The following is a 72,089-nucleotide window of genomic DNA, read 5'->3' on the forward strand; positions in this document are numbered from 1 at the left end:
GGCAGTTTTGGCAAAATTGGAGAGCAAAATGACAATTTGAGAGGATAAAATTTTGTTCCTAATAATAATGTTGTGTGTAAAATTCCCCTAGGTCAAGTATTAGAGCCATCTAAAATGCCAGAAAGCCTTGGAAAAAATGGCAGTGATGCCCTTGTGAAAAGTTAATAATACTAATGAGCAAGTGGAGAGAGATGTGGAATATAAAATTTGAACTCAATTCTGTATGAAATGGTGGAAATGATATGAGTGTGTCCCATGATACCCTAGATGCTACTATAGTAGGTCATCGACTACTGCAATCAATTGATGATACACTATCATCAAAAGAGATGAAGATTGCAAAATTAGTTAAGGATTTTGTTTCTTTCATTCTTGTAGTTTTAAAAGAGCCCCCCCATGAAAGATGCCATTGAAGGTATGAATGAATGTGACTTGGATGGAAGAAATATTATTCTAAACTAGGCCCATGGTAGATATGAAAGTGGTAGCATACAGGGGTGACATTACAATGAAAACAATATATCCCACATGGGCTGTGGGATAGAAGTTAAAAAAGTTTATATAGTTTTCTACACTTAACATGTAATGTCTCAAAGAAAGGACCTTTTTGAAAGGAAAGGCCGCATTTTATAAGGTGGACCTTGTGTGTTAGACATGAATGCTAGCTAGAGGTGACATGTCCAAAGTTTTTAATAGACCAATGTGTATGCTGATGTGGTGAGATGCACCTAGATTGTGACATGTGTCCACATTGGATGGCTAGCGCATGCCCACAAAAAGAAGTTGCTCACCAATTAAGAAATGTGGGCATGCAGAGATGTGACATGTGGCAATGGGTCTTGGTGCTTGTTGATGTGGCAAGATCAAAGAAAAGGCACTAGATGATGACACGTGGCCCAGATCAATGGCCAACACATTCTCGCATTATGGAGATGCTCACTAGATAAGGAATGTGGGAATGCAAAAAAGTGACATGTGGCAGCAAGCCCGACTAAAGGTGATGTGGTAGATGTAGATTTTGGTCCAATCAAAAGATGACATGTGGAACCCAATGGCAGGGGTTGACCAATCAGAGGTTGCCACGTGGCACTCAGTCAAAGCAGGGTTGACTCCAAAATTAAAGGTTGAGGGAAAAAATAAATAATTTTAAAATATCATTTTTTAAAATTATTTTTCATCATATGCCATATGCATGTTCAAAAGGCTTTAAAATCAAAAGGGCATTTATTCTAAAGTTTAAACTTTAGATATTTTAAAATTTTGAAAATATGAGTTGCAGAGCTAAGTCTTATAGCAGGGGTGGACATATTTTTTGAACTAAGATATAAGGGGTTTTTGTTAGGAAAATATAGTGATGTTAGATATCACCGAAACTGGGAGAAGAAAAACTTTCTGATTATGGAGTTCATTTTTGCATAGGAATTCATTGGTTCGAGTTATAGTTAGAAATGTAAAATTTGGGGCCTTCTCAGTGGAATGAGCTAAAATTGAAAATGCAGTTACAAGATCGGTAAAACATGGTAAAAATGTAGTTGGGATCAATTTTGATCAAATTTAATTAGTTTAAACTCAAATTTTTACCAGCATTTCAGTAGGCTTTTAGATTTTGGTGACACAAAAGTTTTCATCATTTCAATAGAGATAGTTTCAAATAAGTTATAGGATGATGATGAAAACTATATCAGATGAGATGGATAGAAAGAAGAGAGAAGTTATTCAATTGTAGGGGGTGGAATTCCAAGTGGACACATGTCATTCTAAGATCGGATCTAGGAATTCGTCTTGGTCTATATCTTTCTTTATCTCTTTCATTGTAGGGGTTGGCAATTTTCTCTATGATACCAATAGGGTTCCAGTGTTCTGCTGTGAAACCATGGTTGTTGATGGTTTTATTTCCTATCTATTGAGCTGAGCTCTAGTAGTGAAGGCCACACACCTGCACCTATGTAGATTTCTTTTCATTTTCATGTCTTTTTATTTTGAGATAAATGGAATTTGATGCTAGATCATGTGAATTATTTAGAGTTTCATTTAGTGTTACCAGTTTGTGTATTCAATCTTTGCAAGGATGAATACAAAGGGGATTTATAATGAATCATCTAGGTTTTGTTATTTTGTCTACTAATTCTTTATATGCCATTATCTTTGAGATTGAGTGAATAAGGTTCATTTGATTTAAGATATCTTAGATGAGTTGTGTATTAGATCTATTGTTGCTTTTGATTCAAGGAGTTAAGTAAATGCTTCAGTGTTCTGATAGGGTTTATTTGTGTATGAAGGGGATATTTTGTAAGAATGGGATTTGGGGATTTCAGTTGACAAACTTAATTGTAATGCAATCAAGTTAGGTCATCATGCTAGTAATGACTCTATGTTTAAATGGATAAGGCACTGATCACTAAATCAGATGCAAGCTAATATGAAGTTCATTTGCAAAAATCTTTTAATCAAAATCAATTTATTTTTTCATGTTTTGTAGTGGGATGAAAGGAATTAACCCTCACTTAGCTTATGGTTTCATAGGTTCTGATTTGTAGCTATTTCATTCCTATGTCATTGCATAAGTATTAGAAGATAAAAGGGGTTTCATCTACTATTATTAGGTTCAAGCTTATGTTTAATTGAACTAGTACCATACATCAAAACCTCAAGGTTAACCCGCCTAGGTCTTGTAGAGCCTGAAGTGAAGAAGGAGTTATGCCTTATAAGTTGACCCAAGATTGTCGTTGAGTGTATTCATCATAGGAATTTGCTAGCCTTAGATGCATTGGTCCAGTTTCTTGGTTGTTTTCAAAATTGTTAAATCAGGAGCCAATAAAAGGATTTAATCACCCTATTAGGAGTGGCCTTGCAAGAGGTCTTGAAACAATTTAATGGAATTGTCACCTTGTTAGAGGATTTTCAAATGGCTATTAAACCAACTCTGTTAAGAGATTTTAGTTCATTGCTACAATGATTAGAGAGTAACAATGAAATGACCTGATTGTGATGCAACTAAATTGCTGATTACAAATCTCTATTTTGGTTTATACTTGATCCTTCTTGATCAAACAACACTTTTATGCTCCACAAGGATACCGTCTTATCCTTTAAGTTTTCTTCCTTTCTTCTTGTCTCTTTCAACTCATTCAACTTGCATATCACAGACTTTGAAATCACAACTTGACCTTTTACTTATACCTTCTAGATTGCCAAGTTAGCTCAAATACAAATTATAATAACCAATATTCATCACCATAGTCGGCTAAAATCAATAGGTCAAGTAATTAAGCTTTACATACCAAAATAAGAAAATCCTTTGGCAGCCAACCCAGCCAGTAGAAACTAATTCTAAAGTGATTTCTTGTGTTAACCAAAAAAAGCTCAGTTAACATTGTGAACTTACAAAATCCCTTTGGTAATATAGTTAACTCGATTAATACTAACTCTATTCAACTTTCCCTTTGTTAATTGAGTGAGCTCAGTTAACACTCTTTTTTGCATAACTTCCTTTGACGCCCGAGTGAGCTCGGTAGATACTGCCTTCTATACAGAGTAAACTTAGGAACACTCAGTAGACTAGAAAAACTATATTCACTGACCAAGTAAGCTTGACATACACTAATTGGAAATTGATATGACATTTGTGTAACATCAAAGAAAACACACAATTAATCAATTGTATCTAACACCACCTTATATGGAATTTCCCTTTAAATTCCTAAAATGTTGAGTCATATAACAATGCCTAGTCTCCTTGTTGGAAATTCCTACCTTTAATGTGCTTATCATGCCATATTTTGCTTTGGTGCTGAATCATTTTTGTATGGAGTAATGCTTCTGATACGATTTCATCCAACCTATTCAATTGTTGAATTCTCTCTTCCTCTACTTTACTCAATTGAATTCCAATGTCCTTCACCATCCTCAGAGTCTAATATTGAAACTCTATGGTTATGACTAGTGTTCTACCATAAAATAATTCATATAGATCAAATACATTAGTTGTTTTGCATTTTGTGTTATAGGCCCATATTGCTTCATCTAACTGATCTAACCGATCCTACTTGTTTAATGAAACCACTTTGGTCAAGATGTTTTCATGTTCTTAGTTCGTCACATCTACCTAACCACTAGCTTGAGGATGGGAGGGAGATGATTTCTTGTGAGTAATTTGGTATTTCTTCATAAATAAACTCATCATATTTAACATAAACTGAGGTTCTTTCTCATAGACAATAATTCTTAGTTCTCAAAATATCTAGAATATGTTTTTGTAAATATAATTTGCAACTTTATCCTCTCATACCATAGGAAGTGCTTTTGATTTCTTGGTTACATAGTTTGTAATCACCAAGATATGATGATTTCCTCTAGAATGTGGATCTATTAGTTTAATGAGGTAATTACCACATTTCTCAAATTGCTCCAAATCCATCTGAGGATGTAATGATATCTCCATTGTTGAAGTAGGTATCCCCATCCATTGACATTCATCACAATGTTTCACATAGGATGACACATCCTTGGTCTATGTAGGCCAAAAATATCCCAATTATAGAATCTTTTGAACCATTATAATAATTGAATAATGGCCAACCTTCAGAGCATTGTGATAAGCATAAATAATATCATAGAATTCATTCTCTTGTACACATCCATGAAGCACATGATCAAGACAATATTTAAACAAGAGTCCATCCACCCATACATACCTAGAGATTTCCCAAATTTGTTGAAAAAATATTGTTTGAAGTGTGGAATCTATCATGGAACAATAATCATTTTGTCACTAATGTCAAACCTTCTACTTGTTGGTGAGACAATTGCTTTTTAGTTTGAATGCTATCATTTGTTTGATTGATGAAGTGGATTTGAAAAGATATGATGATAAAAGTACCTAAGAAAGGTTGAGTTATTTGGTGTATAAAAGGAGCACTAAGACCAAGTAAGACATGGAAAATATGATGTATTATTGATCTACTTAAAGCTAAAGTAAATGGTTACTTAAGCTTATCCAAGAAGATGTGTTTTCATAAAAAGTGTCTCCCAAGCCTGGCTGAGCAAATAGTGTTGAAAGGGTTTGTCTTCTTAAGTAAACATAGGTAGAAAGGGTTGTAGAAGAAGTTTCTAGAAGGGACTAAAATGGAAAGGTGGGTAGATTCATTGAATCTTACCTCACCGTAAAATGCACAATTGTGGTTAAATGAAAAAAAGACCTAAATTCTCTATATATAGAGATAGTAGACCAGAAGCAAAAGGTGATGAGCAAAAACCTAAGGAAGACAAGGAGTCTAGGGTGTTTCTTCATATGGTGGCCAAATAGAAGAGTTTTCAATTGGCATACAAAGAAAGAAGACTTAAGAGGATGAATTCTTGAAGGGTGAACAATATGTCATAGATAAAGAGTATGAATGCCAAGCATAATGGAGGAATGAACTAGAGATCTGTAATCTATAAGTGAGTTGTGATTTATTATTAGATCAAGTCCTACTATTACTTTCTAACAACTAATCAATCTAGATAAATAATTTTGATTATGGTTGACCTATGAGTCGTTTGTAAATCCTTTAATTGGGTGACATTCTAATGGAATGTTCTAAAGTCCTCTAACAAGGCTCACTACTAATAGGGTGATTAAAATCCTTTAACCAGGTCACATTTAACAATGTGCATTGTAACCATTAATATGGTTGGCCTTTAATAAGACATCACTTCAGAATAGTGAAAATTGGTAGCATATTAGTAGTGGTTTCCCCAAACTGGGTTTCCACATAAAATCCTTTTGTCAAATTGTGTGAATGAGTTTATGGTATTACATGCTTACATTTTTGCAAAGTTGGTTTGACCTAGGAAAACAACCAAGTTAGGTTATTGGATATTCTAATGGATACATGCATGATATGGTTTTATGGATATAAATTTGTTAAGTACTAAAAAGTTTTATCTGCACATTTGGACCTTGGATACATGATTCACCCTCCTCTCAATTATTCTAAAGAATTCCAATAATTGGTATCAGGGCATTTGGTGCTTGTAAGGAAATAGTTTGAAGGTACTAAAAGCCAAAGATCAAGATGTATAGAAAGGAGATGCCCAAACTAAACAAGGAAAAATTTCTTGTATGAAAAAGTTTGATGAAGCTACATCTAGGAGGACTTGGAGATTATACACAATCTACCATTTCCACTAAGCATGTTGATTGTAATGCCCCACCAAGGGATCCAAAAGAACTAACCTAAAATTTTACTACATTTGTTAAACAATTTTTTAAAAAAAGAATAACATATAACAACAATGATAAAATAGCAGAAGCAATAACATACATCCATACATTCCTTAAGGATTCCAAGATGTTGAATAACATTTAAATTTAAATAATGCTAAGTCCAATAAATAAAAAATCCATGTAAAAGAATAACTAGAAGTTCAAATCCATTTAAATAATATACATTTGTTTCAAATGCCACTTGGCAATAATCAAAATGCACAATCATCCACTACACATGTCATAGGGTATGAAAGGCTAAAGGAATATACATTTATAAAATAGATTACATCATTCCTTTCAGATCCATGAAATAAAATACAATACAATAAGTAAAATCATCAATCATATAGATATAACCATCCATCATAATACACAAAGATAAAATGAAAGGAAATGAAAAACAAGCAACTCTAGCCACAACATCAATAGATGGATCTCAATGGTAAAAGTAAAAAGCACTACTACCTGATGTCATGGTAATCCAAAAAAGTCCACTCCCACCATGTTGACGAGATAGTATCAAGTCCCAAATATGATAACAATACCAAAAAATCAAAAGCAATATCTAGGTCAAGGAAAACCCTAAAAGTAATCTAACTCAAAGGTTCCAAGATTAAACAACGGCTATATCTAGAGGCAAACAAAGATACATAGGCAATCTACTATGCAAGTGGGTAAGTGTCATCACATGAGTCAACTCTAGAGTTACCCTAGTAGTTTGACTTGACCCCAACCCCCTAGTAACTCTATGCGGCACTAGTATCCTTTTGTACTGACAAGGCATACTAATAATGCATGGTCGCAACCAAGCATTCTCTCTACTCCCATCCTAGTCCATCCTAACACTCAAGGCATGGGAGAGAAAAGACAAAGACTCTAATTAGGTTCATTTTAATCTCATTTAGTGTAGTGTTTTCACTTATTAAAATAACCTATAATGGGTTACCTAGGCAGCCACTTTGGGCTCCGACCTCCATTTCAAGCCACTTCCCAACATTACATATAGATAACCTACCCTAAGCTCATAAAATTACAAATAAAAGAATCATAGTTTTCATCTCATCCCTATACAAGTGGTTGGAAGGCATCAAAAGACAATTCACAATAACAACTCAGTCCTTTACAAGCAACTAGAAAGCATCCAAAAATAACTAATTGATGACTCAAAGGTTAAGTCAAGTAGGTCATACCATTCATCTTGTTTTTACACAATAAAATTGAAAGCAATAACGAACAATAGATCCAAACTCGTCATAGAGCATACCAGACACATTACCATGGTCAAGTTTAAAAGATCAAGATCAAAGCATCATCATAATATCATGGAAACAAAACTCCCAAGCCTTTGGTAAACATCCTAAGACTAGTCAACACTCTAGTCAACCCAAACCCCCAAAACATAAGACAACATATAGTTAACAGTGTACTTTCATAGTTTTGTTTGATTTTGTAGACACATAGTCTGAGTTTATAGTAAGGTTTAAGTTTTCATTTCATGTAAGTTTTTGAACTGTTAAGGTTCACGAATTTTTCCTTACAACTTAACCCACTACCCATTGTAAAAAAAAATGCACATTTACCATAACTTATGAATTTACATAGATCTCAACTAAATAATATACAATTATTTATTAAATTATCAAAATAATAATAATTGATTATTCAATAAAATAATATAATTTTATTAATAATCAGAAACATTAAATAATAACAATAAATAAATTTAAATCTTAGTAAACATTATTCATCATTTATTTAATTAATTTTAATTACTAATTATGTCAAAATCTACATTAATAAATTATTAATGATTAAATAATCAATAATTAACTAAAACTGTTAATAAATAACACTTAATAATAAATTGATTAATAAAACAAACACCCCCTTATATATATATTTTATAAACATTACAAATTTAGTCTGATAGGGAAACTCAGATAAACTAGTGAAATTTTCGTTCTAAATTCTGATTTCATTTCAAAACTATTCTTGATTAAGATAATCAACTATTCAATATATAGAACGAAGGTTTCCTAATCATTCAATCCTCATATATATATATATATATATATATATATATATATATATATATATATATATATATATATATAGAAGTTCACTATGAATACTAGTAAATTCAAAATGAAAGATTGAAAGATTCATCACAAATGAAATTTGGAAAAACAAATCAACAAACACAATGTAGACATGAATATTGAATGACATAATTAATTATGCAAATAAGGCACAAGATTCTACCTAAATCTGATGCTAATATGCAACCACCCAAAGATTGTGAGAGAATTCTCTCTTCTCTGAAAACCTTCTCTCTGAAAATCCCTTCTCCAAAAATCCCCAATCCCTGCAAAATGAACTCTCAATCTTTGATATGGAGTTCTCCCCTAAATTTGGGGCATCATTGTGCGATCACACAAGGGAACTCATTGATCACAATATTTTAACTCTTTTTACTTTTTGAATATTCATGCACACTTTTGCAAATTAAAATATTTTTAACAAATTAATTTCTCTTTCTCTTTTTATTTAATTTTCGAAGCATTTTTTGCTAAAATATTTATTAACTTAAGTAATAATAATATTTAGCATTCATTTAAAAATGATCTCCTAAATATATTGTTATTAAATAAAATAAATATTATTACACTCTAAAATTAGAACTATAATTTTCTCTTTAGATTTAATTCTTTTTATTTAATTAATTTCCTAATTAATTAAATATAATTGAATATTGAAATTATTTTAATAATTTTCCATTAAATTAAATTATTAATTGATCTTTTAATTTGACTTAATTAATAGAAAAATCACCAAAGACCTACAAGATGAAATATGAAAACCCATCGTAAAATATAACATACGAAATCAAACTCAAGGGTTGTAATCATGAATTTACATCCTATGACAAAATCGAAAGGGTAATCATCTTAGAAACTTGTCCTAATTTTTTAGGACAATTGGTTTTAAGGTTAGGATTTGGACTCAAGAATTTATCTCCTCTCCCTTAGAATTGAGCTATTGTGATAAGGTATGCTCATCCTGGCAATCCAGGGAATTTGATACCTGGTACCTGCAATTTGCATAAAATCCATGCATGTACAAACACATATATTCTAAACTAAATAGGCAATTGCAAGAAGTGGTGTATCATGTAGATCTTGACTAGCAACTAACTACAACTCCGTTCCTTAACCACTTTAGAAATGCCATACATAAAGAAAAATACATGCACACCATACACATGCAAGTATAGGGTAAGTATCCATAGAAAACATGTACAGATAATCCAACTAATAACATTATTAAGTAACTAGAATCAATTTAAATAATAATCATCAAAGTATAATCATGCATACATGAGGTAACTAGTACCAAAGTAGTCTTGTCATATAAGAAAATAATATCCAATAATCTAGAAAAAAATGCTACTAATCATCAAGCATAAACATAAACTAGCCTAAAAGAGTTTGGCAATAATAACTAAATGTAAACTAGGGGCAGACACTACATTGATCCTACTGGAGCCCCTACTACTGATGATCTAAAAAAGAAGAAAGAACATAATCATGAAATGTTAGAACTTGCACCCGTGCTAAGCTACTTAGAGTTTGATGACATCAAAGTATGTGATTCTACTGAGAAGATGTGTGATGCTATAGACAATATCTATGGAGGAGACAAGAATATTTAGAGAGCCAAATCTGAAAGTCTCAGAGGAAAGTTTGATGACATGAGAATGCAAGAAGGTGAGAATATAGTTCAGTATTGTGCAAGAATCAAAGGAGTTGTTAATTCTAATAGAGGAGAAACTAGTTTTATTGAAGATGAAACTATGATCAACAAAGTATTGAGAACCATGTTGCCTATCTATGCTATTATAGTCTTTTCTATACAAGAACTAAGATGTACTCCTGGTAATCATGAGACCCTTGAAGGACTGATGGGAATGAAGTAATGAGTTATCTAATTTTGATAATTTCAGAACTAAAAATGTTGAATATGCTTTCAAAGCTAAACTGACACTAAAAGAACCTAAAGATAAGAAGAAGAAAAAGGTCAAATATGTTTCTAGTGATAGTGACATAGATGAAGATGATGTATAAGAGCTTGAAGCATTTCTAGCTAAGAGATTTCATAGAGGCAAAAGGAAATAGAAGGTAAATTACCTATGATGTGTTTCAATTGTAATGAGGTTGGTCATATTATTGCAAGGTGTCGAGAGAAGAAGAACAATATAAGTGGAGATAGATACATAAGTAAAAGAGATGAGAACAAAAAAGACTATAAAGACAAAGGAAATAAAGCCTTCTACATTGTAGTAGAGGAATCAAATGATGGATCGAATGACCATGATGATGAAGTTGTCTTTGTTGCATTAAAGGATGATTCTGATGAAGATGAGGCAACTACATTGGTATCTTGTGTGAACAAAAGTGGTAGATGGATCATTGATAGTGGATGTTCCCATCACATGATTGGAGACAAAAGTAAGTTCATTACCCTTGAGTATTACAATGGAAATAGTGTTAGATTTGGTAATGATGCACCCTGTTTGATTAAAGGAAAATGATCAATATGATTGATATATAAGATCATGTGTGACAATGCTTACTATGCAGGAGGACTTAACTATGACTTGTTGAGTGTGTCACAATTGAATAGTTCAGGTTGAAAAGTTGATCTTGATAACAAAAGGGAAAATATATATGACACTAATGGAAAGCTAACTAGAAATGGAGATTGTATTAGAGGTAATTTGTTTTATCTTGACATGAATGATGCTACTTGTCTTGTTGTGGAAATTCATGATGTGCGGCTATGGCACAAAAGGTAATGTCATGTTAACTTTGATAATTTAGGTAGTATTAGTAACATGAAAAGAGTCAAATGTTTCCCCAAACTTAAAAAACATGATAATGTGATTTGTAAACAATGTTAGTTAGGGAAAATGACAAAATCTAGCTTAAAAGTAAGACACTCAAAATAAATTTTGGAATTAGTTCATACTTATTTATGTGGACCAATTGGTGTACAAAGATACAAAGATGACAAGTTCATTATCATATTTTTTGATGATTATTCTAGGATGATGACTATTATGTTTTTGAAACAAAAATCCAATGCTTTTCAAATGTTTAAGTGGTATATGGAAAGAGTTGAAAAGGAAATGTCTAGGATCTAACAGAGTTGGAGAATTTACATCAAATGAGTTTGAGATATTGTATAATGATAGAGGAATCAAGAGACAAAATTATGTACCTAGGATCCCTCCACAAAATGGGATTACTGAAAGAAGGAAATGTAATGACCCTCTCAATAAAGGCCACTGAAACCCTCAAACTGAACTTAGGAATTTTTTCAAACACTTGGCATGTAATGAATAATAACAGTAACAAGATTCAGAATATGGCAATTTTAGATTTGATACTTTCATAATATAATCGCAGAATTACAATATATATAAAGCCTTTGAACGATATTTCAATTACAATGCAATAAATTCTGAAATTGTTTTATTACCAATTCTGGACTGACTATTACATTGACTGTATGATAGCAAATTTACCCAGAATTGACATATATTTCAGAATGCAAGAACCTGGTTTGAAGAACTATGGAAGAACACCACGTTCTGATGCAAATCGTTGATGAAGACCTCCAACCGCTCCCCCAAACTGTCCTTAATTTGCAGCTGCTGCCCAAACTAGCAAGGTAAAAATAATACCAGGGTTTTGGGACCCCCAAATGCAAGGAAAATGGGCACCTAGGGTTAGGTAGTAACCCTATAAAACCATAAAAAATAACTCCAAGGGGTTGAGGAGATATGAGCAATTATGTGGTTCCGAACCCTGCTTTGCCAATTCTGAAAAATGCACCTATTCTGTCTTCAAGCTCTTGTCAAATGCTTCTCCAATGATAGGGAAAATCTAAAATCCTTTTTCCAACCAAAACAAACCCTAACAACGAATTCTCAATAAGCTCCAATGAGATGGCTGAATACCAACTCCAATTATGCAACAATTCAGGTGATATTTCACACCCTCAAAGTCACCAATCCAAGGGAGTGATTCGTTCCCAAAGATCGAATAATAATTTGCAGATCCAAAGTCTACAAATGTCTTCACAATGAAGAAGTAGAAGAGTTCTCAAATCCAAGCATGTCCAAATGAGAGGCCCAGCCCTCTATTTATTCACTTTTCTAAGAAGTTGCTAGAACTTCTAGAAACATCCTTTATAAATTCTCATTATAATGCACTTTTTATAATAAAGTAATTTTATAAAATAAAAAGTGCAACTCAACTTAAAATTATAACATGTAGGCCCCAATATCACATAATGATAAAATATAACCTCTTAACACTTCTTCAAGAGCAAGATATGACCATCTGATCCGCAGAATTGACTCTCTTTCCACACCATTTGCCTACGAGAGTCTGGAATAGGAAAATCCATGATCAATGCCATGTCGAACTAAAGAGGGGACATTACAGGAAAGGATCTATAATGGATTTTTCTAGAACATTGATGATGGAGAAGAATGTTGCTTTGAAATATTGGAGAGAGGCTATCAGTACAACTATCTATACCTTGAACCAAGTAAAAGTAAAGAAATGTATAAATTCCACACTTTTTGAACTATGGTATGGATACTCACCCAATGTAAAATATTTTAAGGTATTTAGAAGCAAGTGATTCTTAAGGACAACAAAAATGGAAAAACTTGATGCTAGAAGTGAAGAAAAAATATTCCTAGGCTATTCCACAAGAAGTAAAGCTTTTAAGTATATAAATACTAAGACTAACAAAGTTGTGAAAAGTGCAAATGTAAATTTTGATGAATATATAGAGGTGCATGAAGCTGAACATAAGAAGGAACCTAAAGAATACAAAACCTTTGTGTACTACTATGGAGACATGAATGTTGATGAAGCTAAGAACCAAGTTGTAAATAAACAACAACAAGTATAAGTGACTATTGAGTCACATATAATGAATGCCAAGTTGCATTTAGGAGTAGAGTTTTAGTAAGAAGTTGAGGTACATTATGATACTAAAATTAGTGTACATGAAAGGAATGTGGAGTTACCTAATAGAGAGGTGCACAATGATTATGAGGGTGACAAACCTATTGTAGAAAGTAGAGTAGAACCAAGATTGTCAAAGTATGTCAGAAGAAATCACCCTACTAGATAAATTATTTGAGATAAAGATATCAAACCAATGATAAGGATTAGGTTGAGAAGTGATACATGTTTTATAAGTATGCATGAGTCCAAGTCAATGAAGGATGCATTAGAGAATGATGACTAGAGTAAAGCTATGGGAGAAGAGATTGATCAAATTGAGAAGAACAAAATATGGACTCTAGTACCAAGAATAGAGAGCAAAAATATGATTCGAACCAAGTGGGTATACAAAAAAAAATTGGATGAGATTGGTGAAGTCACAAGGAATAAGGAACAATTATTTTGCAAGGGATATGCACAAGAAGAAGGAACTGAATATGGAGAGGCATTTTCTCTAGTTGCAAGAGTGGAAGAAGTAAGAACTCTACTTGCTTTCTCTACATATAAAGGATTTAAATTTTATTAAATGGATGTGAAATAAACATTTCTAAATGGTATACTATAAGAGGAGATTTACATTGAACAACTAGAAGGATTTGTTGATCCAAAAAAAAAGAACATGGTATGTAGATTACATAAAGCTTTATATGGTTTGAAACTTTATATGGTATGTAGATTACATAAAGCTTTATAAAAATGGGAAAGTAAACTTTGAGGGGGGGGGGGGGGGGGGGGAGGGGAGGGGAGGGGGAGGGGGTGAATCAACACTTCAAAAATTTAACCATAAAACATTTACCACACATCCATCTCATAATTTATCATGTAACTGAAATATCTAACTACACATTTGCATCCATGGCATAAACCAAATTTAACACATGACATAATAAATTTGGCTACACAAAAACCGTCCAAGGAGAAGGTAAAACTAGGGTGGGGATGATGCTCACAAATCTTCACTACTGCAGTTGTAAAGTGTACCCAATTATGGTTACAATGAGTTTGATCATAAACTATGATCTACCCTATGAGGGGTCTGCCCTATCAAAGGCTACAAAGAATGTTAGGTCTCACCTTGTTAGAGGATTTACACTCACAATTAATTAAGCACTAGGTTAAGATATTAACAAGAGTTTGTTAAGACTACAAAACCTATTAAGGCTACTCTATTAGGAGATTTACTTTGTATCACCTTTTAAAATGATTCAACACCATGATCCTTCGATAAGCACCTCACTGCTAGATGTTAGATCTTCTCTTTCTTGATAAATCCTTGATCCTTCTAATCAGATATGTCTCCTCTTTACTTTATCTTCTTTTCTCTATTCTCTCTAACTAATTTTGCAATTTATAACATTATCATAACCTCCATAGCCACCATGAATGCTCTCTCTGCACTTAGCATTCATCTCTCACACATCTTACAAAATCTTTAGGGTTTGTCTTCTTAAGTAAACATAGGTAGAAAGGGTTAGGTAAGAATTAATGGATGTGATTGATCCATATTTCTACCTAAAACATCCTTTAATATGATTGGTTGTATGTATTGCATAGGTATTCATAATATGAATTGATTCTTATCTTCTACAATCACAAAATAATGTTTATGTTAGCCCAAAAATGGTTTACATAGTAGTTTGTGACCTTAAAAATAACTATGTCTTTGACTATTCACTTGACATTTAAAGGCTCTGATGCTCATCCAACATTGTGTTCTCAGTGTTGTAACTTGGCTTCTAAACAACTCAACACACACTGTCTACTTGGCACCTGAATTACTCGGTACATACTATTTGCTTGACTCCTCAATGACTTCACACACATAAACTACTTGGCACCTACTAGAGCTCAACACTAACTAGTCATATTTCTTGACATGTATTTTTTGGCAACTTATGCTCGATGTACTTTGATCACTTGGCTCACATTGATTGCTCGACTTGCTCTAATCACTCAGCATGCATTGCTCACTCAGCTTGCACTATATTTTTCCTAGATTATGACTAAGTGTTTTATCACTACCTTGTGAAAAAAAAAATAAGATCAAAAATCTCCCCCTTTGACATGAGTGGGAAAAACACTTTTTCATGTATATTCAACTGTACTAGAAGAATAACTCAGATAATCTATATACTTGACTCGATTCCCATACAAAAATTTTAAAATCCCAAAATTTGCAAAATTCTATCATCCAATCATATCTTATGATTCCATTACTTCCCTTTAATAAATACTTCATTTCTATTCTACTTTTGCTTTTGATACTCCCCCTGAGTAGATGTGTGTCTCCAATTTTCTATCTCCCTTACTTCATCCAAAACTATATATTCCAAACAAAACCTTACTATTCCCCTTTTTTGACACTTATTTTAGCTGGGTGGTATACTTAAAGTGTGTTTATCCAAAAATGGTTTATGGATCTCCATGATAATCTTTAGTGCTGCGTCTCAATTATTTTTGGCTATCTCTAGAGATTTATATTGAATGTCTAGTTTGGGTAGCAAGGTCACTTAAGACATCATGTGTTGAAACATGAGAATATTTCTTCATTAATGTCTCAACATAGGCTAGTTCCTTATGCAACACTTCCATATTTAGAGTCAACATGGATTGGATACTAATCAAGGTAGATCTAATATTTACATTTTGTGCTTATAGCTTGACAAGTCTACCTTATGTAGACAATAACCTTTGAAAATGTGCTTGACATTGACTAGGAGATAACTTTAATGTAGTACCTGTAAGATGTAGATCTCCCTACAGTTGGCCAATAGCACTTTGAACTTCCTATGTGAATAGATTAACATCACATAGCTTGGTTCATAGAGAGAAAATGTTCTCTAACACCTTCTTCACACTTTGCACTTTGATTTCTAAGTCAACCTATCTTAGTGCAATAGCACTAGATATCTTCTCCAATATTTTTCTATGAAATTTCCTTTTAGACCATTCTAAGAGTTTAACATTAGAATCTAGGTCTTCATCCTTTATCTTGCCAATAATATTGACAAGTTGCTTAATGATAGGTTTATCTTCATTCATATCAAGGAGATTGAAAGCATCATAGAATATGTCTTTTATCTCATGCAATTTTCTTTTTCTTGTACTCCCTTCTCATTATTTCTTTCCTCTTTTTTCCTTTGAAGAGCTTCCTATAGAATACTCATCTCTTCAATAGTGATTGTTTTTAGATACAACTTTGGCAACTCAATCACTTCTTTAGACTTACATCACCATATGATGTATTATCTACACTCTTTGATGTGCGAGGACGAGGCCTTGATATCTACAAAGATGTAGCATCTGTGCTCAACCTTTGAATAATTTGATTGCTGATAGGAGGGGTAGAAATTGACAAAGTTACCCGTGTTTATAAAGCAATATGGTCCTTTTGTGTAGTAATCACCTTTAACTCTTCAAACTTGTTAGCACCTTCCTTCACTTCCTTATGATCTTCACCCTACACTTGTGGAATAGGTACATGACTAGCTTCCTCACCTTTCTATACTTTAGTACCATCTTTCTCAAAAATTACTAATATAGGAAAACTTGAACTATTTAGGCTAGGACGTGATGTATCTATTTATTGTGTTGCTGCCTCTTTCATCTGGAATACAAAAATGGGCATTGTAGATGGTGTATCAATTGTAGCAACTATTTGTACCATGTTTTCACTTTGATCTAACATTAAATTTTTCTTGTGGATTCTCCCATACAAATGCAAGTTCTACCTTCTCAATCTCATCTACTCTTACTAGTTCAGGGTTTGTGCATAGTTGTGTTGTTGTGGTAGTGTTTGTCAATATCTTCTTCAAATCCTCCTCCATCAAAGGATTGACATTATATGCTGATGTATCAAGAACATAATTGATGAGCACTAAGTCCTATTGAATTACTTGGTCTATGTGTGGAGGACTGGCACTCATCACTTGTACATCTTGTACATCTTGCTACTCTTCTTTAGCTATAGCCTCTTTTTTTGTCTCCTCAATACCATCCACATTACCATCTTTGTCTTGGTTATACTTTTCTTGCTCACCCTTCTCTTCCTCATCACCTTTCTCATGTTCCTATACCTTATCATATGCTTTCTTCTCTGTATCCTTGGTGGATGGACCATAAATGTGTTTCCAAAGAAATGTGCTTTGTGTCACCACTTCTTCTATCTTATTCTCAAAATTTTGAAAGCTCTATACTTGGGGGAAGTTCTTCCCTTTTATTTATTCATGGCTTTAGCCATCATATGCTTGTCCAAAGTAGGCATAACTTGGGGTAATTGGGCCTCCCTTATTTACTTTTCAGTGGTCAAACTATATTGCCACTTTTTCTCAACTCAGCCATATAGACTTTTAGGTATGGAGTCGGCAATCTCTAGTGGAGTAGATTTAAATGTAGCCATCATCTCATATATGGATTCTACAAACTTGTTCTTATATAAACTCCCTAGCTTATCAAAATCTACATGTTTGAAACCAAATAAATCTATATTTGTGATTATATTTTCACACAAATTATCTATATTAGAAGAGGGATTGTCGCTTATCACCTTGAATTTACTCAAGTCATTTGACTCTATGCTCCCCCCATCTAAATATTCCTTCTTTTTCTTCTTCCTCAATCTCCTATAGGTCTTCTTTATAGGCTGGCTTGACTTTGCTGTAGAAATTAACCTTTTTTCCTTAGGCTTTGTAATTTGAGTAGCTTGTATAGTGGTTGCCCTTGTGCTTGACCTAGTTGTAGGTACTGTAGGCTTTGGCTATGGCTTCTTCACATGCTTCTCCATTTTCTCCACTATTTTTTCATTTTCTTTTCTCTTCTTGGCCTTTGTTTCCTTAGGTGCTTCCTCACTTTCTTCTGCTTTGGCACCTCCTACATTTTCACCTTGATCCTCTCCTCGACCTTTTGTTAATTTCAATGGGGCTTGGCCTTGGTCTACCTCATCATCATCATCATCTTCTTCTTCTCCTTCACCAAATCTCTCTTTTAGCTTCTTAAATAGTTTTTTCTTCTTTCTAAGAACTATAGCTATCTTTAATTCAACTGTGATTCTAAATTTGGCTTCCTCATAAGTTCCAAATGAGGTGTCCTTCTTATCAATGTCTTATGCTAATAGAGCTATTATTGTTGTAAAGGCCTTATCTACATTGATGTCATATGGCAAGGGTTTAAGCCATTTGACCCTAGGTATTTCTGCTTGCACATATGTGTAGTCTGCTTCTACTAAGAAACAAACATCATTGTAATGCTTCTCCACAAGTGATATAGGTATCCTCATCCTTTGTTTCATGGATTTCTTAAAATCCTAAAAGTAGCTAGTCATTACTAACTCAAAGTTCTCTCCAAGCTATTTAATGAATTATATTATCTGATGTGTGATAGGCCTATTTGTCTTCCACACCACTTTACCAAATGTAGGGAATTTTTTTTTCACATAAAAGAATATGCAAACCAGTAAAGAACCAAATTTTCATGATGCATTTTTTTCTTTCCTTATGGACTCCAAGTTTTTTGATAACTATTGTAGCTGCAACTTGTCAAGGTCATAGGAATGGTCTCTCTTTACTATCTTTTATCCCAAATCAACAACCGTACATGAAACACTATTCAGTCAACTAGACTAAAATAATATGTGAGGAATTAATCTCACTACAAAGGCAACTAGGGGGTCTGATATAGTATCAATAGACATGTCTCTTTTATTCCACACTACATCTGTATTCTTTTCAATTACTTTCTTTGCGTCACCGTGCATACTCTTAGGTCTATCTAGGGTAGGGTACCCTAATACTCAGTTAATATTCCTCTTAGTGATCTTATTTAGTCCATTCTCCAACCAAATATAGTTATCATGTATATGACTTAGCATTATTTTAATCCATTCAGTCTTGAACACTTGTGGGAAATCTAGGGCATGGGTTAACCATTTCTTCTCTAAAATTTTATTCTCTTTCCTCAAGACTCCATTATCACATTGTTGAGTGTATATAACCCTAATCTCCATATCTCCTACTTCTCCAACTTTACATGTATAACAACACCTCACATCTAGAATCATTAAAACTTGTGGTGGTATAATCAATAACTCAAAATTTCAAGTATAGCTTGGAAAGAGGGATGCCTAACATCATTACTTATCAGTTGAACATTGAAAAATTCCTTCCCCTCTTTCCTAATACTTTCATAAGAGCTAGATTCTATTTTGACTACTTAAGGTTTGCAAAAAATCAAACAACGTAACTTGACAATAGCTAAATACCTTCCAAATCTAATGAATGATGTTGAGTAAGAGTCAAATCTAGTTAAAAAAAACTTGAATCTCCTTTTTCAATTCTCTTTCATGCTCTTAGTTCTCTCTTCAATCACTGGTGAATGTAAATGAGTCAAAAATTGACTATATAACCCTTAATATTCAACATTAATTTCTTAATGCTTACACAATTCTAAGCTCAACCAATAAAGGATTTCCAATTCACTCAACTAACACATAATTTCCAATATGATACAACTAGCTCAACTAATACTAACACAACTCTATCATTCAACAAAAAGTAAAATTTCATTCATGCTCGGTAGCAACTGTGAAACTTTCCATACTTAGCAACAACATAGAAAATAACAAAACTATGGATTTTCTCTAGGTTCTAATTACTCCATTGCATCTTGATTTATGTATATATAATACTTTTAGATCTTAGATTCTTAGAACTGATGCATAGTATAAATTTTCAAATATCAATCCCATATACCTCTTGATTGCCTAGTTTGGGGTGATGTGATCACCCTATCCATTAGATGAAGTGATATCATCTGAACTTTATGTAATAAAATATTCCTTCTTCTTCCATGTCTTACTCATCTACACCTTTAACTTTTCAACATCAACATTCTCTTTTCCCTTGTTGAATCCATTGCTCAACGAAAGTGATCTTGTTGGATAATTTCTATTGACATGACCAATCTTCAACAACTGAAGCATACAATCACATTCAACCATCTATTATAGTTGTCTCTGAAAGGTGTTCTAATATAGTTTTTAGGAACATGACCATACTCTTGAAAATAGTGACAATTTTATCTTGTGTTTTAATCCCAACCATATGAATTCCCATTGTGGTTTACCTTTATTTTCTTGTTTCCTGTCTACTTAGAGTTGGATCTACATTCATATGTCTTGTGACCATATTCTAATAGTTGTAATAATAGCCTTCAAATCTTTGTGTGTTGGTAGTCTTGGTCTTACATTCATGTGCCTGATGCCTTGTTTCTTGCATTTGTAATAGTAACCCTTGAATTTTTGCTTAGGGTTCTGATTTCCATTTTTGCTCCTGCAAAAATTTGTTGTGTTACCCAATTTTCCATAGTTATGACAAGTGGGTTTGTTGTTCTTACCTTTGTTGCTCCTTTGTTCACCACTTATAGATGATTCTCCTTCTTCAGTAGTGGTGTCTCCCAATCCAATAGTATCTTTGTTAGGTCTTGCTGATTCCATCAATTTCTAAAAATACTTTATGGCTTCACTTGGTTTGTTAAGCTCTTCTCTCTCTATTCTCAACTCATTTTGTAGAATAGAATTTTGTGTTTCCAAAGTAGTAATCTCAATGTTTTTCCTATTTTGTTCTTGATTTACAAGCACGAATTGATTCATTGTATCCAATTGCATGTTTGCAAGCTTTTGCACATTTGATGTCTTCTCTTCAAGTCTGTTTGCCAGAAGTCTTTTGTCTTCTTGAATCATGGCTCTATCTTCTTCAGCTTTCTTTTTTAATTTAGTTGTCTCACATAAAAATATTAACCATGCTTCTTGTTCCCTTTTGAGATTTTTGACTTCTTCATTTAGGGCACCATTCTTTTCCACTAGATCTACAATAGCTTCATCAAACCCTCCAAAGTTTCCATCCTTAAATAGTGTAGTCGTATAAATTTCTTGATATTGAGTGCCATCTTGTTCAATATCTATCTCTTTCCCTCTCTTTAATTAGTGTAGTAGTTCATTTCTTTCCTCCTTGAGTTGATGCAGGACACATTGTATTTCAATCTTATGATTATCAATAGTCTTTCCCAATTTTTAGACTTTCATCTTCAAGATTTTACCCCCAAATTTGTCAAGATTTCCTTCAAGAGAATTGATTCTTTGATACCAATTGTTGGAAATAATAATGGGTGGATCAACACTTCAAAACTTTAACCATAAAACATTCACCACATCCATCTCATAATTTAACATATAAATTGAAATAGCTAACTACACATTTGCATCCATAGCATAAAACAAATTTGACACATGACACAATAAATTTGGTTACCCAGAAACCCTCCAAGGAGAAGGTAAAAATGGGGTGGGGATGACACCCACAAATCTTCACAATTGTAATTTTAAAGTGTACCCAATTATGGTTACAATGAGTTTGATCATAAACAATGATCTACCTTGTGAGGGGTCTGCCTTGTCAAAGGCTACAAAGGTTGTTAGGTCTCACACCTTGTTAGAGGTTTTATACTCACAATTAAGTAAGTACTTAGTTAAGACATTTACAAGAGTTTTCTAACACTACAAAACCTATTAAGGTTACTTTGTTAGGAGATTTACTCTGTATTACCTGTTAAAATGATTTAGCACCATGATCCTTTGGTTGGCACCTTACTACTAGATGCCACTTCTTCTCTTTCCTAATGAATCCTTGATCTTTTTGATAAGATATGTCTCCTCTATCCTTTCTCTTCTTTGTTCTATTCTCTCTAACTAATTATAAAATTCATAATACTTCCATAACCTCCATAGCCACCATAAATGCTCTCTCTGCACTTAGCATTCATCTCTCATGCATCTTACAAACTCTTTAGGGTTTGTAAAGGGTTAGGTTAGAATCAATGGTTGTGGTTTATCCATATTGTCACCTAAAACATCCCTTAATCTGATTGGTTGTATGTATTACATAGGGATTTGCAATATGACTCGATCCTTATCTTCTACAATTGCAAAATAATATTTATGTCAACCCAAAAATGGTTTAGTAGTTTGTACCATTAGAAACAAATATGTCTTTTTCTATTCACTCAACATGAAAAGGCTCCAATGCTTAGCCAGCACTATGCTCTCAATGTTGTAACTCGACTTCTGAACAACTTACTCAAAACCTGAATCACTCGACACATACTATCTGCTTGGCTCCTGAATGACTTGACACACATATAATTCTTAACACCTACTATTACTCGACAATAACTAGTCATATTGCTCAACATGTATCATCTAGAAACTTATTCTTGACATACATTGATCACTCAAAACATACTAATTTCTCTAAGATCAATCAACATGCACTACTCACTCGCCTTGCACTATATTTTTGCTAAATTATGACTGCATGTTTTTCACTGCCTTGTCAAAACCAAAATGAGATCAACAATGGGAGGCTTCACATCTATCTTATGAAGATTGGTTTTGAGAAGACTAATGATAACAACAATCTATATTCGAAGCTAGAAGGAGGTAAAGGGATTTTACTAGCTAAAATATTTGTTGATGATATCATATTTGGAGAAAAAAATGCATTGTGTAAGACATTTGCAAATGAAATGAAGAAAGAGTTTCAAATGTCTATGTTTGGAGAGATAAAGTTATTTTTTGGATTGCAAGTATATCAAATGAAATATGGTATTTACATCACTCAATCCAAGCATGTGAAGGAAATATTGAAAACTTTTGGTATGGAGGACTCAAAAACTTTTAGCACTCCTATGGTGATAGGACACAAACTATCCAAGACTGATGATTTTGCTAAAGTAAATCAAAACATTATATAGGTCTATGATTGGAAAATTGCAATATGTAGTTCATAGAAAACATGAAATTGCATTAGCTATTAGTATTTTTGTGTGAGGCCTCACCTTGGCCCATCATAGCATATCATAGCAGTTTATTTTCATTTTATATACTTTATATTTTGCATTGCAGATGTCTTATATTTTGAGACCTTGTTATATGTTGGACTATTTTGGAATGTTACTCAGACTATTATATACTATGGACACTTTATTTTATGGTAATCCTTTATGATATTAGAACTTATTTATGATGCTTGATGATTAGTTACATTCATGTACTTGGTTGGTTATTTTATTAATGAGTAGGATGTTATGTTTGAATATACATGTTAGATGGATTATATATATATGAAAATCATGAAATGTTGCAAAATAGTCATGTCATGTTTAGTTTGATAATGCTAGTATTATATATGCATAATGGTTAGAAATGGGAAAATGTTATTCAATTGAGAAGTGCCTTATGTTTCAATTCAATTATGAATATAGAATTGATTGAGGATTTATATATATGCATATGTTTTATTTATCTTGGACTACTAATATGTGTTTTGAGTGTGCAGGAAATAACCATGGTAAAATAGAGAACCAAGACTATACCTTTGTATTGATTGAGATTGCCAAGGTTAGATCTAATGAAGAGATCTTAACCTCATTGTTAAGTATTTTACTTTGTGAATGTAGTTTGAATGGATGTTTTAGATTAGATTCCTTTTTGTGAAAATTGATTTTCCACTCATAATGTTAAATGTGTGTATATATATATAGTGTCACTTGACACTTGTGTTGTTATGTGTTTAAATGGCAAGTCAGGTTGAGTCATTGGAAAAAGAGACCTAACCTTATTCCTAACCAGTTAGAAATGTTTAAGTTTTTATCCCCTTGCATAAAAAAAAAATATCTTATGAAGGATTTACTTAAATTAAATTTCGAATTTCAAGTTTAGGGTGACTTTAGAGGGTTTTGTTTGAGTCTTAGGGTGTTCTTTTAGTGAAATTAAGTTACCTACATGTCATTACTATATGTTAGGGCTTTAATTTTGGCTTTATTGGAGTTAAAATCTCTTTTCTAACACTTTTAAAATTTCATTTCTTAAGTATTGTGAAAATGGAAGAAGACTTACCCAAATTCCCACCTTATCTCTAGTGAGTTGATAATTCCAACCAAATAGGGAAACTTAGGTTTAGTTAAACTATTTGTTCTCTTTCATGATGGAGAAAAATTAGGAATGTTTTTCTTTTAGAGGGGAATTGGAAAATAGAGTTGGCATTCACCCACTCTCTAGTTTTAGAGATTTTTGATTTTGGAGATTGGATTAAGGAAGGATAGAGGGCTCTTCTCAAATTGGTTCATTTACCATAGCTTGGAGAAAGGTTGGAGATTTTGCCTTGTTTTGGAAATTATGTGTTGTATTATTTTTTGGAACAAAAGATATGTAAATTTTGCTATAGATGCATATGTGTGTTATTCATTGTCCCTGTTGTATTTTTGAGTGTGGATGAATTTCTATTGCCTTATTTTCATTTTGATTTTTGAGAGTATGATGTTATGGGTGTGGAAGGACATCACTCACCCTTGGGAGGGAAGAATTGGCCTTCAGGTGAAGGGGTTAGTTGGGCCTATTCCTTGAGTGCAAAGTCTCTTCCTTGGAAAGAAGAGGGATAAGCATGTAGTATGGGCTAAATGTGCCAGTACTTTTTTATGCACTTTGGGGGTGATACGGGGAGAAATTTTGTGAGAGGTGGTACTTATTTTGTATGCCTTGTGAAGGCAGATTTGGTTTTCTATATTTGGCTTCTCCTCAGGGTTTTTAGGCACACCTTCACCCATTCTATTGGTTCCTTTAGTAACCTACTATGTAAGCTCAAAAAGGGTGTTAAATGTTGTATCTTGTATTGTTGAATTATATGTGTGATTGATTGTTACCCAGTTGGTCTTGGTTCTCCAAGCTCAGTGGGTGGTCTCGTAGAGACCTAGGCTGGGAGGTGAGCTCTCCATGGTTTATAGGGTTGTTTCATACAAGTTTTCTAAATGGATATGTGTTCAAGAAAAGCTTGGAAGATTTTCACATTTTGTTGGAGATTTGAAGATGATTTATTATGAATATTTGTAAAAGTTATGTATTGTAAAAAAAATTAGAAGTAGATCTTTATGTAATTTGTGAATTGATGTAAGGATCCAAATTATGATTGTATTATTTGAAAGGACTTTTCAATATTGTGAATATATTTTAGTTTAAATGTATCTTAAATTGTTTCCACTAATTATAATTTAATATTATTATTTATGTGTGTGTGTGTGTGTGTGTGTGTGTGTGTGTGTGTGTGTGTGTGTGTGTGTGTGTAGAAAATTTGGGCATGACATGTTGCAAGATTCTCTAAAAATCCTAAGGAGAATCATTTTATGGTTGTTAGAAGGATTATGAGATACCTGAAAGGAATAGAAGACTATGGTCTATACTACAAGAAGAATGATAAGTTTGAACTAAGAACCTATACAGATGCTAATTAGGTTGGAAATAATGATGACAAAAAATACAAGTGGTGGATCATTTTTCTTGAAATTTTTTTTAGTCTCATGGACTAGTAAGAAAAATTATTCTATAGAACAATCTACTATTGAAGCTGAATATGTGGCTACTACAGTGAATTGTACAAATGTGGTATGGATCAACTAGTTACTCAAAGAATGAAGGGGAAAATTATTGAACCTATGATACTCTACTATGACAATAGAAGTGCTATTAACATATCTAAGAATCTTGTGATACATACAAAGACAAAACACATTATAATCAAGTATCAATACTTGAGAGAGCTGGTTTAAGACAAAGAAGTGAAAATGGAATATGTGAATACAAAAGAATAAATAGCTGATATATTCACAAAGGCTTTACCTAAGGATGCACATGAATATCTTCAAGGTAAAATAGGGGTGATAACCCTATGTAAAGCTAATTAAGAAGAAAGAGTAGTGCCCTACATCAACTGAGTTGAATGCCATATTTTAAAATTTGATGTAGTGGATCTTACTTTAGGAACTGCCTAAAGTAATAAAGGAGCTAAAACAAAAGATTTACAGTCACAATCAAGGTGACAGAGGGAGAACCTAAATTGATAATATATGCATGTTAAGATGAAAAGTATTTGGAATTATTTTCAAAGAGGGATATATAAACTAATGACTAAGGGAGATATACATGGAGATCTACATGAACATCTTAAGAAAAAGAGGGAGATAGATACTATGTGGGAGATATGAAAGGAAGTCAGAAAGAGGGAGATATACCTGATAAGGGAGATATAAGAGATACATTGAAGGAGATTGACAAAGTTCACATTACCCTATACAAAGGAAGGACACATATTGAAAGAGGGAGAGTTTCAAAAGTATTAAGTTTCTTTTTGGTATTGTTGTTGGTATTGGTTTGCCATCAATGACAAAGAGGAAGATTGTTGAAAAGAGATCATTTGAAGTGTGGAATCTATCATGGAACAATCATCATTTTGTCATTGATGTCAAACTTACTACTTCTTGGTGAGACAATTTCATTTTGGTATAATGCTATCATTTGTTTGATTGATGAAGTAGATTTGAAAAGATATGAGAACAAGAGTACCTAGACAAAGGTTGAGTTATTTGGTGTATAAAAGGAGCACTAAGACCAAGTAAGACATGGATGATATGATGTATTGTTGATCTACTTAAAGCTAAAGTAAATGGTTACTTAAGCTTAGCCAAGAAGAAGTGTTTTCATAAAAAGTGTTTGCCAAGCCTGACTAAGAAAATAGTGTAAGCCGAGCAAACTTAGTTCAGGCTGAGAAAAATTTAGTATGTGTTGAGTGGCAAAAAATATAATAGGTACCAAGCATTAGTAAGCTTAGTAAGTGCCAAGCATCGGGTAAATAATAGTAGTGACAAGCAAGGAAGACTTAGTTGATGTCAAGTAACCCAGTGTTGGACGAGCATCAAAAAACATTTATTGTTGAGTGAACAATGTGGATGCTGAGTGATAGAAAAATGAGTTAAATAGAAGATTTGATGAATTTGAGCTGACTATGTTGATTTCTTGAATTATGTGAAGTGTGTGGAAGATAAGTATGATGAGTTGGTGGCATAGAATTCAAGATAAACCATTTTGAGGAGAATTCAAAGAGGATTGTAGAAGAAGTTTCTAGAAGGGACTAAAATAGAAAAGTGGGTAGATTCATTTAATCTTATCTAACCCTAAAAAGGACAATTGTGGTTAAATGGAAAAAGACCCAAATTCTCTATTTATAGAGATAGCAAGCCAGAAGGAAAAGGTGATGTGTGAAAACCTAAGGAAGACAAGGAGTGTAGGGTGTTGCTTCATATGGTAGCCAAATAGAAGAGCTACAATTGGCATACAAAGCAAGAAGGCTTAAGAGGATGAATGCTTGAAGGTTGAACAAGATGTGAGAGATGAAGAGTATGAATTCCAAGAAGAATGGAGGACTGAAATAGAGATTCGTAATCTACAAGTGAGTTGTGATTTATTGTTAGATCAAGTCTTACTATTACTTTCTAACAACTATATCAGTCTGGATGAATCCTTTGGATTGAGATTGACCTAAAAGTCATTTATAAACCCTTTAATCAAGTGACATTCTAATAGAATGTTCTAAAGTTCTCTAACAAGGCTCACTCCTAATAGGGTTATTGAAATCCTTTAACCAGGTCACATTTAACAATGTGCATTGTAAACTTGAACTGGGTTGTCCTTTAACAGGGCATCACTTTATAAGAGTGAAAATTAGTAGCATGTTACTGGTGGTTTTTTTCAAAATTGGGTTTCCATGTAAAATCCTTGTGCCAAATTGTGTGAATGAGTTTGTGGTATTTCATGCTTACATTTTTGCAAAGTTATTTTGACCTAGGATAGTAACCTACTAAGTTAAGGTATTGGATGTTTTAATGGATGCATGCATGATATGTTTTTATGGATATAAATTTTTTAAGTACTAAAATATTTTATCTATACATTTGGACCTTGGATAACTGATTCACTCCCCCCCCCCCCCCGAAGAATTCCAACAAAAGTAACTTTTTTTTTGTAATGGTGTGAAATGAGTTGGGTATCTCTTTGTTGCTAAATTGTTTGCAAGATCTACGAACCATGGTGAGTGCATGGAAATGGTAAACAAATATTCATCTGGGAATGTATCATTGTTTGGTTCATGTTTTTCTTGCAAAACCATTCTTAATAGGAAATATGAAACAAAAATTTTCTTTCTTGCTTTATCAATGATAGTTATATCAATTTCCCACAATAACTAAATCTATCTAATAATCTTACCTCCCATAATTTCCTTGTTCATTAGATATCTTATAGTAGAATGGTCAATGTGAATGGTCAATGTGAATACACACTTTGTATCTTGTTATATAATGCATGAAATTATTTATAGCATATACTACAACAAGAAATTATTTTTCAGTTGTGGTGTGGTTTTCTCAGGAGGACTTAAGTTTTTGCTAATGTAATATATCACATGGATGTTACCTTCTTCATCCTTTTGTCCCAAAACAACTCCTATTGCATAATTTGATGCATTTGTATGGATATGAAATGGTTCATTCCAATTTGGTCCTTTAATAACTAGAGTTGTTGTTAAAGACTCCTTAATTTTTTCAAAAGCATTTTGACAGGCCTATGTCCATTAAAAATTAAATAGAGGGCCAACATTTTTATTGAATCCTCCCATAAAATATCTATAATATTCTGTATATCCTAAGAAAATTTTGACATTAGTTTGATTAGCAAGTATGGTAATATGTTGGATTACTTATATCTTACTTGGATCAATTTTGATTCCTTCTTTTAAATGTGATGTCCCAGTACAATACCTTCTTGTATCATCAAAGAGCACTTCTCATGGTTAAGAGATTATTCATGATCCTTACATCTTTGTAATAAATTCTCCAAAATTTCCAAAGCTTCCTCAAAATTCTTACCATGGATTGTGAAATCATCCATATAAACTTCCACACAAGAAGTTATTAGGTCTCCAAAAATTGGAAGAAATGCCCTTTGAAATGTAGTTGGGATATTGCATAACCCAAATGGTAAAACTCTATAAGCATAAGTACCCCAAGGACATGCAAATGTAGTTTTATCTTGATCTTTCAAAGCTACCTATTTATGATCATGGCTATTGAACCCATCCAATAATGATAAGTAATTACTGCAAGTAAGACTATCCAAAACTTGGTCAATGAAAGGTAATGGAAAGTAATCATTTTTAGTAGCTTTATTAAGATCTCTATAATCAACACATACTCTCAATTTCTTTTCTTTTTAGGAACAATAGCCAGTGGGGAAACCCATTTTCAATTTGATATTGGATAAATAAATCCTACTTTTAGTAACTTCTCAATTTCTTGCTTAACAAATTTCCTCAAGTCTGGATTTATCTTTCACTGTCCTTGTCTAATTGTTTAACATCCTTAGTGTAAATATGATGCATATAAACACCATGATGTATGTTATGCACATCCTGATAATCCAAAGAAAATGCTTTAGTATGCTTTGTTGTTAGAATTATTAATCTTTCCTTGGTTGTATTTATTAAATGGGATAAACCAAGGTATCCCTTATGTATTTTGTCCTCTTGTCCATGTGTGAGGACAAGTCATTTTTTGTAATTCTTTTATTAAGAAAAATAGTTTATTCCTCCTTCAGAGGATTATGACACTTTCTATGCACACACTTATGAAAGTGGCAATAATTCACATGGGAGTTACTAAATAACTCCTCTCCTCATCTCTATATAAGAGATGCTCCTTTCTAATTCTATATAACACACACTCACCATGTAGTTCTTGTAAAGAGCTTATGGATTGATTTTCTCTTTGTCTCTCTTATTCTCATTCTTTAGGCATTTTCCTCATTCATATAATTCACAAGGGGTTTTCTTTTCTTTCCCCTTTCAAAATCCTTGTCTCCTCTCTTGTGTTGATCTTGGAAAGCTCTATTAAATCATGTTTACTATTTTCATTACAAAACTTTCTTGGATTAATTTATTGTTTATTCATTTCATTTTTATTTCATCTTTTTATTTCTAATATGGTATTAGAGATTTTAATCCTTGTTTTGAGCTTGTGTGAAGGTTGTCACATTAAAGACTATTTGTTGAGAGAAGAAGCAAAGCATTAGTTTCATTATTATTTTTTTACAAATTTTTATAAGTTATTTTTTCATCTAATCCACTTTGAATGGCTTGCCACCACAAAGCTATAGCTTAGTTCTAACAACTTTTATTTACATGTTTTCTCTTTCATTTTCTTGCATTTTTTTTAGATCTCAACTTGCAGGTTTTAAAAATTAATATCTAATTATCTATTATATACTAATCTATTTTTCATAGATATTTGTTTTTATTCTAAATATATTGCATGCAAATTTAATAAACTGTGTAAAGGCTTCAAAAAATTTCTCCTACCTTATGTTACTTTATAACTTTTTCTTCATTTAGATTCTCTGGAATCAACTCTATTTTTTTCAATGAAAAACATAAATGCATTCTTTTCAAGATCTAAATCTATATTTTATTCAAAAATAATATCATACTTTTCTTGTTATAATTTCCTACCAATTCCTATTAACGAACAACACTTTTCAAGTTCTAAAGGGAATGATCCAATCTATATTCACATCAAACTCATATAAACAATGCTTTAAAAATCTAATTTATATTCCTATGTAACTTTTTTTTTTAATCTTGAAAGTACAATGTGATTTAGCTACCAATATTTTGCATTTTATTTTATCAGCTCTTTTTTTATGTTCCGCCAAAAAAGGCTTTGCATTTTCAACCTTCGAAAAGGGAAAACTTGATTTCTAGATCTTAAATTTGCATTAGTTATCATGATTTCTTGGACCAATTTACAAATTATGGTTGTAGCAAGTCCATTTCAATGAGTGAGGCAAAAAGATGCATTGTAAATCAGGCTTTTTCTACCTCTAATACCAATATCTTGCAATCATCTCACCAATTTAAAAGAGTAACGTCCATGCTTTTTTTTATTCCAGTCTCATCTAATCATTGTAACATTTATAAATTCCTTTTAATAAATGTTGTCAGAGTCAAGCCTGATGGCGTCTTTCTCTGTTAGATTCTACAGGTATGAAGCTTCTAAAATATGAGTTTACTTGTAGAAGTCATCATCCACTATTCTTAGATGACAGAGCCTAATTTCATTAGGATACATTTTTTGGATAGAAAAGTGTTGTTCCATGGTCGATGATTCCTTTTTACAACATTTGTGAAGAATGCCTCATTATTTTTTTTTTAAAAGAGGGGTAAACGCTTTGACCTGGAGCTATGAACCAGTGAGGCCACAAATGGGGGACCTCATCCCCATGAGATTTGAACCTTGATGGCAAAGATAACAACATAACAACTTAACCATCACAACATTCCACTATTGGCTAGGAATGCCTCATTATTGTTATTCTCTTAGTTGTAACATTTTTTTTTATCATTACTCTTGCTTCTCATTTAATCTGGTTCTTCTTGCTGCCTCAGTCAAGATTATTTGAAAAAAATCTTGATTGCTGTCACAACGCTTCTGCCAACTCTGTTCTAACCCAATGTTTCATTCAACTGTCCGCCATATACATAGTCATGTAAATAAAAATGCATTATTGCTATCGCATTTGTTAATTCTTTTTAATCTTGTAATTTGATATAAAAGAGTGCATTGTTTCTTGTGTTGCTAACTAATTTGGAGCCTTTAGTTTGCTAGTATTTCACTTGTTTCATTCAAAATAATATTTTCCTTTGGCATTTCTTTTTTGAGTAGCCGCCATCAATTAAAATTTTAATCTATCTTTTTTCTTAAATTATCTTGACTTACAAAGTTTGGTTTTCTCTCCTTTGGCTACTTTTATTATTTTTAACCCTCATTCACATATCACAAATATTTATGTTTCCTCTGCCAAAGTTAGTGTACAACCTATGGTATTTGCAGATTAATTTCCATGACAAGTTAATGAGATTGAAATCAAAGCTAATTAGGGAAGGGGTATGCAAATACCATTCGTTATATATATTTTTATATTTAACCGGTTAAAATTGGTTCCCCTATAGGGATTCTTAATGACTTTATCATTTGATTATGATTTTTTTTTTGGAATACTTATAGTATTTGAATTATATTTTTTAGTCTTCTAAGTTTAAAAGTTAGTTTTTTTCCTCACATCTCTATACCAAGTCTTTCTTTTAAAAATCTAGTTTTTTTATTTTGAAAATGAGCTTTCAAGCATAAAAAAAATAATAAAAGAGAAATTCATGTTCAAATTAGTTTCAACTATTTATTATGATTTTTAATTTTTTTTACCATAAATACTTAAAAGAACTTTATTAGCACCTATTCAAAACTTTTTACTGAACATCTTTTATAGATTGTAGTGTTTGTTTCTAACTTTTCCCAAAATTTTATTTTCTATAGTTAAATAAAAATATTGAAGTTTTTTTAATCCACAAAAAATCTAAAATTTTATTATATGAAATTCTAAACAAATTTTAAGCTTTTTTCTAGTGTATTATTTTGATTATAATTTTATTTTAAGAGTTTTGTTCAAGGAAAAGGGGTATTTTCTTTTTCTTGTAATTATGATAACGATGGTAAGTCTTTTTTTTTGTCTTTTTATTACAATATGATCTATCTAGCTTATTAGAACATTAACGGAGACAATATTTCTTAATCTATGTTGTGTTTCAATATTTCTTAACCTTATACTTATTGTATTTGTGAGATTTCTCACATCATTGGTCCTTGAAACCAATTAATGTTTACAAGTCTTCTAGATTTCTTACAATGTTTCCACAATTTATATTAGCTCTTTTAAGAGCCTTTTATTCAAGCCTTGTCTAAATTCTTCCAAACATTATGAGTTATCAATAGAGTTGTTTGAGTATTTTATAATCTCAAGGGTATATTTATTCTAATATAAATGGGAGCACACATATATGCTCAGATAAATATACAAACTATTGTGACTATGATGACTACTAAATTGTATGGGTATATTCTTGTTTCAAATAAATGTATTCAATACTTCAATTCATAATATTAGATAAGTACCCTTGTTCACCCCCAATGGAGTTTTCTACCTAATATCCATACACGTATATTGCTCGTCACTCTTCAAATTTAGCTCTAAATATTCTTTGGGATTATGAGTTATCATACACTATTGCCTTCAATTTTACTATGATCTATTGATTTGCTTCTAGTTGTGCATTATTACACTTTTATAGCATCATTTTATGTCCATGTTGGCACTTTATAGTATTATACCAATGAATTGTATGAATTTATTTGGATCTTTTTTGTAAGTTTCACTTGGAGCCAATTTTCCAAGGTTAATTGTGAAGGTCCCCTCAATATAACTAATACATAGTTACCTTATCTGACCCATGGAGTATTCCTCAATTCTACAATGATGTGCACTTACTTTATATGGAGTTTCCCTCCATTTGATTCTATTTGTTCCAATTTGAGAGGTAGATATTCATGGAGTTTCCGTCCATTTGATTCTATTTGTTCCAATTTGAAAGTTTGATATTTATGGTGTTTCCCCCCATTTGGTTCCATTGTTCCATGTTGAAAGGATGATATTTATATGGAGTTTCCCAACTATTTTATTTGAGCTAACCCATCTTGAAGGCACTATGATCTTATTCGAAGGCAATATGTTGTTCATACTCATTATCCTTTCCTTTGGTACCTTGTAGAAAACATGTTGGGAAATATTATTAAATATGCTAGTGCTAATATGATAAACATGTATCTCATATTTATTTATTTAATATACTCATGTGATAATGATCTACATACTTCATTGCTTAAGATCATGAGCCATGCAGGTTATGGATTTGCTACCCATTAACTTGTAGTGAGGTGACTCATTTGTGGACTGTCTATATACATGTGATTTATGCATTGTTGTTGTAGGGTTCATTAGTTGGCTTTTCTATGGTCATATGTGCATTAGTACATTCCTTTCATCAGATCTTTGATAAAAAAAATTCATATCTAGCTTGTTCTTTGACGTATATGATTTACCTTGATATCAGGTTAACTCCATTTCTTTGTGGTGACAGGTCACATTTTCATTTATCTAGAAAATCTATTTTTTCTCTATTAGAGTTTTCTTATTCTTATAAAGGAATGATAGCTTGAATATAAGATCAAATTCTCCTTGTGGATAGTGTCATGCCCCTGACAGTTCTACGTTTATTACCTCGGACTCTGAGATTAGTTTAATTTACTAGATGGTTTGGTACTTTTTTTGAAACATTGATTTTGTAGAAAACTATTTAGTTTTCGGCATCATTTTGTTTTTTTTTTTAAGCACTATGAAAATTCGGATCTTTCTAAGATATGATTCTCAGAATAAATGTTTTAATACTTTTAGTATTGTGTTATTATCAGGATCTCATTATCTGAATCAATTCAGATTTAGGAATCCTGCAGTAAGGAAATGGTTTTCAGATAAGACAATTCAGTTTTAAAATTTCATTTTGGATAGGTTTCGGTTTCATAACTTATGGTCTTTTTCATACTTGCAAACTTATGATTAATGTAGCATTAAAATTTTAACAGTACCAAGAATCTTTTATTTGCTAGTGTGTGTGTGTGTATATATATATATGTATATATATTTATAACATTGTATATATATATATAAAAGTGCATTAGTATAAAATAATTATATATATATAAATAAACTTTTATATATATATGCAATTGTTTGTATATTTGTGTGCTTGTGTTTATATTTATACAAGTTATAATTGTATGTATATGTATATACATATTGTTAAGCTGTAATCTTAATATCAATTAGGATTAATATTAACATTAATACCTAATACTATGTTAAACTAAGTTAGTACCTAAGCTAACCTAATGCATGCGACTAAGACTAAACTTGAACTAAGACCTAACCTAAGCTTTTCCATGCTAACCACTAGCCTAACTAAAATTTAGCTTTGTTTTGGACTTGGCATATGGTGGCAATGTTAATGGGAATTAATGGTGGGCAGGTTCATCGAACTGCGAACTGGTACTACATTTTCCAAGTGTTGAAATGCTGAGAGAATAAAGTTTTTAGGGATAAGCTCGCAGTTATGAGCATTGATTTGCATGTTTAATCTTTCGTTTTGGTTTGGAGTTAGTTGAAACTTGAGTTCAGTCTGCCATTGATGAACTCTAGTTGGGGTATAATGGAAACTCTGTTGAACGAGTTTCTCTATACTTATTATGGGGATTCTGGTGACCATGAAAAAGATTTTTTATTCTCACTCCAGCTCTATAAATCCTCATGATTTTGTATTCCTCATTCTTCTGTCGTTCCATGGTTTCTGTCATTTCATGGTTGCATTTTCTCAATTTTCATGATTGAGTGGGTTTCATTGGTATCTCTCTGACAAGGCTTAGAGAGTTTGGAGGCTTGGGTTGTGAGTTGGAAGTAGAGGGCTCTCCAGGAAACTTTTCCTTCAGTATCATCTCGCACTTGCACAAGCAGGGGGCTTTTCTTTAACTCTATCCTATTTCTTTTGTTATGTTTCATTTATATATGGTGAATATTGAATACAAAGGGGCTATGTGGAATATTCGACACCCAACTCTGTGTGTATGCAGAATTTGGTGTGTTCATCGCCAAACTCGGTATAAACCCAGAATCAGGTGTGAAAATGTGAATACTCTGTACTTTGTGTTTGCAACTGGGTTTTATAGTGATTATGTAGGTGATGTTAGTGAAACTAAAATGTTGTACAGAACATATTGAGAAAGGGTTTTTATGTTTATCACAAAACAAATATGTGGGTTTCAGCCTATCAAGACAGTGGCATCCTTTGTGGTATCGGTTGCTTTATGATTGTTATTAAATAAGACCATTAAGAATAGAGGATGATCATTTAGTCGAACAATGGACGTTAAATGTATTACATTGTTGTAACTTTGTTTTGGTATTGGAATTAGATAGCTTTTAGTAAACAAAATTGTTATGCATGATGGTTTTCAATTGTTTAAACCATAGCTTAGTAAGATCCATAGCAGTTGTTAACTTACATTTAGTCTTAAATATCGAATGCAAACATGAATACTTTGTAGGCTGTAACGATTTTAGGAGATTTGGGAAATTTTAGGCTCAGCTATTTTATTGTCTACAGTTATTATTTTTGATGAGAAATTTGTATTACATTGATTTTGGTACAAGAATATTTGAGTATGATAACAGTCAGCATTAAATTTCTTTGACAACAACTTTTTGACAAACAATTACTATAAAAAGTAGTGAAAATTTTAGTTATTCGATAACAACAAGTTATTAGATTCATTCAGTGGAAAAGATTATATATATCTATTTTAATTCTGACTTTAAATTAATAAGGCTTTATGTGTGTGTGTGTGTGTGTGTGTGTATTGGTATATGTTTTGTTTGATTCTGGTATTCAGATTTTAGTAAATTATGGAATGTGTGGATAGTGGTAGTATTGGCATTTTTTATCTGAAATGTATATAAATATCTTAAAATTGTTTGCCATTTAATTGACTTGTCTTATAATGCATCATTCTCTCAGTATAGAAGTTGTTCTTTTAATAGAAAGAAAATTGACTGAAATGGAAAAAAATTCTTTCTTTGTTAACAGTTTAAATGTTAACAATATAGTTAATGTGTTATTGAAAAGTTTGGTTACTTATGAAAAATAAAAAGGGGCAAGGCTACATTTGATACTTTGAAATATGGATTGCTTTTGGAAAATTACAATTACGGTTTTGTTTGGTAATCTGATAAGTGATTACATTGGAAAGATTGGAAGTTTGGTGTTAAATGATAATTTCTGGTTGCTGATTCAATTGTTATATTGAAGCAAAAGAAATAGTTTATTAGTTGAAATTGAACAATTAAAATTTAATTTTCTTCTGATTAGTAAAACTAGAATTATGTGTGTATTAGATTATGCAAGTGTGATCCTTTAGATTGGGTGGCTGTCATAAAGCAAGTAACTTGTGGTGATAGAATTATTTTTTCGAATGCCCTCCAACACTAGTCTAGATCCTTATGGGAAAGTTTATGACAGTTATTTAATCAAGTGGTAATATCTAAAATTCATGGGTTGGGTTTCATATAACAAGATTAGAACATTATGGATTCACTTGACATATAGAATCCTACGAATGGATGAACGTAGATTCTTATGTTGACACCCATGAACTACTAGATCATTACCTTGGCATATTTTGTGCGAGTTTATTTCTGCATATCTATTTGTAGGAAATTATGTACTTGCTTTAAATCTGGTTGTGAAAAGAAAAATAGAACTTTTAGATAATCCTTTATTTGGATACATGTATTTCATGTTGTTATTAAATGTAACATGCAGGTTTACTGGAGAACTCATCAGCTTATTTAGTGTGACTAAGCCCTGTTTGTGTTTTTCGGTTGTGTTTGTTTTGATTTTAGGTCTGATATAGGATTTTTTTATGGACTTGGAAGTAGAAACTACTGCCTAATCATTAAGGACTAATTGTAGTTTCATTAATGGTTACAAATAACTCAGGATCTGATTATGATAAGTGTCAACTTGAAAGTCTTTGTATTATTGATTGTATTTAAAATAAGAGTATATTTATATACTCAGATGTAATGATTAGAAATGATTTAATGTTGTTTATAGTTCACTTTAGTACCGAGTTGTAAAAGTTATTTTGTAATGGTAATATGATATGAAGTTTGAAAAAAATTGTATGGGTTTTATACTTGTATCTATGTATGGAATTATTGTTTTTGTGTTGAACTCTTTTGGTTATGGTTAGGGTCTTACATTTGGTATTAGAGCCCAGTTTAAACACTCGGGACTCAATGTTTTGAAAATAGGGTTTCATTATGCTTCCTAGGAAGATTTTAATTAAATTTTTTAAAATAGGAATTCTAGTATGCCTCCTATTACATGAGGAACATGGGGACAAGGTATCCCTAATGCCGAGGCTGATGTAGTCAGAGGTAGAGGAGGATGTAGAGGTCGCGGTCATGGCCTAGGTAGAGGTCAAGCTCGTCAAGAGATGCTTGGTGATGAAATTCCTCATGTTGAAGAGTAAGGGGGATTTCAAGCTGAAATTCTTCAGCAAATTCTTGAATGATTGGATGGGATTGAAGCTAGGAATAATATTCCTAGTAGGGGAGCAAATGCTCAAAATTTACAGATTCCCAATGCCAATCAGGCTATAGTAGAAAATCCTATTATCAGGACTCAACTTAAAGACCTATCTAAGCCTAAAGGTCCATATTTTAATGGAACAAAAGCTTGTAATGAAGAAGAAGCTTGGCTTATAAACATCGAAAATGTTTTATTCTGCATGATTATCACACTAATGTGAAAGTTCGCTGGACTGCAATGCAGTTAAGGTCTTTTGCATCTATATGGTGGAAAATGGAATTAGAACACCTTGGAATTCTTATTTCTCAAGTCACTTGGGAATTTTTCTTAGAGAGATTTTGGGAAAGGTTCATGTCTGAGTATTGGCAACAATCTAGGTCTGAGGAATTCTTTAACATTTCACAAGGTAATTCTTTAGTGGAAATGTATGAAAGATAGTTCTTTCAATTAAAGAAGTATTCTAGTTGGAATGAAGGTGATAGACCTTTGGTGAAAAATTTTATTAGAGGATTAAATCCTAGGATTGGTGAGGAAGTGAGAACTTTCAAACCAAAAACTGTTAAAGAAGCTGCTGATCAGGCTAAACTTACTGAAATGAAATCTAGTTTTTCTATCAAAAGCATTGCTAAACCACCAGTTCCAAGCAAAAATGAGAGTCAAAAACCTTTCAAGGATGATTCTAAGGCAGCACCTAGTAGCTTTGTAAGTAATTCTCAGAAGAGAAAATTTAATGAATTTGCCAAATCAAACAAGAGTTTTAAGGTCCCTGAATTACCTAAATCCTTTAAGCCTGCTAAAAGTGTGAATTTTTCAAAACATATATAAGTTATCTTGGACACATTATAATAGGTGATGGAATAGTTGTTGATCCAGCTAAAATTAGAGCAATTGTAGAGTGGCCTGCACCTACAAATGTGTTTGAACTAAGAAGTTTTATGGCTTTAGCCAGTTACTATAGAAGATTTGTAGCTAATTTCTCAAAAAAAGCTCATCCTTTTACTTCTCTACAAAAAAAAGGTAAGAGGTTTATCTAATCAGATAAATGTGAAAAAGCTTTTCAACATCTTAAAGAATGTTTGACTAGTGCACCTGTGTTAGTTGTGCCTGATTTCGGTAAAGAATTTGTGGTTTGCATAGATGCTTCTTTAGATGGACTGGGAGCAGTTTTAATGCAGGAAGGTAGGGTTATTGCATATGAGTCCAAGAAACTCAAGGATCATGAAATTAATTATCCTACTCATGATTTAGAACTGGCAACAGTAATGCATGTGTTGACTAAATGGTGACATTTTCTCCTTGGATAGCATTTTGATTTACATACTAATCACAGAAGTCTTCAATATATATTTACACAACCCACTCTGAATGCACGACAACGCAGATGGATGGAATTCTTGTGTGAATATAATTTTGAAGTAAAATATGTGTAGGGTAAAGAGAATAAGGTGGCTAATACACTTAGCAGAATACGTCATGAACTCTCTTCTTCAACTCTAACAGTTGATTTGAAGGAGAGAATATTGCAAAATTTGATTGTTGATCCTTGGTTTTTAGATGTCAAATCTGAAGTAGAAAGTGGTAGCACTTTGGAAGGTAGGTATGAAGGATACTCTATCAGCTTTGATGGATTACTAATCTTTAGAGATAGAACCTACATTCCTGAAGTTGGAGAGTTACGAAATTTGATTATGTATGAAGCTTATAAAGTACCCTATTCAGCACATCCTAGTGTTAAGAAAATGAATGCTGATCTTAAACAACATTATTATTGGCTAGGTATGACGAGAGATATTGTAGATTTTGTGGCTAGATGTCTAGAATGTCAAAGGGTGAAAGCTAAACATCAACATCCTGTTGGTTTACTTCAGTCACACAATGTACATGAATGGAAATGGGATACCATCTCCATTGATTTCATAGTGGGATTACCATTATCAGCTAGGTGACATGATTCAATCATGGTTATTGTTGACATGTTAACCAAAGTTGTACATTTTATACCTGTAAGATCTTCTTATAATGTTGCTTATGTAGCACGAGTTTTTATGGAGTAGGTTGTAAGACTACATGGGATTCCAAAGAAGATCATATCAGATAGGGACCCAGTTTTCACATCTTCACTTTGGAGGTCTATGCAATGTGAACTTGGTACTCAGTTGAATTTTAGTTTTGCATATCATCCTGAGACTGACGGACAAACTGAGTGTGTAAATTAGATTCTTGAAGACATGCTCAGGATGAACGTCATGGATAAACAGAACAAATGGGAAGAATTCTTGCACTTAGTTGAGTTTTCTTATAATAACGGTTATCACAGCTCTATAGGTATGTCTCCTTTTCAAACTTTATATGGAAGACCTTGTAGAAAACCCTTGAGTTGGGATAATCTAGAAGATAGAATTCTCCTAGGACTTGAGATGCTCCAAGATGTAGAATAACAAGTGAACCAGATCAGAGAACATCTTACTACAGCATAGGATAGATAGAAAAAGTATGCAAATTTGCATAGGATTGAGCGCTAGTTTGTGGTTGGGGAAAAAGTATTTTTGAGGGTCAGACCTTGGAAAAGTCCTATTAGGTATGGTAAAGGTTCCAAATTGTCTCCACATTTTGTGGGACCATTTGAAATCCTAGAACGAGTTGGTCTAGTTGCCTACAGACTTGCTTTTCCTCTCAGTCTATCTTGAATCCATGATGTCTTTCATGTGTCTGTATTAAGGAAATTCATACCTAATATCACTCATATTCTTAATTGGAATGCATTATAGGTAGTGGGTGGCCAATTGATGATGGAACTAGTGCAGATCATCCAACAAAGAGAGCTAAATCTCAGAGGTCGTAAGGTGGAGCAGGTAAAGGTATTATGGGATCATAATGATGATACCTCTACAACTTGGGAAGATGCAGGGGCAATGAAAGCTTCTCATCCTCATTTGTTTTCAAGCTTCCAAGAGTAAGCCTAAGCTGGTGGGAAAGGGTGTCATGCCCCTGACAATTCTACATTTGTTACCTCAGGCTCTGAGATTAGTTTAATTTATTGGATGGTTTGGTACTTGTTTTGAAACATTGATTTTGTAGAAAACTATTTAGTTTCTGGGATCATTATATTGTTTTTTTTTTTAAGCACTATGAGAATTCAGATGTTTCTAAGATCTGATTCTCAGAATAAATGTTTTAATACTTTTAGTATTGTGTTATTATCAGGATCTCATTATCTTAATCAATTCAGATTCAGGAATCCTGCAGTAAGGAAATGGTTTTTAGATAATACAATTTTGTTTTAAAATTTCATTTTGGATAGGTTTTGGTTTCATAACTTATGGTCTTTTTCGTACTTGCAGACTTATGATTAATATGGCATTAAAATTTTAACAGTACCAAGAATCTTTTATTTGCCAATTTTTTTTAGTATATATATATATAACGTTGTATAAATATATATATATATATGTAATTGTTTGTATATTTGTGTGCTTGTGTTTATATTTATACGAGTTATAATTGTATGTATATGTATATACATATTGTTAAGCTGTAATCTTAATATCAATTAGGATTAATATTAATATTAACATTAATACCTAATACTATGTTAAACTAAGTTAGTACCTAAGCTAAATTAATGCATGCAACTAAGACTAAACTTGAACTAAGACCTAACCTAAGCTTTTCCATGTGTGATCGCTAGCCTAACTAAAATTTAGGTTTTTTTTGGACTTGGCATATGGCGACAATGTTAATGGGGATTAATGGTGGGCAGGTTCATCGAACTGCAAACTGGTACTACATTTTCCAAGTGTTCAAATGCTGAGAGGATAAAGTTTTTAGGGATAAGCTCGCAGTTATGAGCATTGATTTGCATGTTTAGTCTATTGTTTTGGCTTGGAGTTAGTTGAAACTTGAGTTCAGTCCGCCATTGATGAACTCCAGTTGGGGTATAATGGAAACTCTGTTGAACGAGTTTCTCTATGCTTATTATGGGGATTCTAGTGACCATGAAGAAGATTTTTGATTCTCACTCCAGCTCTATAAATCCTCACAATTTCGTATTCCTTATTCTTCTGTCGTTCCATGGTTTCTGTCATTTTGTGGTTGCATTTTCTCAATTTTTGTGATTGAGTGGGTTTCATTGGTATCTCTGTGACAAGGCTTAGAGAGTTTGGAGGCTTGGGCTACGAGTTGGAAGTAGAGAGCTCTCTAAGCAGCTTTTCCTTGAGTATCATCCCGCACTTGCACATGCAGGGGGCTTTTCTTTAACTCTATCCTATTTCTTATGTTATGTTTCATTTATATATGGTGAATATTTAATACGAAGTGGCTGTGTGGAATATTCGACACCCAACTCTGTGTGTATGCAAAATTTGGTGTGTTCATCACCAAACTCGGTATAAACCCAAAATCGGGTGTGAAAATGTGAATACTTTGTACTTTGTGTTTGCAACTAGGTTTTATAGAGATTATGTAGGTGATGTTAGTGAAACTAAAATGCTGTACATAATAGATTAAGAAAGGGGTTTATGTTTCTCACAAAATGAATATGTGGGTTTCGATCTATCAAGGTAGTCACATCCTTTGTGGTATCGGTTGCTTTATGATTGTTATTAAATAGAGCCATTAAGAATAGAGGATGGTCATTTAGTTCAACAGTGGACGTTAAACGTGTTACATTGTTATAACTTTATTTTGGTATTGGAATTAGATAGCTTTTAGTAAACAAAATTGTTATGCATGATGATTTTTGATTGTTTAAACCATAGCTTAGTATGATCCATAGCAGCTGTTAACTTACATTTAGTCTTAAACATCAAATGCAAACATGAATACTTTGTAGGCTATAACGGTTTTAGGAGATTTGGTAAATTTTAGGCTCAGCTATTTTACCATCTACAGTTATTATTTTTGATGGGAAATCTATATTACATTGATTTTGGTACAAGAATATTTGAGTATGATAATAGTCAACATTAAATTTCTTTGACATCGACTTTTTGACAAATAGTTACTATAAAAAGTAGTGAAAATTTTAGTTATTCGATAACATTAAGTTATTAGATTCATACAGTGGAAAAGATTATATATATCTATTTTAATTCAGACTTTAAATTAATAAGGCTTTATATATATATATATTGGTATATGTAAGAATGAGTACGTATATATATAAAAATTTCCGTGTGTGTGTGTGTGTGTGTGTGTGTGTGTATATATATATATATATATATATATATATATGTATGTATGTATGTATGTATGTATGTATGTATGTATGTATGTATAAAAATATATGTATCACCATATATGTATTTCCTTATGAATAGATTGTTAGAATTGAAATATATGTTTATAATCATGAGGTTACTGTGGTTACTTGTTTTCAGAAATGGGAATTGTTTGATTCTGGTATTCAAATTTTAGTAAATTATAGAATGTGTGGATAGTGGTAGTATTGGCATTTTTTATCTGAAATGTATATAAATATCTTAAAATTATTTTCCATTTAATTGACTTGTCTTATAATGCATCATTCTCTCAGTATAGAGGTTGTTCTTTTAATAGAAAGAAAATTGACTGAAATGGAAAATAATTCTTTCTTTGTTAATAGTTTAAATGTTAAGAATATAGTTAATGTGTTATTGAAAAGTTTGGTTACTTATGAAAAATAAAAAGGGGCAAGGCTGCATTTGATACTTTGAAATATGGATTGCTTTTGGAAAATTACAATTATGGTTTTGTTTGGTAATCTGATAAGTGATTACATTGGAAAGATTGGAAGTTTGGTGTTAAATGATAATTTCTGGTTGCTGATTCAATTGTTATATTGAAGCAAAAGAAATAGTTTATTAGTTGAAATTGAACAATTAAAATTTAATTTTCTTCTGATTAGTAAAACTAGAATTATGTGTGTATTAGATTATGCAAGTGTGATCCTTTAGATTGGGTGGCTGTCATAAAGCAAGTAACTTGTGGTGATAGAATTATTTTGCCGAATGCCCTCCAACACTAGTCTAGATCCTTATGGGAAAGTTTATGACAGTTATTTAATCAAGTGGTAATATCTAAAATTCATGGGTTGGGTTTCATATAACAAGATTAGAACATTATGGATTCACTTGACATATAGAATCCTACGAATGGATGAACGTAGATTCTTATGTTGACACCCATGAACTACTGGATCATTACCTTGGCATATTTTGTGCGAGTTTATTTCTGCATATCTGTTTGTAGGAAATTATGTACTTGCTTTAAATCTGGTTGTGAAAAGAAAAATAGAACTTTTAGATAATCCTTTATTTGGATACATGTATTTCATGTTGTTATTAAATGTAACATGCAGGTTTACTGGAGAACTCATCAGCTTATTTAGTGTGACTAAGCCCTGTTTGTGTTTTTTGGTTGTGTTTGTTTTGATTTCAGGTCTGATATAGGATTTTTTTATGGACTTGGAAGTAGAAACTACTGCCTAATCATTAAGGACTAATTGTAGTTTCATTAATGGTTACAAATAACTCAGGATCTGATTATGATAAGTGTCAACTTGAAAGTCTTTGTATTATTGATTGTATTTAAAATAAGAGTATATTTATATACTCAGATGTAATGATTAGAAATGATTTAATGTTGTTTATAGTTCACTTTAGTACCGAGTTGTAAAAGTTATTTTGTAATGGTAATATGATATGAAGTTTGAAAAAAATTGTATGGGTTTTATACTTGTATCTATGTATGGAATTATTGTTTTTGTGTTGAACTCTTTTGGTTATGGTTAGGGTGTTATAGATAGTTTCCTTGTTTCATGTTTCTATTTTTTCAGGTAATCCATCAAGGAACATACAAGACATTATTATTTGTTGTAATCATCCTATGCATCACAAATCCACTTGAAGATGTAACACATTTAAAGGAGTTATCCACTTCTATTGTCTCTACAAATATTTACTCAAGCTCACAAGAGACCTCTTGCACAATTCAAGACATTTCAAAGATCAAGTTGAACTTTTGTAAATTTGGTTTGATACCCCTTGTTGTAATATCCCCAAGTAAAGATTAAAGGGGGGTGTTAAGAGTTAGTAATCTTTCCTTGTTTGTATTTATTAAATGGGATAAACCAAGGTATCCCTTATTTATTTTATCCTCTTTTCCATGTGTGGGGACAAGTCATTTTTTGTAATTCTTTTAGTAAGGAAAATAGTTTATCCCTCCTTAAGAGGATTATGACACTTGTTATTCACACACTTATGAATGTGGAAATCATTCACATGGGAGTTACTAAATAACTCCTCTCCTCATCTCTATATAAGAGATGCTCCTTTCTAATTCTATATAACACACACTAACCATGTAGTGCTTGTAATGAGCTTATGGCTCCATTTTCTCTCTTCATCTCTCTCTTTCTCATTCTTTAGGCATTTTCCTCATTCATATAATTCACAAGGGGTTTTCTTTTCTTTCCCCTTTCAAAATCCTTGTCTGTTCTCGTGTTAATCTTGGAAAGCTCTATTAAAGCATGAAAACTATTTTCATTACAAAACTCTCTTGGATTAATTTATTGTTTATTCATTTCATTTTATTTCATCTTTGTTATTTCTAATATTTATTAACACTTGTTTTAAACAAATGGTCTTTGTAATATCCTTTGTTAACCCATTTCCACATCTCCTTTGAACGAACTAGAACCTATTAGTATAATCTTCTAAACTTTCATCTTCTATCTGATGCATTCTAAACAATTCCTATTTTCTATATATGACTCAACAGTAATCTTGATATTTAAAAAGAAATTTTTTTTTTTCCCATTTCATCCCAAGTCGTGATAGATTTAGGACGAAGGCCCATAAACCATCTTAAAGAAGATTTCTTCTAAGTTGAAGGCAAAAGCTTCACTTTTGATTATTAGCAGTGTAGTCATAAAATTGACATAGGAATTTAAATTCAAAGAATATTTGATCAGGATCCTTAGTAATTTTTCCCTAAAAATTTGTCAAATTAGCCAGTGAAATGTTTTTCTATAAGGGGGTTCATTATTCTCCTTTTTTTTAATGTCTATAGGAAGCTGGGGGGGACAGGTGAATTGGTCACTCAAGGTCCATACGTACCATTTGAACAATCAAACATTAAACATTTATTATTCTACTTATCTTGTTGTAGCTCGGTCTCTACTAAATACTGATAATCAAAATCACTAGTAGTTCACTATCCTAGTATAATAGAGTTAGCTGAATGTAAAACACCACAAAATATTCAACACAAGTTTGGCACTATGATTTTACATAGAAACCCAATTTGGGAAAAACCACCAACAACTTGTCACCACTTTTTCACTCTTTCAAACTAAGCTCTATTAGGAGCCAAACCTACTAAAAGTTATAATGCACACTATTAAGTGTGACCTAGTTAGAAGATTTAATCACCCTATTAGGAGTTGCATTGTTAGAGGACTTTGATCATTCTATTTAGAATGTCACCTTGCTAAATAATGTACATAGGCTACTAAGTCCTACAAATGATTATTAGATAAACCTTTGATTAAAAGTATTTCAATGCAAACTATTTATAATTTTTAGAAAGAACACAATATGGTTTTGATATGCATGTTTACAACTCACTTTCTAAGTTTAGATCACTATTCGGTTCATATGTTGATTCAGCGATAAGTCCCCCTTGTCAACTCTGTCTCTTAACTTGCTTGACAACTCTTGAAGTAGTCATCCTTCTTCACATAAAACTTAAGCCTTCTTCTCAAATTCACTTATCAACTTTCAACATCTTTGCAAGTATTTCATTTCTCTTGCTTCACTCTCACACAATCACTCACACACTTGTGTATTCACCCTTTTGCACCTTTGTTCCACCTTTCTCTATGTATCTCTAAAGTTAATGTCTATACCTCCTTAAATAGGTAATTCTATCTTTGTCATTTTTCACAATCATAATAGATCTTAGGGTTTACGATCTGGTTCATTAGGTTCATTGTATCTATCCATCTTCTTTCTTTTCTAGTAACTTCTCATACATCTAATTTGATCTTAGGTTTGATACCTAATCTTAACCTTGAATTAAATGATCCAACTCATCAATTTTATCTTCAACACACTTTCCATAACCTAAGAAATCAATTGAGTTAGCTAGAAATCATGATTCTTCAAAAAAAAAAAAAATTTTATCACTCGATAATCACTAAGTTCTGACACTCGGTCATTGTAAAAATATTGGCTCAACATCAACAAGCTTGCTCGGTTGATACTGATGCTTGGTCAACATTGAATTTTCTTGACTCTTATTGTGGCTCAGTTGATACTAACATCACTCGAAATTCCTTAATTATTTACTTTATTGCTTGGTCAAGATTTACATTAATGATATATCTTGACTTATATTGTAAAGACTTGAGAATCAACATGATATAAAAATCACTTTGTCTTATCAAAGTCTAACTAATTAAATGTCCATTTTAACTTCCTTTTCATAACTCAACCTTTCCTCTAGGTGCTTTTGCTATAAGAAATCTCTAAAATCCTCTTCATCAATCAAAATAAATATGAGATTTAGCTAAGATAACAACATGTCTCATCAGTTGATCTGACATCAATGACAAAACAATAATTATTCCAATTGTAGTTTCCAACAATCTCCCTCTTTGGAATTGATGGAAACACCTCACTACATCTTTCAATACACATCTTTTTAGGAATACAATCCCCCTCTTTATTACCATTCAATCCAAAATTATTTCACTTCCATGAGAAATTTCCTTAGTTTCATTCTAATTCTCATTATACAATTTTAGAAAATTCTCTCTATAATTTTATGTCATTATTCATACTCAAATCTCTCTTTCATGATCCCTCTGAGGTTTATCTCTTCCTCTATGTAATTCTCTCTCTTTGGTAATTCTCTCCCTCTTTTGTAATAATCCATCCTTTGGTAATTCTATCCCTCTTTGACAATAATTCCAAAGACACTCAATTAATTCATGCATCTTGATCATGTAGATATTTGCATGTCTAGTTGAGTTCTCTATCATTTGTCTATGATTAATTTGTTATGCTTTATGTGACTATTGACCTTAGGTATCTACCAAAGTAGAATTTTTTTGTATCAATGTGTAAGGTATTCTGATTGGTACATTTGATGCAATGTGCCTTGTCTCCTTAAGTTTTTTTGCTTAGGGGAATCACCCCTAATTTAACCCTAATATATTCATCAGTATCTTTAAGTGAGGCTTTTGTGAATATGTCAAAAATTTGTTCTTTGGTGTGTACATATTCTAACTTAACTTCTTTGTCTTGAACTTGTTCTTGATAGAAATGTGCTTGGTTTTAGTGTGCATTACTAGACTCTTTGAAATGTTAATAGCATTTGTGTTATCACAATAGATAACCACTAGATCTATAATTTATTCTTTCATCCCTTTTAGCAATTACTTAATCCATATAATGTTTGAATAATTTACTATAGCTACCACATACTTGGTCTCGACTGTTGATTGGGAAATACAATTATGTTTCTTTCTTGTCCATGACACCAATCTCTTTTCTATAAATAATGTGCCTCCAATAGTGAATTTTTTTCCTTCAATATTTCCTTCCCAATCAGAGTTAGTGAATACCTTCACTTCAAACCTATCACTCCTCTTGTAATACAATACATAGTCTTATGTGCCTTTTAGATATCTCAATTTCCTTTTCACTTTCATCATGTGATTCTCCTTAAGATTTACTAAAAATCTAGCAACTATCCAGATTGTTAATGCAATATCTGGTCTACTATGGATAATATATTGCATTTTTCCAATCATTGGTCTCTATAGTATTTGGTTCACCTCAAAAAATTCATCATTTTTAGATAACTTATGTCTTATAGACATAGGTGTGCTCAGTCATCTTGATTCTTCTATTCTAAAAAAATTTAATATCTCCTTGATGTATTTGGACCAAGTAATTAAAGTACCAAACTTCATTTGACACACTTGCAATCCAACAAAGAATTTGATTTCACCAAACATAGACATCTCAAATTCCTTCTTCATTTCATCAACAAATAATTTACAAAGTGCTTCTTTTCCTCCATATATAATGTCATCAAAAAAAATTTTAGATAGAAGTACTTCATTGTTCTTACTAGTCTTCAAATATAGATTATTGTTATGATTTGTCCTTTCAAAACCAATCTTCACCAAATAATTGTGTAATCTTTCATACCATGCTCTTGGGGCTTGTTTCAACCCATAAAGAGCATTATTTAGTTTACATACCATATTATTTTTGTCTAGGTCCACAAATCTTTCAAGTTATTCTATGTACACTTCTTGATCAAATATACCATTTAGAAATGTGGATTTGACATCCATCTGGTATACCTTGAAATTCTCATAGCTTGAATATGCAAGCAGAGTTCTAAATCCTTCCAATCTTACAACAAGAGAAAAAGTTTCTCCATAGTAAAATCCTTCTTCTTGAGCATGTTCTTTGCATGCTAATCTTTCCTTTTTCCATGTTACTTCACCATTTTCATTCAGCTTATTCTTTAAAACCCATTTTGTTCCAATTACATTTTTATCTTTTGGTCTTCGTATTATAGTCCAAGTATTGTTCTTCTCTATTCTTCAATAGGTTCATCTTGAAAAAAATCTCTAGCTCATTTTCTCTTCCTTGTTTAGGTTCACTTGACATTATCTATATGATGATTGACATTTCTTATCTATGAATCAACATCTTCATCCTATTGATTGGCAATCTATTGTTGTCATTCGTCATTTCCTTTCTATTAGGAAAATGTAGCTTGGTTTTCTTATTTATTTGGAGTGCTAGGAGCACCATCATCCACATATATGAATGTACTACATCTTTAATTTCTTCCTTAGATGTAAGGTCATTCACATTTGCACTTTCCACAGCCTTGTTAGTATTAGATTTCAAACACTTATAAGCTTTACTCTTAGTAGAATATCATAGGAATATACCTTCATCACTCTTGGCATCAAGTTTTCCAGTTTTATTATCTTTGTGTTAGTGTTTTAAAACTACTAAGCAACAAAATGCTTAATAGCAAGATGATAATACTCACACAATCTAAAGACTAGCCAATTCTTATTAAGAATTGTATGTGCAAAGCATTTGGGCCCAACTTCAACAAAACCAAGGGTGGTTTTCTACTCTTTTGGCTCTGCAAAACCAGGGTGGGTATAATTAGGGATGATACAAGATCGAGAAAACTATATGAGAATTATTTTAGTTTCATTCTAATTCTCGTCTCAAATCCTCAAATACATACACAATTCTTGATAACTTGATAAACACATCCCATATAATAGATATGGCCAAAAATTCTTCTATAGATTTGCAGGTGTTCTCAGCAATATTCGCTAACTGAAGCTAAAACATTCCATGCAAACAAGTACTGGCCAACTTTTAAGATCTACAGAAAATAAAAGTAAAATTGATTTAATTTTGCATTTTTGACAACCATTTGTGACATATTTCTCTTTCAACTAGATCAAATTTGATCAGTGCCTAATCCATTAGGGTTTAGAGTCTACTACAAATTTCTAGATCTAATTTGTTGCCTTACAACAAATTTTATCAACAATTCTTATCAGAATTCATCATTCAAAATCATTTCCACTACTATAGCAACCTTACCAAACTCATCAAAGCTTTTACTTAATCCATTGAACTAATAGCAGTGATGAACAGATATACAACCTAACAGAATTGCATTCAATTGCACAAGCATTTACTCATACAACATCAAGATAACCAAGTAATCAAAAGGAGACAAAGTTCAGAAAGAATTGATATGGGTACAACTCATAATTTGTATTCATTTTCCTTGAAAATTGTATATAGTTTACAGTAAACTCAGAATGACCTTCAGAAAGAAACATAGATCATTCTAAATTCATGTATTCTCAAGATCTGATAGAGAAAATACACCACAAATTTTTTCTCAAAATAATGGACCAAAAATAGACTAAGCATCACTTAGAAAAATAGAATTCAGACCCTTCTCTAGCCCTAGAATCTCACTTAAATAGTGTGAGATGAAACAAGCTTCAGGCTAAGAGAAAGTGACAGGTGTCCTTTACAAGAAACATTTACATACACCTATCACAAAATGACAAAAATGTTGGTAATAGAAGATATCAAAACATTCTTTTTGGTGGGTTAGCTTCTGTCACATCTTCTTTCGTTGCTGAGTTGGCTATCATTCTGATCTCTCCTTGTATGCAACTGCTAAATTAGCCAAAAATGAAACTTGTTCTAATGATGGCACATCAATCTCCACCTATGGGCTTTCACCATCTTTATCCTATATGGTGGGAGTAACTTCTACCTTTTCCCCTTCTTTGGTTGTATTGACATCATGTGGTCCCGGGTCTGCAAATAAAAGTGATAGATTATTCTTGTCTTCTTCTTCTATTTGGGCCTGAGTAGTGATAGGGTCAATGATTTGGATCTCCTCACCCTGTACTTCATCACTATCAGTTTCATCTTCATCAAACTATTCACTAGGAGCCATTTCTGCCATCCACTTGTCAAATAATGTGTCATCTGGCCAATTAAAATGCAAAATATCCTTCTGTCCTTTTAGTATATAATCAGCGTTATTATTAATATGAACAAATTTCTATTTTAAAGCATCAAAAAATATTTGGGCTTTCACCATTTCTTCTGTTGTGGTGGCCCACCATGCATGCCCTATTTCATTTATGACTTGATTCATTCTTAAAGAAAATAAATCATCAAGTTCCTTTGCCCATTCCTCTTTGCTTTTCAAATTATTTTTCTTATCTAAGGCATGAGGAAATAAACTAAATTTTTGGCTCTTGTATTTGTTTAAGTAGCCTATTATTTTCTTCTGTGAATGTATCCTTTTATTGTCAAAATCGGCAAGATCAAAAACAATGTCAAAGGTTTTTTCAATCTAATCATGAGAATTATTTATAACAAATAAACAAAAAAAGGTCATTACTTTCTCCCTTCTTACCCATTTGTTGACAATAGGCTTTAGAGCCTCAGCATTTTCTTTTAATTCCTAGATATTAATCACCCTAGCCAATTGATCATGGATTAGTGGCCATTCAACTTTGTCCCCCAGATATGTGAGAGCTTTTCTTAGATTATCTTCATATTTAGATTCCAGCTCCACATGTAAGGCCCACAGTTTTCTCTTTTCTTCTTCAAAATCCTTAGTAGTGTAGTACTATGGCCTTTGGGGTGTATCTGGAAATTCTATGAGAGGGGTAGATTTGAAAGGTTCAACTGGGGGGTGAGGGTATGTTATTCTAGGCCTGATGGATCTTCCCAATAGCTTGTTCTCAAGCTCAATTCTCCTTTTTACCTCTTTATTATAAGCATCCACCACTGTCTCATACTTGCTCTATAATTCAAACATGGCTTGTTCCTCCTTCTTAGCAGTGGCCAAAAGAAACTTGGAAGAATCCACATTCTAGTATGCTGCCTGTACATGGGAGGTGTCAGCAACCCTTCTCACAAGTATATTCCCCATTAATCCATATTCATCTAGTTGCAATGATGTGGCTCTAGATGCTCTCTTCAATGACCAACTAACCAATGTAGCTTGATCTTCAATAAATGCGATGCCTTGGAAGTCCTTTTTATTTGGGTCTTGCAACTCCAATCTATTTGAAACAGAATTGAAAATGAATGCATCTGCAATATCCCAATTAGGCAACAATAGTATGTTAGAAGTCTTTACCATTTTCCTTCCCTCTTTAGGGGTAATGTTCTAGAACTCTTGCATCATTTGTTCCTTTATTTGTTTTTGGATGGAGGCTTCATCCATTTTTGAATTCTCTGTTTTCAATTTTTTGCACTTTTCCTCAAACATATTCATGTTTTCCCTCTAGGAAAACTGCTGAAAAGCCCTATATTTCAAAAAATTGTCATCAACCAAAAATTGATGACTTGCCTATTCTAACATAGGGTCCAATTCCCTTCTTCTATAATCAACTATATTAGTTCTAGACTTGGTAGAGGAGGCTCTAGAGGGTTACCTTCATCCAATTCTACTTGAGTAATAAAAATACCTCCTTGTGACCCCATCTCCTCAACTTGCTCACATATGAGCTATTCTTCTCCAATCCTCAAAGGAGATTGAGTAGGTGAATGTTCCTCAACTTGAGGCCTCTCTTCTCTTATTACCTTTTGCCTCTTGGGAGTAGGCTCATCAAGTCTCTCCTCTAGGGCTGTACTGGTGGATCCCATTATTTGTTTGCCCTTATCTACAAGAGCCCTTTTATTTTGAATTATAGTGTAACTAGGCTTCCTCTGTACAATTATTTGACCATCTCCTATATTAGGAGTGAAAACCAACCTCCTCATGATGTCTTTGGCCTTGTCAGGATGAGAATCAAATAAAAATTGTTTCTTCTCATTCATGGCTTCCATTATTGTAGGGAAGTTACTCATGAGTTTATTTATTCTATCAGCCTCTATATTAGCACTATCTAAAGGACTATAATTTTGATAAAAACAATGAATGAATTCTAGGACCTGGGAGTAAACTCTCCATTTTTCTTTTTTAGTTTCTTGTTCCTGTAATGAGAATTCATTTCTTATAATGTCCTCTGGATAATATGAATCATGTTTGACCAGTCCCAGCTTAATCCTATGCCTCAAAGTCTGATTGAAAAACCCCTCAAAATCACAAAAATGGGAATGGGAGATAGCCATCATATACTGATCCAAAATTTTATACAAAAAGAGCCAACCCCCTTTGGTAATTACGAACTGATGGGCCACTATGCAGGTAGGGAAAATTGACCCTAGTTGCCTCTTCAACAAAAACATTTCTTCTATTCCTCCTAGTTGCCACAAGACTTTTTCCATTCCTACCTTTAGAGGTACTTGGTAAGGCAAGACATGAGGACTCCCCTTAAAACCATAGATTCTGAAAATAGTAGAAATAGGGTAAGGAATAATATCTCCCTAATTATGTGAAACTTTCAAATTATGGGGGCTATCCATAGGCCTGATGAGACTCATCAATACCTTAGGGATTCTAGGATTGTCACTCAATATGAGATATCTCAATTTAGAATATCTATCAAAACTGACAAAATTGGAATTATTTGTATGCCAGGTCATATCTGCACTCCACAACTGGACTGGCAGTGTTTCCCCATTTTCCTCTCTATTCAATTCCATCTCATTACTGAAATATGTCACCCCCTTGAACAAGAACATATGCATCAATAAAGAGTAGTGGCCAAAATTTTTCTCCACTTTGCCTCTCGTAATTCCAACCAAACCAATGTGAATTTCTTCAGCTAAAAAGGAGGAAAAATCAAAGATAACATCTACACCAAAAGAATCAATTTGAACCATCATATACAGTAGGCCAATGGGCATGAAATCCTACTCATCCTCACCAAAAACATGGCACAGGGTCCTATATATCTCTACAGCTCGGGAAGTGAAAAGACTCTTCTTAAAAGGTTCTCTAGAGGCTGCAGTAATTACTGGCAGAGTTCCTACAGTACCAATGTGTGCCCTTAGTGCACCTCCCCTAATTACATCTCTCTTTTCTTTGTATTCTTTTTCTAATTCTAGCAAATCGATTGGCACATGGTAATCTGATAATGGTTCTAAGTGAAAAACTTCTCTAATTTCTTAAGGGCTAATTGAGACCAGAGGCACACCATCATTTCTTCTCACAACCCTAATGGCTTGATCATAATTTTTGGCAATGTCTTCTAGCAAATCATAATCCATGAAAACACTTGGAACTACTAGCTTTCCCAAATCAAAATTCCAAATATTAGCGTGAGGGGCAAACAACTTCCTTTCTAAAAACCACTTCTTAAACAAAACAAGGCCAGTTTGAGTAGTTACTGCATCCCTAACCTAGTTCCCCTTGTCATATAAGCCATCAACAATTTTAAGCCTAGGGTTTAGTGAAATTAACCTTTTAACTTGTGCAGGCTCTGTAGTGGATTCTCAAAGTAATTCTAACAAATCATTGTGGACATTCTTGTCCATATAGTTAACTTGCCCAAAAAATGCTTTCTTAGGAGGAATCTTGATTGTAATAATGGGAACTAGAATGTCACAGAAGTTATGTGTGAGTACTTACTTGATTCACCAGAATTATCCTTCTTTGAACTTCTATAGTTGCTCTCAAATAGATGTGGGATTGCTTCATGTCTTTACCAAGCTTAGCACAATGTGATCGACAGGTTCTTATGCTTAGAAAACATGAGATCTTTGTTGGTGTGGGATTGGAATGAATGAAAATTGTCTGTATTATACTCTATTTTTTCACACACGAAGCTTTCATTCATCATAAATGCGCATAATAGAAAAATAGAGTAGCATCACACTTCCTTTTAAATTTGTGCTGTAGATCCTTGAAAAATCCTACAATCCAGGAATGAAAACTAGGCTGACTCAATGTTCCTTCTAGCAAGTTGGCAATCAAACCAATAAATTGCCTCCATCTGTATCTTTCCTTCAAAGTTGGCTTTTCAAACTAGGCCCACAGATGACCAAGGACACATGTCATCAACTCGCTAACTCGCTATACTTATCTTTTGAGCACCTTTCCATAGCAAGCTAGTGATAACCACTAATCTTGCTTTGATTGTATGGCAAATATTTGAAATGAATTTTAAGAAAACAATGGTAGGTCCCTCACTTGTTAACTCACTATACTTATTCATCACACATCTCTTCATAGCGAGTTAATGAGCACCAATCTATCAATACTTGATCTTGTGGACAGCAATTTACTGCACAGTGGTGGGCCATTGCTCACTAACTCACTATGCCTAACTTTCAATCATTTCTCCATAGAAAATTAACAATGGCCTTGGATCCTAGTTTGATCTAACAATCATAATTCTTTGTGTGCTTTATACATGGGGATGGGTCCATATACTATTGTCGCTAAGATGGTTGAACACGCTAGCACACACATGTACTCCTTTTTTATTTGTTAATGACATCACATGTTGTTGTCCTTGTCGCATTTGTGTCTTCCAGGTGGGTCGCTACATCGCTACCAAAAAAACATTAAATATCTGTCAAACGATATAGCGACCTCCCGGTAAACAGACGCTGGGAAATAAAGCTCCACTTGCGCAAAAGTAAAAAAAAAGTCTACACAAGATTTTCTTCGAGATCCTTAAAATCATTTCTAGTTATAAAAAAATGTCATGTTTTGCAATGATTGGGCCCTCGCTATGTTGCTATCGAAAAAGTGGTGTTATTCTGTCTAGCGATATAATGACCTTTGACAAATTCTTAGTTTTGATGACAAAAAACAATACACACATTGATTGAAAACCCTACCAATTAATGTTGGTGTCAGAAAAGGTGGCCGTGCCCATTTATAATACTGCATGGGAACTTTCGTAGTCATATCAACCTTTTAAAAGAACACTACCTTTTTGCGAAATTTGGGTATTCGCTATGTCACCACTAGCAAGTCGCATGGATTTTTCTGATAGTGACTTAGTGAATTGTGAGAAAAACTTGGATGCCGGTGACACCATTCACAGTTTTCTTCAAGTGCATTTATTCTTAAAATTGACAAGCTTGGGATACAACACGTGCCAAAATTTACCTCATGTTAACATAATTCTCAAACCCAGATTTCACTTTTTAGTATCACAAACATGTGTCATCAATCTCACTAACTCACTATATGTAACAATCGAGCATTTTTCCATAGCGAGTTAAAAATGACTGTAGATTCCAAAGGATCCGATGATGGCGTAAAACTTCTTTCACAAGGATTGAACAACAAACTCAACATAGGCAGGAAAAGAATATTTGCTTATCCTCCTATTTTTTAAAATTTTCGCACTAGGGAAAAGTTTAAAAGGAATGGGACACAAGGTTTTAACAAAAATTTTAGAGGCTAACAAAAATATGACTTATCTAGGAACCCTATTCACCATTAATGGAGACAATTTGAATTTTTTTTTACCTCGACAATGGAAATTTATTATGCAAAAATTCAGACCAACACTTTGAATATATAACATTTAATTGTAAACATCTTGAAATATTTTACATTAGGAGCATATCCATACCATAGTTCAAAAGGCATAGCATTTGTACCTTTCTTGACTTGTACTTTATGCAAGGTGTAGACATGAGTACAAATAGCTTCTCTCCAATATTTCTATAATACATTCTTCTCCATCATTAATGTTCTTGTACATTCTATTATTGATCTATTTCTCCTTTTAGTTATCCCGTTTTGTGGAGGGGTCCTTGGTGCTGACATTTGTCTTTTAATTCCTCTATCATTGCAAAATATATCAAACTCATTGGAAATGAATTCACCACCTCTATTAGATCTCAAACACTTCAGACTCTTCCGTATTTCTTTTTCAACTATGGCCAAATACCACTTTAATAACTGAAAATCATCATATTTATGTTTAAGAAACATCATAATCATCATCCTAGAATAGCCATCAACAAATAGAATGAAATACTTATCTCCGCAATAGCTTTGAACATCAATAGGTCCACATAGGTCAGTATGAACCAATTCCAAAACATCACTAGATGTATATGTTTTGCTCTTGAAACTAGACTTGGTCATTTTTCCCAATTGACATTGTTTACACATAGGATTTTCAAGCTTCTTTAGCTTTGGAAACCCTCTTACTTTCTTTATTTTACTAATATTCATCAAATTGTCAAAGTTTACATGACATAACCTTTTGTGCCATAACCAAATAAGCATGTCTCATTAGATAAATCTTGATAGAACAAGTTACATCTTATTTGATCACCACTTCTAATCATCTTACCATCAACATCATATATCTTGGCCTATCTATGATGGAATTTGACTCTATATATTGATTTGTTCAGCTGTAAAACACTCAAAATATTATAGTTATAAAGTCCTTCAGCCCAATAAACATTGTCACACTTGATTTTACTAGTCAATTGAATTGTACCTTTACCTTTCACAACACATGGAATATAATTACCAAACTTAACACGTCCACCTTTGTATGTTCCAATATCCTCAAATTTGTTTCTATCACCAACCATATGATTAGAAAGACCATGATTAGTTATCCACCTATCACTCTTGTTCACAACTTCATCATCATTATACTTTAAGATTCAATGTTAGTTTCCTCTTCAGTAATATAACAAGACTTCTTACTTTTGTCATCATCATTATTTTTGTAATCTTTTTCATCCCTTCTTCCTTTGTACTTGCTTTCCTTTCTTTCATCCTTATCTTCTCTATTAGGACACCTAGCAGTAATATGACCAACCTTGTTGCATGAAAAATAAATAATAGGTAATTTACCTTTGTATTTACCTCTGCTTCTTCAAAATATTTTTGCAATAAGTGATTCAATTTCATCAAGCTCATCATCAAAACTATTAGTGTCACTCTTCACATATTTTCCTCTTCTTTTTCTAAGAACCAGTTGAGACTTGAAAGCAGATTCAATAGTAGTAGGTGTGTAGTTATCAAAGTTTGACATCTCTAAAGCAGTAAGCCTACCAATTACACCTTCCAAAGTTAAAGTGTTACTTGGAGTACATGTCAACTCTCGAATTGTAGAAACTCTAATGAAATATATAGGAAGTAAATTTCTCAATACCTTTCTTATCATTGTTTCATCTCTAATTCTTCCATTTGCACCTAAAATAGAATTGACAACTTCCTTAATTCTTGTGCAATATTTTACTATGTTCTCACCTTCCATCATTCTCATGTCATCAAATTTACCTCTTAGGCTTTTTGACTTGGCTCTCAAGACATTTTCATCTCCTTTTTATATGGTCTTTAGTTTGTCCCACATCTATTTTTCACTATCACAGGCTTTTATATCATTAAACTCAGCATAGCTTAGTGCTAAAGAAATTTCTAACAATTCTTGATTGTGTTCTTGTTTTTCTTTCAACTGTTGAGTAGTCAAAGGAACAATTGTTATCTTCACATATTCATTGTCCACAAAGTTTATAGTAGCATCACTAATACTAGATATATGTAGTCTCATCAATGTTTTCCATGTAGGAAAGTTCTTCTTGATCAGCTTTAGTACCTCCTTTTTGTGAGTCACAATATTTGGCTTTAAGTACCTTCAAACTTATCTCTATAAGCATTGAGCTCAAATACCAATTGTTAGAAATGTTTAGAATAACTAAGAGGGGGGATGGAGGGGGGGGTGAATCAGTTACTCAAGGTCCATAAGTACTATTTGAACAATAAAACATTAAACATTCAATGTTCTACTTATCTTCTTGTAGCTCGGTCTCTACTGAATACTGACAAACAAAATTACCAGTAGTTCATTGTCCTATTATAATAGACTTGGCTGAATGTAAAATACCACAAAAAATTCAACACAAGTTTAACACTACAATTTTATGTGGAAACCCAATTTGGGAAAAGTCACAAGCAACATGTCAACACTTTTTCACTTTTTCAAAGTGAGCTTTGTTAGGAGCCAACCCTATTAAAGGTTACAATACACATTGTTACATGTGACTTGGTTAGAGGATTTAATCACCCTGAAGGAGTGGTCTTGTCAGAGGACTTTGATCATTCCATTTATTTAGAATGTCACCTTGCTAAAAGATTTACATGGACTGTTAAGTCCTTCAAATAACTATTCATATGTTGATTCACTAATAAGTCCCCCTTTTTAACTCTTCAAGCAGTCATCCTTCTTCACATCAAACATAATCCTTTTGCTTAGAACCACTTATCAACTTTCAACATTTGTGCAAGAAGTTCCTTTTTATTACTTCACTCTAATGCACACACTCACACACTTGTGTATCCACCCTTGTGTGCCTCTATTCCACCTTTCTCTATGTGTATCTCTAAATTTTGGATCTATACCTCCTTAAATAGGTAATTCTATCTTTTCCATTTTTCAAGATCATAGATCTTAGGGTTTATGATCAGGTTCATCAAGTTCATTATATTTGTCCATCTTCCTTCTTTTCTAGAAAATTTTCATTCATAAAATTTGATCTTAGGTTTGATACCTAATTCTCACCTTAAATTAAATGATCCAATTCATCAATTTTATCTTCAACATGCTTTCCACATCCCAAGAAATCAATTGAGTTGACTGGAAATCATGATTCTTCAAACACATTCAAAAAATTGACCAGGGTGTTTACAAGGCTATCTACTATAAGGACCATTTAGAAAGATTCAATGATTGGAGGATTTTGCACTAACAATAGTGACTAACTTGATATTTTGGATCTATAGGGAGCAATTCAGAACTCCCCTATTCTTGTCTAACTCTACCCAAAATTACAAATATTATATTCATTCTTAATTTTTAGTCTACAGTAGATTCGTGAACACTTCCTTTTAGTTTCAACAATTTAAGAATAATAATAAGAATCCTTCAAACTATCTAAATAATCTACTTGAAATAATACTTGATTGAAAAGCTTTCTAATTTAACATGTCAATAACAAAAAATACTTCTAATGCTTAAAAAATTTAGAACAATAATTTAATCTGATTAATCCACCTAACATTTGATATTCAATTCTTAACTATATTTCTCAGTCTAGAAATTGTACAAACAAGCATTATTCCTACTTTAACCCATTTAAAATCAATATGAATTAGAATGATTCCTATGATATTAAATTGTGTATGATAATCTTGAACGAATATCTAGCCATATAAAGTACCTTACCATCTAGATCCATATATGTGCATGATATTTCTACTTGCAAATGAATACAAAACACAAGAACAAGATCCAAATAACTTCTCTAATTATCTAGGCCCCAATATTTAAGTCTACATAAATAACAACTTGTCAAATAGAGAATGAAAAGCATATACTATTTAATACTTCCTAACACTAATGTTCTTTAACTAGCTTCCTATTAGGATTAAATCACAAACATAAATAACAATTACATGCAAATATAAACAATATTAGAAAATATTGAATCACACAGAAAGAACCCAAGACACCAAGATTTAACATGGTTCGTCTAATCCCTGGGCTATGTTTACCAAACAACAAGTCCAATATTATTATGATTTAGTGATTACAAATTAATTACAATTCGTAATCCCTTACAACTCAATACCGCTGCAAGAAACAATTTTCACATCACACATTAAAAAAGATACCTAACCCTAAGCCCCTTTATACAAGTTTTTTTTTCTCTTTAGGTTTACAACATGTTGGCCATATGTCAGCCATATGTTAACCACAACCCAAAAGAGTTATGAAGTATGTAGAATACTTCCCCAAGATCAGTCACCACAAGCTAACACTTCCTACTGCCAAAAATAAACTACTACAATTGCCCCTCTAAAATGAAGTAGTGATGGAATATTTATAGTGAATATTCCTTATTTAAAATTTAAAATTTACAGATCCAAATGTTTAGGATTGATGACTAGAAAAAGGGATAGAACTAAAAGTTATGTCATTGCAATAGTGAAGTGGAAGAAATAGGTAGATTAAGTGTTAAAAACACTAGAGGATGTGTATCAAAAATGCATGAAATATGTGGATTCTTCTTGAGTTGATGCAATTTCTCTTTTTATTTTTGAAATTCATTCTCCAGTTAAGTGAACTTAAAATCCATAATATTTGGCATTTCAAAAATAATTTTCTTTGAATCTGTAATCACCTCATAAATAATGAAACATAAAATATGCACAATGATGACATAGATTCACATGATTCATTCAGTAATAGATAAGGAAAAACATGTGTTATCATCTAAATATCAACACTAATTCATTAGTTTAAAATCAAAGTATAAGTGCATATAACTCTTATCAACTATAGATATTAACATTTAAAAGATGTATTTTGGATCATTAAAAGAAAAAATAAAATATGTATTAATTAATTTTCATCATTTATCCCTTTCTTGAATTAGATGATGTCCTCATCATGGCATATCTAGTAAGTTCATGTTCTCCTCTTTCATAATGATGTTCAGACACATTTATCTGAAATCATATATAAAATAAGCTCTAGCATGCTGATACCCATTAGTTATAACAACATTAGCTCTCCAATCCCTAAGTTTGTCACCATTGAACCGATTTGGTGAATTAAACTAAGGAACAAGCTGAAAAATTAAGGGAGGTCTAAATTACATTCCAATTCATTTGGTTCCTTGCAATTCAAGAATGTTGAAAGTCTCCCTTGCTCTTGTTTGTGACCAGATGAAATTGTGAGGGGTCATAGGCTCTCTTCACCTAATTCTGAGGGGAATAAATTCATATATATCCCTGATATCACTATGACCTTGGAATGTCAGGCAGTTAACTGCATCTTTGTATTTCCTAATAACTTCTTGTAGATTATGTCTATATATCTCAGTAGTATCACCAATTTGTGCAATTTTATTGAAGTCTATTCTAAAAGGATTGGTTTTTGGATATTCATTTCTCATAAGAAGACCTGTCATTTCTTGCATTTATAAAAATATGTCCTTTCTATCATCCCACTCTTTTTAATTTTGCATAAATGAAATAAATTCTCTTAATTGCACATCTCCAAAATACAAATTGAGAAAAGATAGAACATTATGACCCAATAAGAACCCAAGAAAATAAAATTCACATGTATAGAACTATGAACCATTGGTATACTAGCAGTGTAGTCAGCCATGAACTCAAAATAATCTTCATAGTTTAATTTAGTTTTCAAACTGACCTTATTAATTTTCCATAGTAAAAATTGCTCTCTAAGGAAACAACATAAATTCCTAAAGGTCTCTTTAAACAATTCAAATGCAAAGCAATTTGTACTAATTTTTTTCTTTAATTACATTTTGTAGTTGTTGTTGGAATTCCACAATTTGTTTATTATATCTTTTCTTAGCAAGAGAAATATATCTAGTTGGGGCTATGGAAGTGGATGGTTGTTGATCAATCTATGTCCTAGTAACTTTGCTTTCACAAACTCTCTATCTTATCTTCATATCCCATTTTTCTTTTTGTAACTCCTTTTTTAATTTAGGCTATACCTTGTTGCATCATATTCAATTGTTCTTCTTTTCTTTTATTATTTATTTGTAAATTGTCCAATTGTTTCTGAAGTTGATGCTTTCTATCAATCATTTGAGCATACAATGTTGGAAATGTAAAGGAGTAATTGAGAGGGTAGAAGTGAATCAGTTACCACAAAAAAATCCAAGTCCCTCAAGGTGTCAACACAACTTTAAAACAAATCCTTGCTAAAACTCGGTTAATATTGAATATGTTACTATCACTCAGTTAGCATTGAATATATTATTGTCACCTAGTTAACACTAAATATATTATTGTCACTCATTTAACACTGAACATGCAAATCTTAAGATATTAAATTTGATTAACCTTAATGAACTTAGAACTTGGTAGGAGGGAATTTAACTATGGGGACTGACTCTAGTGATCCAAGGAATCTGAAAGCTGGGAGCTCAAAACATGGGGCAGGGAATACAGATCCAGGTTTTTGTGGGAATTTGGAGTAAGAAAAAGACAAAGTTCTATTGGGTTTTTTCTCTGGAAGATATGGGGTTTCTAAATGTAATTATTCTAATCCTCTAACTAAGAGCACAATCCTTATAAGGGACCCATTGAAGAATGGGAATCTTTCTTTAGATGTGAGTAAAAAAGAAGAAGAACCACATGAAGGCATTGAAGCATCTCAACAAAATTGGTATTCTTTGTTTAGAAAAAGACAAGGAGGCAAGTCTTCTTTTCCACTTGTTACTTCAAAATCCTGTTGGGAAAAAGGTGAATTTCAAATTTTTATCCTAGATTCAATAGTAGACTATTCTATTTCTACTATGCATTTAAACCTAGTTGGGGAACTTCTGGGGGCTTGACCAAATATTGAAGCCTTAAGAAAAATGATTAAAAAGAAATGGGCTCTCCATGGTCAAGTGGATATTGCTATAATGATGAAGGGTTTTTACTCCTTTTTATTCATGTGCAAGGAAGATTTAAATATCATCTTATGTGGATGACCTTGGTTATTTGGTAATAGTACCTTAATGATTAAAAAATGGGAATCAAATATGGATATATCTAATGCTTTCTTTCTTACTACTCTAGTATGGTTAGACTCCCAAGCCTCACTCTTAAGTTTTGACTTGAAGACATTTTTAAGGGGATAGTTGGATCTTTTGGAGAACTTATAGCTATTGATAATATGACTACTTCAAGATCTAAACTTCAATGTGCGAGAATCTATGTGAAATTTGCACATCTGAAGGACCTTCCTTAGAAGGTGGAAATTAACTCAAAATTAGGAAAGTGGATGCAAGACATCTCTTTTGAAGATCTTCCTAATGTTTGTTTTGTTTGAAAAAAATTGGGTCATTGGGAATAAAATTATCCTTTGAAAATTAAAAACAAACAAAAGGTGGTCCACATGGAAAAAAAAAGGCTTAAAAAAGGGCCTGAAAACCTAAAGCTTTACCCAATAAGATGGTCTTGCAAGGACAAAAAGGTGAAGGTAATCTTAAATCATAGGTTGATAAAAGGAAGGAGATGATGAAGGATGAAGAGAAGAAGATTTAGAATAATGAAGAATTTTCTATTAAGGAAAATGAGGATTCTAATAGATTATTGAACCAGATGGTCATCTATCAAAATAGTGCTGAGGATCTGGAAGAGGTTGAAGAACTAGAGGAGGCTAAGGAAGGATAAATCCAAGAGGAAAGGATTGGACAACTAGATGAAGGAACTTTGTCTCTGTTGAATCCTCTATGTTAAGATTTTCCTCTCAATGAAAGTGAATTAGATCCTAAGTATTTGGATTTGATAACTAAGAAGGAAGAACCTGAAAAAAAATAGGGTCCAAGGAAAAAATAGAAAAAAAAAAAAGCCAACCCTTTAACTATCAGAGTTGTGACCCATAGAAGTAAAATGGAATTAGGTTCTCTAAAATTGAAATTGAATGTTGGATTTCTAGAGAAATTTGGTAGAAAAATAACTAAAAAGACAAGAGAAAGTAAAAGTTTGCAGAATATTGCTGATGGGAAGGAAACAACTATTTTGGATTTTACCCCTAAAAATTTATAATGAAAATTATTACATAGAATATTAGGGGGATGAACAATATCCATAAGTTAGATGTTGTTTGAAATATTGGTAGAGAGCACAAACCTAATATAATGCTGATCCGGGAAATTAAAATGGACAAAGGTAAAGCTGAAAATTTGAAATCTTTCAATAAATATTGTATGATGGTCAGTATTTTTGAAGGTGCTTCAGGTGGAACTTTGATAATATGGAAGAAATTTTATTTTTATGGTATCCTAATGGATGCTAATAAACACTTCATTTTTGTTAAGATTCAGAGTTTATCCTAGGATAAAAACTGGTATATAGTCAATGTGTACGCTCTAAATAACAAGAATTTTAGAAAAAAAATTTGGAATTCTCTGTCTAAGTTGAAGAGTTTAGATTATAATGGAAAATGATTTTTTTGGGGAATTTTAATGTTCCTCTATATGAACATGAAAAAAGGGGGTAATGCTAGTCAACTGGAAGGAAGATTGGATCTTATGGACTTTATTAATAAAGAAGGGATAATGGATTTGGATCTCCATGTTGAAAACAGATTGATACAAGTATGAGAATGTGTTTTCATTAACTTTTTTATCACAGATGTCAAACTTACTACTTGCTGGTAAGATAACTACTTAGTTGATTTGAGTACTATCATTTGTTTGATTGATGAAGAGGTTTTGCTCAAATGAGATAACAAAAGCACCTAGAGGAAAGGTTGAGTTATGGTATGAAAAATGATTACAAAGATCATTTAAGATAGTGATGTTATAGTACATTGATTATCTACTTAAGGTTGTAAAGGTTGGATACAATGACAAAGTCTAAAAGAAAAAGTAAGAAGAATTGAGTCTACGAAGCTTGATCAAGTGGATAGTAGGTGCTGTGCAAAGTTAGTGCAAGCCAAGAAGACAATCAATTGGAGCCAAGAAAACTCAAATTTTAGTGTATGCTAAGTGATACAATGTAAGTTGAGTAAAGTTTAGTTGATGCTGAGCACTAGTAAACTTTAGTGTTTACTGAGTGATCTAGTTGAAGATGAGGGAAAGAATAGTATGGAAGCCAAGTGACAACATATTGATGTCTAGTGCCAGTATTCATATTGAATCATATATTTGATAAATTTGAGCTGATTATTTTGTTTTCTTGAATTTGTGGAAGATAACTATGATGAGTTGGTGGCACATAATTCATAGTAAACCATTTTGAGGTGAATTCAAAGAGGATTGAAGTAGAAGTTTCTAGAAGGGATTAAAATGAAATGATGGGTAGATTTATTAAATCATACCTAATCTTACCTAACCCTAAAATGGATGATAGAGGATGAAAGACAAAAGATCTTAATTTTCTATTTATAGAGATGGCTAGTCAGAAGCAAGGTTGGTCAATATTTGAGAATATAAGTTAGACAAGAGGTCAAAGGTATTGCTTCATTCAAAGACTAAAAATAAGAGACTTCTATTGGAAAGAAAATAAATAAGGCTTAAGAGAATGAATTCTTGAAGGGTGAACAAGTTATCAAAGCTGAAGTGTGTGAAAGCCAAGTAGAATGGAGGACTAAAACAAAGATTTGTAATATGCAAGTGAGTTTTAATTTGTTATCAGAACAAGCCTACCTATTACTTTCTAATCATTATAGATTCATTGAATCCTACCTAATCCTACCTAACCCTAAAATGGATGATAGAGGATGAATGAAAAAATATCTTAATTTTCTATTTATAGAGATGCTAGTCAGAAGAAAAGTTGGCCAATGTTAAAGAATCTAAGTTAGACAAGAGGTTTAAGGTATTGCTTCATTCAAAGATTGAACATAAGATACTACTATTGGAAAGAAAAGAAAGAAGGCTTAAGAGTATGAATTCTTGAAGGGTGAACAAGCTATTAGAGCTGAAGTATGTGAAAGCCAAGTAGAATGGAGGACTAAAACAAAGATCTGTAATTTGCAAGTGAGTTGTAATTTTTTATCAAATCAAGCCTTGTTGTTACTTTCTAATCATTGCACTAGTCTAGGGTAAATCCTTTGGATTAAGGTTGACATAACAATCATTTGTCAATTCTATAACTAGGTGACATTCCAAATGAATGATCAAAAGTCCTCTAACAAGGCTCACTCTTAATAGGGTGATTAAAATCCTCTAACTAGGTCACATTTAATAGTGTGTATTGTAAAATTTAATAGGGTTGGCCTTTCATAGGGCATCACTTTAGAAGAGTGAGAATGAGTAGCATGTTACTGGTAGTTTTTCCCAAATTGGGTTTCCAAGTAAAAATTATTGTGTCAAATGTGTTATTGAATCTGTTATGTTTCATGCTTGCATTTCTGCAAAGTTGATTTGATAGTAACCTACAAAAGTTAAGTGATTGTATGATCTAATGGGTGCATGCATGAATATGTTTTATTAATATGGGTTTACTAAGATGTGAAAAGTTTTATTTGTACATCTAGACCTTAGATAACTAATTCACAACCGCCCCCCCCCCCCAAGTTATTCTAAAGAACTCCAACACTTTAAGGGATTAAAGTTACTTGGAGTAATAAAAAAGTTGGAAATGATTGTATTCAAGATCATTTGGATAGAGTTCTTATCTCTCCATATTGGACTAAAGATTTTGTGTGCACTTTTAATGCTATACAGAAGATTTTTTCTAACCATTTTGCACTCTTGTTTAAGGTGGAAGCTATTCAAGCTAGAAAGAATTTTCCATTTAGATTTGAGAAAATGTGGATGCAACACCCAAATTTTGAGGCTTTGTTAGAAGAATGGTGGAATATTAATATTGAAGGTACAACTTTGTTTTGTTTTGCCTATAGACTTATGTATGTCAAAAAAAGAGTTAGAGAATAGAATAAGAGGTCCTTTGGGAATATTTTTGAAATTAAATCAAATCTTACAGATGGTCTAAAATCTATCCAAGATAGAATTTAGTAGGAGGGATAGTCAGTGGAATTGGTCAAAGAAGAGAATGAAAATTTGGTTTACTACCATGAAATCATTTCTAAAGAAGAAATCTTCTAGAGGCAGAGATCTAGAACCACATGGTTGGAAAAAGGTGAAAAAAATACTATTTTTTTTCATCTCTCTACTATGAAACATAGAGCTAAGAATCAAATCTCAAGCCTTTCTAATGGAAGAGAGAAAATTACTAATGAAACTGATATTTCTAATGAAATGGTTTCCTTTTTTTCTTCTCTACTTACTTTTGACCCTAATATAGATGAAACTAAATAGTCTGAGCTTCTTGAAGCAATTCCCCTTTCGGTCTCCAATGAGAAAAGTAAAATGTTGAGTGTTATTCCCAAGGAAGAGGAAATTTTTTAAGTTTATTTCTCCTTTGAAGGAGATAAATCCCAAGAGTTGGATGGTTTTTCCATGTTTTTCTTCCCAAAAGAGTGGAATTTGGTAGGTAAATATGTGTGTGATGTAGTTAAAGAATTCTTTGGAGCTAAAAGAATGTTGAATAAAATTAATCCCACCTTTCTTTGTCTTATTCCAAAGAAGTTTGGAGTTGACTCCCCTGAATAGTTTAGACCTAATAGCCTTTGTAACTTGATTTATAAAATCATCTCTAAAGTTCTTACTTTGAGATTATTGGGTATCCTTCCTAACCTTATTTTTTAGCAACATAATGGTTTCATTCCTAGAAGACAAATTTTGAATTCTATTATTTTTGTTCATGAAAATGTCCATTATTTATCTTTTTCTAATAACTAGGGTTTTATTATGAAAGTGGAAATTGCTAAAGCTTATGATAGAGTTGAATGGATTTTTCTTCACAAGGTTTTACTTTCTTTTGGCTTTAATGATTTTGTTATTAAGCTAATTCTTTAGCTGGTCTTGACTACTTCTCTTGTTGTTTTAGTCAATGAGATCTCCACTTATTTGTTTAAACCCTCTAGGGGGCTGAGGCAAAGTGATCATGTTTCTCCCATTCTCTTTACTATTATGGCTGATAGTCTGGGAAGGTATGTTGGGAAGCTAGTTTTGAAAGGGGAAATTCAAGGTTTGAGGCCTTCTTCTCATCCTCTTATCTACTCTCATGAAAAATTTGTGGATGATACTATTTTTTAGGTAAAGCTAATGTTAGGGAGGTAAGAAATCTTTAAAAGGCTTTTAATCTTTATTCTTCTATGTTTGGACAATTGATAAAATGGGATAAGAGTTCTCTTTTTTTTTTAACACTGCTAAATTTAGACAGAGGAAAATTACTAATATTCTTGGTTTTTTTATAGGATCTCTTATGTGTTCTTATCTAGGTCTCCTTTTGGGGCTTAGCCCTTCGAATACCTTTTGGGATGATCTAGTTAAAAAAATAAATAAGAAATTAGTTGGTTGGAAAGATAATATGTTGATTCAAGCAGGTAAAATTACTCTTCTCAAAGCTTGCCTTCAAAGTCTTCCAACTTATGCTCTAAGTCTTTTCAGGATTCCAACTAAATTTGCAGATGCAATTGATAAAACTATAAAAAAAAATTATGGTTTGGAACTAAGGAAAAAAAGAGATTGGCTCTTATGGCTTCAAAAAATGTTTGTAAACCTAAGATGGATGGTGGATTGGGTATTAGATCTATTAGAAGAATGAATAAAGATTTTTTGGCTAAACAAGGGTGGAGAGTGTATCAAGATGATAAGGAATGGAATTCTATTTGGAAACACAAGTATCTTTATAATGCTCCATGTATTTCAGTCTTTTTATCCTACCCTATCACACCTACATCTTTTTTTATATGGAGTGTGGTCCAAGGTGCTAAACATATATTGAATAAAGGTTGTAAATGGAAAGTTGGTAATGGATGTAAAGTTAGATTTTGGGAAGATGAGTGGCTTTTGGATCACCCTTTGGTTGATGATTTTGTGGATATGAACTCTATAGAATTATGTAAATAGGTTTATGGTGAATTTGTGGAGAATTATTGGTCTAAAAATTGTTGGGTTAATATTATTGAGAATAATCAAAGTTTCTCCAACATCCAAATTTCCCTTAATGCTTGTAGCCTTTATCCAAATCAAGAGGATCTTATGGTATAGGGGATTGATCCTAGAGGCAGTTTTAAGATTTCTTATGGGTTTAGATCAGAGGATAAGGTTGATTTTCCTATATGGGCTAGAGTTTGGATCAAGGGCCTTATTCCTAAAATCAATATATTCTTCTAAACTTTTCTTCAAAATAAAATTTTAACTTTGGATAATCTACTAAAAAGATGGGTTTATTTGGTGAATAGATGTTGTCTTTGCAGGATGGATTTGGAGGATAGGAATCACCTTTTTTTGAATTGCAAATTTAGGCAAAATGTTTGGGGATTTCTCCTTCAATATTGAGATATTTCATGGGTTCAACATTATAACATGGATTACTACTTTCAAAGTTGGATAGGCCCTATTAAAGATGTTGAAATTAGTTTTCTTTGGAAGATGTCTCTTCCCTATCTTTGTTGGGGTATTTGGAAAGATAGGAACAATAGAATCTTTAAAGATAAAGAAACTCTGGAATGGGTAGTGGGTGAAAATATCATCAAAGCTAGTAAAGAGAATTTCAAATCTCAGAACAAAAATAGTGATGAAGTCTAAATAAGAAATCCTTTTAATGGTAAAGGTACTAATACTAAATAGGATGACCAAAGACAATATGTGAAATGGAGATCTCCTCCATTGGGTTGGGTTAAAGATAATTTTGATGGATTAGCAAAATAGGATCCTAGCAAAGCAAGGTGTGGTGGAGTTTTGAGAGACCATTATAGTAGAGTGGTGGATGCTATTGCTATGCCTATAAGTCATTCTACTATTCATAAAGATAAGGTTACAATGGTGTTGTACACTATGAGGTTGGTTGTAAAGTTAGGATATAGGAATTTATGGCTGGAAGGGGATTCTCTTAATATTATCAATATGTTGAATAATAAGAGTATGATAACTTGGAGTATTGAAGGCAACATTATGGAATAAAAGATCTTATTAAAAAATTTGACAATGTTATTATTACTCATTTTTGTGAAGGCAAAAAATTTTATGCTTGCATAACAAACAAAGAAGTTAATAGGGATGCTAAGGTGACTTGGCAGGATTACATTAGAAAGGAGTGTGAGCTGATGAAAATTATTAATAATGATATGAGAAATGCTATTGAAGGAAAGATTACAAAAAATTGAGCAATTTATTATAAGAAGTGATTATTTTATGGTGGATTGTTTTCATATCTCAAGGAGGTACCATTATGCCATCATTAAAAGTACTTGTAACATTTTAAGGGTAAAGAGATTTCTTAACATTAAAAATACCTTGTTCTCTGGTTATGTTACTAGTTTTTAGAAAATTTACAGTTGCAAAGAAGACTACAAGATGGGTGGAGAGCCAAGGAATCAAGAGTCAACAACCTACAAGGAATGAAAAGAAAATTTTGTTGTTTGGGATATACTCCAAAAGGGAAAAGTGATGGTGTATATAAAGAAGCTTCATGGTTACAAGCCCCATATTATCGAGTTTTTTTTTTTCAAAAATTGGATTGATGAGAGGGTTATGATACATGGAGTTACAATTAATTTATTTAAGGATTTTATTGCTGGGATTACAAGTCTTCTAATGGGGGGCCTAAAATTTAGAAAGGAGACAAGCATTTCAAATGCAACTTTTAAGAAATTTCTAAAAAATGATGAAGATGATAAAAGGCTTGTGAATATTGGGGATTTCTACAACCTGGGGT

The sequence above is a fragment of the Cupressus sempervirens genome, chromosome 10 (assembly GCF_028749045.1).
Source record: "Cupressus sempervirens isolate cs-2001-9-10 chromosome 10, ASM2874904v1, whole genome shotgun sequence".
NCBI lineage: Eukaryota > Viridiplantae > Streptophyta > Pinopsida > Cupressales > Cupressaceae > Cupressus > Cupressus sempervirens.